Source organism: Drosophila montana, unplaced genomic scaffold (assembly GCF_035044405.1).
Source record: "Drosophila montana isolate Dmon_TW-CO22-7 unplaced genomic scaffold, ASM3504440v1 contig_2582_1, whole genome shotgun sequence".
Taxonomy (NCBI): domain Eukaryota; kingdom Metazoa; phylum Arthropoda; class Insecta; order Diptera; family Drosophilidae; genus Drosophila; species Drosophila montana.
The window spans coordinates 95,205-156,152 of NW_026997445.1; the positions used below are offsets into that span (position 1 = coordinate 95,205).

At 40.2% G+C, this 60,948-nt stretch overlaps 2 protein-coding genes across 3 annotated transcripts; one reads left to right on the forward strand and one right to left on the reverse strand.

The window, feature by feature from the left end:
* Nucleotides 1-740: 740 nt before the first annotated feature.
* Nucleotides 741-42,388, reverse strand: ssp3 (short spindle 3). The gene is given in 13 exon segments (XM_064683124.1): nt 741-910; nt 1,021-1,347; nt 6,166-6,257; nt 6,539-6,631; nt 6,736-6,881; nt 30,148-30,287; nt 32,290-32,328; nt 32,330-32,414; nt 32,482-32,739; nt 36,362-37,802; nt 38,388-39,983; nt 40,237-41,214; nt 41,701-42,388. Coding segments are annotated over 13 exon segments (5,481 nt in total). The 5' UTR covers nt 41,849-42,388; the 3' UTR covers nt 741-772.
* Nucleotides 42,389-42,851: 463 nt separating this feature from the next.
* BicD (protein bicaudal D) lies at nt 42,852-60,325 on the forward strand. Of its 2 annotated transcripts, XM_064683126.1 has the most exons (9): nt 42,852-43,258; nt 43,322-43,939; nt 55,211-55,576; nt 55,644-55,781; nt 55,854-56,704; nt 56,770-56,987; nt 57,053-57,307; nt 57,376-57,550; nt 57,946-60,325. In XM_064683126.1, exons 2-9 carry the CDS (start codon nt 43,718-43,720, stop codon nt 58,061-58,063), a joined length of 2,343 nt encoding a protein of 780 aa, XP_064539196.1. In that variant the 5' UTR covers nt 42,852-43,258; nt 43,322-43,717; the 3' UTR covers nt 58,064-60,325. The 2 variants fall into 2 exon arrangements, with proteins under 2 accessions (XP_064539196.1, XP_064539195.1); XM_064683125.1 differs by having other exon boundaries at nt 42,852-43,939.
* Nucleotides 60,326-60,948: the final 623 nt, after the last annotated feature.

Genomic DNA, 60,948 nt, shown 5'->3' on the forward strand with positions numbered 1-60,948 from the left:
TAAAACCATTTACTCACCTGTCTTGTACTTCGCTTGTCTAACAAATGTTAAAGGCATTTGGCTGACAATCGCAAACAGGAGCTCAGAGCCAAGGCAGTTGTTCTATAAAAAGCAATTTACGAGATGGATTCTCATTAACAATTTCCAAGCAATCCCATAAATTCACAATTTATGTGTAAAGGTTTTTCACAAAGTTCTTTATTATATTAATAATAAATTGTTGTTGGAAAAAAAGTGGGAAGTACATTAGCTTGCGTTTCATAAATTAATGGGAGATGGAAACGAAAAATAAAGTTAATAACAAATAATTGCAATAACTGAGAATTTGCAAAATGTGAGTGTGTGTGTGTGTGTGTGAAGAATTATTGTAAATTCAGATGAATGTTAATACTTTTGTCAAAAACTAACATAAATTACGTTGCGAATTGTAATAAAACTATGCGAGTTGTTGTTGTTGTTGTTGTTGATTGTGAATGTGTGAGTTATGAGTTGTTAAGTTATATATGTGTGTTACAACTAGCATACAATACATATATATATTTATATATATATATATATCAATTGATTATAAATTATTGTAAAAATAATTGCAAATTCATATGCTTTCTCATTTTCCAAAGCATTTTCCACTTGCGAATGTTTTAAGTTTTCTTCTTATTTTTTTTTTGTTTTTTTGATTTTCTTTGAAAATAATATCACTTTGCGGCAGACACACGCGCGAGATAGCTAGAGCGGGTGAGAGTGAGAGGGAGCGCGAGAGAGAGATAGACAATCAGGTCTTATTTTGCTGACTGTTGTTGTTATTGTTGTTGTTATTGTTGTTGTTGTTCTTATTGTTGCCCTTGTCGTGCATCATTTGTATTAAACGATTTCGCTTGGCCGCATCCGATCTGCTGTACTCATCGAGGAACTGCAACGATCGTTAAGAGGTTTATAAAGTTAACCAGGTTTCCAAATAGATACATTTACACATATATATACATATGTATATATATGTATGGCTGTGTCCTTTGCACTCACCCCTAGATCAAAGTCGCGTGATATGAGCTGCCTGGCTGGCGCATTGTTATAGCACATGGTCACCAAAAATGGATAAATGACCGGATTAAATTGTGTCGAGAGCATCGACAGATTCTTAAAGATCATCGCAAACGGTTCCGTGATGAGCATCTCCTGATGCCGACGATTGTTCACACTGAAGAATGCCAGCGATGCTATCAAATCTATCAGCATGGTGGAGCTCTCCGAGCTCGCTGTGGCATTTGTTTGCTTTATGCTATGGTTGAGTATTGTGGTCATCACATCCAGCAGCTTTACCGAAAGAGGACCTTCCACCGACAGCACCTCCTGAGAATTAGAAGAAGAACAACAAGAATAAAGAGCACCAGGAGAAGGGTTGTCATTTAATTGGCAACACACAACAAAAATATATAAAATAGAAGTCAATAAAAATTGTGTGGAATCACTGTGCAAATGTTTTAATTAAGTCAAAGCAAATATCAAAGAGTGGCACTTGTTTAGAGCAGGAAGTGAAGTGCTCAATTGTTTGTTGTGCGTGTGTGTGTGTGTGTGGTATACATTTATTTGCATAGCGGAACGAAGCAGGACGAACGGACAACGGGCAATGAGCTCTCGCTTCTAATTTGTTTGTTTTGGCAGCCGTGCGGCCAACTGCGAAGGCCGAGGCACACAACCAAAAAAAAAAAACAACATGAAACCAACCATTTGGGGTGTGAGTAGCTCTCAGATACCCTGCAATTAGTGTGGACAGCAAAAAGTCAACAATTTTGTACAGTCGCTGTCGCGCATAGCACAAAGTTGCATAGCTAACGGAATTGATTTTAATCGATAGTTTTCATTTTCTCTATTGAATAATTGTTGAATAATTATAATTAAAATAAATAAGTAGCTTTATCGGGTTTCTATTAAATATAACCTTTCTATCAATTTGATGTTAAAAGTGATTTCGATTATTTAACGAAAAAATGTTGTCGCATAATTAAAAATCCTCCCTTTTGGGATAACCCGATAAATAGTTGGTTAAAAATATCGATTCAAAAAGCACAGTAATTAATTATATGAGCGGAGCTTGGTCCAAATAGTCAAAAAGTATCGAACAGTTGAAAACTATTCATTTTCGATTAAATCGATAAATGGGTGGAAAATAAAGAGTTTTGAAATCACAGTACTTGACGATAGCGCGAAGCGTGGTCGAAATATGTTGGTAAAAATATAGACCGATCGATTAAATCGATAAAAAAGTTGGTTTAAAATATCGATAGTTTTGATATCAAGCAGATACAACAAATATCGAACAGTCTAAAACTATTTCTTTTCGATTAAATCGATAAAAAGTTGGTTTAAAATATCGTTGGTTTAAGAATTATAGTAAATAATGATAGAGAAGAGCATGGTCGATATATATGGAAAAAATTAAAAAGATTTGAGTTTGACCTGCAGCGATTCTTAAGAGCTCTGTTTATATCTTTTTTATATTTTCTGTATAGTTTACATCTTTGTGGGAGCATACCGAAACATGGCTTTGTTAGTAACCTCGATTTAAGCTGTTTTTAATTTTAAATTTATGCTAATCAGGCGTACTTGTAAAATGTGCATATAGTAATTAGGCAGCTCCCTTTGTGCTGTTGACAACTGAAACAACCCTCGCTGTGTGCTATAAAAACGCAAAGTCCAAAACACAACAAAAAACAAGAGTAATCTGCTCGGGTATGCCCGACTAAAGGGTACTCCGAAATCACTGGTAAACTTCCAGTTGAAGCAACTGTATGTCTTCCCTTTCAACCACGCAATGTATGGGAAATGTATTTTTGATTGACTAGATATAGAGTCCGTATATAGTCCGATCTAAAGTCTATATAAATCCACTTTAAGGGATTCAATAGGGGCCTCAACACAAGGATCTATCTTTAAAAACAAGTATAATATACAATAATCTATATATGTATATACTATTCCAATAGAACCATACCTTAAAATCGATATTTATCGATATTATGGAAATGAGAAAAGGTATCGAGCAAATTTATTTATAATAATTTAAATTTAATTTCCCTATTTTATATACGTTGAACAGTCATAAGTAGTTACCCTGTCAATTAAAATTTGTTAGATTGGAGATGCCTACTCCTGCGTGTGGCAAACACGTGCACACAGCTATCATACCCTTTTAGCCATTACTAATGGGTTGAGGGTATACAACAATAAAAAAACCAAAACTGAAACTGGCAACTTGTACGAGCATTGAGCAAATATTTAGCCAAACAATTGACGTGCCTGGCTGGTTGGTTGGTTTAGCTGGCTAGCAGGGGGCAAGGGTAGTAAGGGGGCGGGGCGGCAGGATGTAGTAGGCAGGATATGAGCGAGGATTTGTGCATGGCTCAGAGAGCAAACGATGCGCGCGATGCGTTGCGTTGCGAGGCGAGGCGAGGCGGCGCGGCGGCATCCTTCAAAAAACAATCAGGCAGGCAGTAGCTGGCTGTGTGTGTGTGTGCGGATTGTGTTGTGCGTGTGTGTGTGTGTGTGTGCCTGGTGCTTGGGTTAAACTTGAAAATTTCATTTTACAAAGTCAATATTTGCCAGGCAGAGCAGCAACAGCAGCAGCAGCAGCAGCAGCACTCGAAAATTGAGCTGCTCTGTGGTTGTGCGTGTGTGCGAGTGTGTGTGTGTGTGTGTGTGTGTGTTGCGTCTCTCGCTGATTAAAACCAAATCAAATTATTTGCCAGCCAAGAGTTATACATATTTTTTAGACAACGCAAACAAACAGTAGCAACAACAACAACAATTGCAGGGCGCAAAAGATGAGTGCCTGCCAAGGGTGGCATCAGGGGGCGGCGTCAGGGGGTGGGGCGTGGCAACTGGCCGGGAAAGTTTATCTATTTTTGTGGTAATTTAAAACAAATAAACGGCTGGCAAGTTTTTGCTTAACTTGGCCTAATCCAAGCCAAATGCCGCTTGCCTGCATTTTCATTTTGCGCTGTTTGCGCAACAAATTAGTTTGTCAAGTGCGTTGAGCAGGGGGGCGTGGCAAGGGGCAAAAATACTCAAAGCTGTGGCTACAAATATTGACACGAGACAGCAGGAAATGAAATGTAGACAAGGCAACGGGCAGACACTCAATCAGTCAGTCAGTCAGTCAGTCAGTCAAGCAGTCAAGCAGCCAGTCAATCAGGCGCTGCTTTCATATGCCGTTTCATCTGGCAATCCACTTGCAGCCTGCCGCCTGCACATAACTTGCAAAATGCCCCAAGGCAAAGTGTCGAAATATTTGCCCAGCATACGGCAGCCCGCACCACCCAGCGCTAAACCACAGCGCACCGCCGAAATGTCAGGCGGAGGCGGCGGCGGCGTCGCCTTTGCGGTTCAATTGCGCTGAGATGTTGTTTGTCATTTGGCGCAAATGTCATGCAACCCCTACACACACACGCACACACACACAGGTGGGCAGACAGCATACCTGTGCCACCGTTGACAACTGATGTCACCTGACAACAAGGCACAGTCACGACATTTTGCCAATATGCAAATTTTGCTGCCACTCGATGCCAGAAAACGGCGACAACTTTTTATTTGCTCTCTTTATTGTCTCTAAACTGAATTCTAACTTTTAGCCACAATTTGTTGCTGCTGTTGTTACTGTCGGGCTTTTGCCCAATTTTCTCAGGCGATTTCACGTTCGACAAACTTCTCAAGTGCAAAGCAAAGAAAAGCAACAAAAATCTGAGAGCAACAAAAATTGGGAAAACAAAAAGTTTTCTTCGCATTGCGGCGCATTAAATACCCTTACAGATTTAAATACCCTTAAATGGCAGATGTCATATATATTTATCTATACTCAGTAAAGATCTTGATTAACAGCAGGAAGTTTCTTAAACAACAATTCAATTACAAATCGATTCAAGGAAAAGAGTTTTATAATTTGAAAGATACTGAAAAAGCACTCTTAGATTATATAATATAATCCCCAAAATATGATAATCTTTCAAAAATTCAAAATGGGAATTTAATTAGAATAGATCTAAAACTAAATAATGTTTTTCATTTAAAGTATCAAATTTCCAAACATTTTCCCCATAGAACCTACAAAATATTGTAAGGGCCTGTTCTAGACTTTAATTTTAAGTAAACTTTTCGAAATCTAAATGGAGTTTTGCGTTCCTTACTTCGATTCCAATCAAAGCAAGAAGTTTTCCAAAGTTCAGCCGTTGAGTTGTCGGAATGACAAGTAATTGGCAAAATAAACCAAGATATATATATTTCTTGGCATCAAAATTATTTTATTTCATTATTCAATATATTGGAAAGGTTTTGCGTTTTTCACTGATGGTAAATTTTGTGTATTTAATTGAATAATTTTACTCCACAGAATTCTCGTTGAGCAGGCAAAACGAAACATCTCGAAATGAAACCAAGTTGTTCTCAATTGAGGCTGCAAAAACGATTCGAAATCGATTGGGACTGATTCGGAGTCAAGACCAAAAAAGCGAATACTTGAAGAGCCTGAGTAATGAAACATTCCAAATTACAGAGATGGCTATTTTCAGCTGATTTTTTAAGTAGACGAAATACGATATTGAGTATAGTTGTTAGAAACACAAAAACATTTATAAAGATTCATTACTCTGTTATCTTTTAAACCCCATAAAATGTATTATACAAAAAACAATACAGCAATTAAAGATAGATTAAAGATAGTTCCAGATATTAGAATATCGAATGTGTGCTAAAACACACACTTCAGCTAATTCCACCTATGGCAGTTGTATTATAAAGTATTATGCTGTAATTTAATGTTAAGTATTCTGCCTTATGCCGAACTTCATTAAGCTAGCTAGATATGCGATATATATGATCATATATATATTTATGTCAAGTCAATCCACATGCTGAAAAATATGTGCCTCCATTTTCAAAGCATTCTTTCACAAGTCGCAACAAAATTGTAATACCCACTGTTAGGGTATAGAAAGTTAAAACTTAACATAATGAAATTTTCAACGGCTGACTTTGTGATTTGTTTAAGCGGCATTTGTGCACTTCAAGATGCAGAGAGGGGGAGAGAGGGAGAGCCAGCTAGAGAGATATAGATTAAAAGGGGGAGTGGCTGGGCGGAGGGGCTAGGGCTTAGGTTTAGGGCTGACAACTCACCTGAAAACTGCTCACATCCAGCGAAGCCAGCGACACGTAAAGATTAAAAGTCGATGCCGCCAAAGCGGTCGTGCGCGGCGGAATGCATTCACCTGCAATACAAAAAGCAAAAGAAGAAAAATAAGTGGAAGAAGCAGCAGCAGAAGTAGATAGTAAGCGGATATTGATAGATATTTATATATGTATATACCATAAAAACTTTAGCATCTCACAAGAAAAATCAAAATTAATTTCCGCCAGCGACCGAAACTCACGTAAAATGCACACAAAATCAATTAGCACCCCGATTTCGAACCCGACGACCACGCCCCCTTGGCACAGATGTCCAGCTACTGTTTAATGTTGTAGATTTAAGATGCGTTATAAAACTTACCTTTGGGCACCACACAGCCGGAGAGCATTGCGACGGTGCCGAACAGCTCCGTGGATTTGGCAGCGCCCAGCAAACGTGTGGGATCGCCAGGACCTGCAAGGCGAAGCGTAGGAGGAAGCAGCAGCGGGTTAATTAGTATGTCCTGTTTACCCTGGCCAAGGTGTGACTTTGGCGCAACAACAACAACAATTACTCACCGGGCGGACAAACATCAATGAAACGCGTCAGGAAGCCCAGCGTGGTCAGCAGGCTCAACATGACGCTTTGGTTCTGCTCAATGGACTCACGCACCTTCATGCAACGACGCGAGAGCATGCCAATTAGTCCAGTGATCACCGCATAGCTGGAAGAGCAAGAGAGCGAGAGGGGGGGAGAAAGATAAAATAGAGCAGTGAAAATATGACATAAGAAATAAACATTTGAGTTGCAAGTCAAAATCAGAAATAAAGAAAGGGGAAAGAGACAGAGAAAAAGGGACAAGGAGAGAGAGAGCGAGAGAAAAGGGGACAAGGAGAGAGAGAGAGAGAAAAAAGGGGACAAGGGGGAGAGAGAGAAAAAGGGACAAGGAAAGAGAAAAAGGGACAAAGGAGAGAAAAAGGGACAAGGAGAGAGAGAGAGAGAGAAAAGGGGACAAGAGAGGGGAGAGAAAAATGGACAAGGGAGAGAAAACGGGACAAGCAGAGAGAGAGAGAGAGAGAACAAAATTTTTTTTAGATTATTCATTGCTGTCATATTCCACGTATATTTAACCGATTTCGCTAAGTGAAAATTGTGGATTTACGCTGGAGTAGGTGAAACAGAATTTCAACCCATTGGCCACAACTGCTTTCTCACAGCCTCGCGTAACAATGCGAAAATTATTTATTGTTTAAACCACCCACACTAGTGGAAATTAGGTGGAACGTTAGTGAAGTTAGGACATTTTCAAAATAAAACACTGATCGCTCGGAAATTACAAATTTTTAGTGAAAACCTTCCAGAAAAAGGCGATTCATATTTTAAAAACTTTTCCATGCTACTATTAAAATATTGTAAGCACTCGGAAATTGATTTATATTTATTCAATGCTAGATTGAATAGTTAAACATTCTATTAACAGTTATTTTTTTCGAGGAAATCACAAGCTGGAAAATTCTGGAAACAAGTATGTTATTCATCCTGTTTTGTCTTAAAAGTATCTTGATAATTTTCACATCCCACTTGTCAATATTATTTGCCCCACACACCCACATAGTCGGTCGCTTTTTATATTCTTTTCGTGAGTGTCCTTTGTGAGTTTGTTTCAACTGCAGAGTAGCTAATATCCTTCATATGGTAATCAGGGACACGCGTTTGGCATTAAGCATGCTTCAAAATGCAAAAACGATTAGCAGGAGGCATTCACATAAAATGTTGTTGCTAAATGTTTGTAAGCAAATAAGGACTAAGCCACGGGCCAGGACAGCTACACAGCCGAATGTGTGACATGGCATGCATTGAGTAGCTCAGCTAAAAGCTGTGGTCGAAGGGGGGGTCGAAGCAAACGAAGAGAAGTGCAAATTCCCAGATTTATTTTTGCTGCTGCTGTTGCTGCTGCTGTTGCTGATGATGTTGTGCAAATAATTCGCACGCATGTTGTGCATTCAATTAGAGAGCGTTGATTACAAACACTAAAAATATCAACCAATCCCGCCGACACCCTTTTAATTCGTGATTTATCATAATAAATTGGGCTGGAGAATAAACAGAAATCATCATCAATTACAAGGGACTACCCCTAACGAGACGATTGTGTAAAGAGCAATCGTTGATTTGCCACTCGACATGCCACTCGTCGCTGTCTCCTCCACTCGTCACTCTTCACTCGTCACTTTGTGTACAATCTAAATGAATGGCATACAAATTTTTACTATTTAAGTGCAGAATTCATCAAGCAATCGACTTAACCCAAACAAATAGCAACCGATGCTGCCTATACTCCAGATATATATACACACACATATATAATTATATATATATACTCTATATAGTCCATATACTCGGTATAATATGAGTGATTGATACGCCATGACAATGTGCGGATAAAACGAAATAATATTGAAGCCAAATGCTGGCCAAAACAAACAACAGCAACTACAATCAATTGCAACGCCGAAGATAAAATACCCTTCTAGACAAAAGGCTTAAAAATATTAAAATACAAAAGCTTTATTTCCTACCGTTTGTTGCTGCTTTTCAGAAATGTGAATAGAAAAGTTAAGCTCGTAAGTTTTGGCATAAAATCTTTGAGAACAACAAAATGTTTGGGACGGAAATTTATTATAGCACTATATGATATAGTTAGGATATAGTAAAGATATAGTAATGATATAGTAATTATATAGCAATATAGTAATCGTAAGGACTTGTAAGAGCCGAGTTGGATTCAGATATTTTGAAACTCAAAGAGTTCAATTTCGACCCGATTCGACCGATTCCGGCATACCTACTGCCCGCAACATAGAGACGAACTTATGAGAGACAAGTTTGCATACAATAACAGACAGAATATTGATACTGATCTAGAATATACTATATATATCAAAGACGTCTCCTGCGCGACATTGCACATTCCGTGATGAAAATACCCTAAAAAATGGTATTAAAAAAGGGGATACACCATTTGACCCCTTTTGACACACAGAGCCTTGACTGCAAATGGGGGGGGTTAGCTGACGAGTGTGTGTGCGTGTGCGTGTGTGTGTGTGTGTGGCGCTCAAATAAAGGCGTCCATTACTCAAACTCGCACACGACCCCCTCCCCCCAGCAATCGCCCACTCGGCTGGCAAACAAAAGCGCCCGCTACGTGTCCTGGATGCGACTCGACTAGTGAAAGGAACTGCGACTGCGATTGCGAGATTGGGTTTGGGTTTGGGGCATTATGGAGCGAGAGCTCTCCTCTGGCGTTGTCAACTGTAAACATACTTGAGCTTCCTGTTTTGCTATTTGTGCTCGCTGCACACTTAACCAACACACACACGCACACCCACAGGGAGATCGTCACCCACACACACATACGCACACACAAGCTGTTTGCTTGGGTTTGGTTGGTTGGTCAATGTCCTGGCCGAAAAAGTACTCGGCAAACTCATCAGCACCACAAAAATATCCTTAATAATTTTCTTAAACCAACAAGCACAAAGCTGCATGAAGGATGCTTTTACCCAGTCAACAGCAGAGGTCGCCATACCCCTGCCACCCTTGTCTTCCTCTCTAGCCTGTCATCGTTTGTCATGTGTCCTGTGTGTGTGTAAGTGTGTGTGTGCTTGGCGAGGACATCGCTTGTGCAAAGTATTTAGTTCGCCTCGCCGGGGCGCATCAATCCAAACACAAAATGGTCAACGCCGTCGAGTATCGGATGTGGCTGAGGTTTCCTTTCACCCCCCCTGAGCGCATTCCCGTTGTGGGAGCCACATAATCGTCACTGCCCGTAAAATAAACAGCAGCAGGACCAGCGAGGATATCAACGATGGCGTCAAAATAAAAATAAAATACGAGCGTGCAAAATTATTATCTTTAGAACGAATTAAATAATACACTTATCGAGGAGCTCGGAATCGCATTTGCTTAATAGCAACAATTTGAAAATTTTAAAATCAATTTAGAAAATTCTATTAATTAGTGGGGGTATTCCTGTTACTCAATGATAGTCCTGCTAATTAATTAAATTATTAATTTAACTTAATAATTACCTAAATATCTCCCTTTCATAAACTAACGATATAGAATCTACGAAATAATATTAAAAAAAAAAATTAAGTAAAATATTAAACTAACAAAAATTATTACAATTCTAAGCCATCTTGTAAACATAACATAACATAGATAGCGTTCCTTCTATTAATTAAGAAACAAATTTTTTCTAACCATTTTTCAAGCAGCTTTAAACATAAATAAATAGTAAGAAAATAAACTGAAAAACCAATATTATATGAAATGATACATTCAAGAAATTGTAAATATAAACTAAAATTAAAAAAAGATTTATTTTATAATTTTAAAATATCTGTGTTGTCCTTATTTTAAACTGAATAGTACCCCAGTATAGAGAAAGTGTATATAATAAAATACGAGACCCTCGGCGCTGGACATGAGCATTATTTTCTGCTTTTTTTTGGCTGGGTGTGAAAAGGCATTTGGTGCAAAGCTCGAAATAAAATGAAAATAAAAATAGTGCCGCAAAAGGAGGACGTGCAACAGCAACAGCAACAAAATTAACATCCTTGTTAGTTGTGAAAACACGTTCGCTAAATACGCGACAGGCGACGGGCGACGGGCGTTGAGCAACCCCGCCAGGACGAGGACATCACGAGTGTAAGAAGCAGCTCAAGTGTGTGTGCGAGTGTGTCTGCGAGTGTGCCTGCGAGTGTGTGTTTCAGACAGGCGCAAATATTTTAACAAGTGTCAAATGCACACGCTACTTAACTAAGTTCCTTCTCTCTATTTTATTTTTTCTCTAACTGTTTTTTTTTATTTTTATTTTCATAGGATTTGCTCACGTGCAACATTTCACACAGAGAGCCAAAAAAAAAAAAAAAAAAACAATTGATTAATAAACAAAACAGCAACACTTGCAAACCCCACCAACCCCCCGCTGCTGATGCTGCTGCTGCTGCTGACCATGTAATTTGGCCATTTGTGTGCATTGATTTCGGCACTTAAGGCGCATAATCAGCATCAACGGAAGCTGCAACAGCAGCAACAGCAGCAGCAGCAGCAGTTGTGGCAGCAACCAGGACATCAGCGGATTTGTGTTCAACAACAAGCAGCTCGGCTCGCTGCACAACAATAGCAGAGGCAAACAGGCTTGCAAGCAGTCGGGCAGACGGGCAGAGTATGTGCCGCAGGTCCAATGGCATCCGAGCAGAGCATTGTGCGAGTCGGCTTCACAGCGCATAAGCAGGATTAAAATCAAAACAGATTTGCGTTGACAATGACAACACGGGGCTGAGCAGAACAGGCAGAAGGCAGCAGGCAGCAGGACATTGCCGACACGGACATGTTAAATGTGCCCAGTTTTTGAGCAGCGGCTGTTCGTTGATATGTGAAACGAAACACCTTGCCAAGCTGACATGTACAAGGACTTGCGAGGACGCGGCCAACTTGAAATGTCATTTCAAGTTGATTACTTGCCGCGACAGGGGCGGAGACAAGCAACAAGCTTAAATCGTTTTCAAATGAGCTGCACACGAGGAGTTAAGCCCTCAAGGCCCGCTTAACAAGTGCGCAGCATACGATGAATCCTTTGCAACATATGCCACACGGCAACTAAACAAAATGGCTGACCGCCTAATGACGGCAAAGTGTATGGAGGGAGGGCGCGAGGGGGCCGGAGACAGTTAAAGGGTTGCACTTAATGCACATTTCGCAATTGAGCTTAAAGATTTGTCGTACGAAATATTAACAAGCAAGCAGTTGAGAGTCGGGAGTAACAGACTAGCAGATACCCTGAACTCAACGCCAGTTGTACTTCTTCTTCCCCACGCTCAGAACTATGTTAGATTAATGCATTCTTGATAAACTTCGGTGTTTACAGTCCGATCTTTATGAAATATATAGAGCTTAAAAATGGCACACAAGAGTGTATACCAAAGGGATATCCTCTAGCTTAAATATGGATGTGTTAGCTTTGTTAAAATACTTCTAAGTCTCTGATTTAAAGAGCTCACATACTACGATTGATGTATCTAGCTCTTATTGTTATCAAGTTTACTTTATAGCCCTACTTCAAAGACCATGTCACAAAAAAGTTTTCTGTCAACATTTTGGACGGAGGTAGGTATCAAAAAAGTGACATTTTTTATCTGTATATATTCCAGAGTCCACATACCAAATTTGCTGGCTCTAGCTCTTATAATCTTCGAGTTAAGCTCAAGAAATTAAACTAAAAAATCGATATTTATCGATATGAAAATAGAAGCATAGATCGACCAATCATGTTTAGCTCGTTTTGGAATGCGAGAATATAGAATATATATCTCAAATTTCAGATCTCTGGTAAGGTAAAGCGAAGCGTTCACACTGACAGACAGAGGGACATGGCTAGATCGACCATAGATGAAATAGTCTGATTATAGTTATATATATATATATACATATATAATTTGAAATAAGCAACGTGCAAGCCATTATATGATGAATTTTAATCATTGCTTTATTTAAAAAACCCTTAACAAAAAAGTGAAAAATCATTAAAAATCAGTCACTCAGCAAAGTCAACAATGGCTTGGGATACAAGAGGGGCAGCTGTATGTGGCACGGGCAGAGAACGCAGCGAAACCAGATCCGAAAACCCGAAACAGTAACACAAATAGAAATGGAAATCGAAACAGTAATAGAAATGGAAATAGAAATAGATTTAGATACAGTTGCAGATACATTTCCAGGACACGAGTAGCTGAGCCTGCGGTGCGCCTAAAACAACAAGCGACCAAATTGTAACAAAAGCAAAAAAAAAAAGGTGTTAAATGAAAACTAAGCCCAACAGTGGAGTAGAGGGCTGGGCAGGGGCAGGGGCAGGGGTAGGGGCCCAGGATAAGGGTTACTGCACGAAGTTTATTAAAATGCAATTGTGAAAATTGTTGTGCGCTGGTTGTCAGCACTTGATTAAGAGCAGCCGCCGTGCTGCAATTGACATGGTGACAAGGAGCGCAGCGAGGGGTTGCTGCAGAGCAGTTGCGCCGGCGCGCGCGCCTCTACACACACCGGCTCCCCGCCTACCGCCTCTGTCAACCGAGAGAGAGGGAAAATCTGTAGCTGACGCGTTCCGCTTGGGTGTCATGTCAAAACAATGCAACTGGAGTCGCATTTTAGGGTTGACCGTGTTGGTGCCATCAGCTATTCGGGCAAATGCGATTTGAATAAGCGCCATGGAAAAGGTCAAAGTGCGCTAGTCAGGAGTGCACAACTAGGAGATACCCTGCTAGCAGCACCAGTTACAAATAAATAAATAAATTAATTCGTAGCTTAAAGCCCGATAGTTATGAAATGTTCAAGACGTTAATAAAACATACAAAAGTGTAAATATACTAAAGGGCAATCCTCAAGCTTACTCATGAAGTTTTTAGGAGAAATGGAGGTAAGTGTCCAAGCAGTGAAATATTCTAGATCTCTCCATACTATATGATAACTTATTTACCTATTTCCTGCACAGTACGATTTTGTATCGATAACTTGTCATATGTTCAAGCCATCGATATAAATCGATAACAAAATTCTATTTATTGAGCAAATGTCTTAGGTTTTAGCTAGAGTTATCAAATTTGACAGGTAGGTTCTATAATAGTATACAAATATCAAGAATATTTCATCTTATAGCTATCATGGAAATATACACCAATTTAAGCCACACTTTTAATAAATGTTCTATGGCATTAATAATCGATTTATGTTTAAAAACCCAAGTCTCCATATCGATATTCAAAGATTTATATATATATATATATATATGTATAATAACAAGTTTGTTTCTTGAATCGCAGATGCTTACTTCTGCCTATTACAATCATATATACCCTTCTTGCAATGGGTTCAGGGTATGCAAATGTCTAATTGAAAGTGAAAACCAGCCAGCTGATGATCATTGCAATGCTGATGATTTGTTAATAATGATGATGCTGTTGCCTGGTGTACACCTGGTCACCTGGCAAATGATAACTGCGCCAGCTGACTCCAACCGAGCTGTTAAACAAAACTTTTTGGCCATGTTTATGCATTAGACGTGTCAAATACTTTTTTGTTACTGCAGTCGCGTGGCGTTCTCTGGCTGCCCTTTATGGCCATTAAGTTACCATTGGCCCAATGGCGCAGGCATCAGCCAGCGAGCAGCGAGCAGCGAGCTGTGGGCGTGCGAGTGGGCAGGGCAAAGGGAGCTATATGCCGCACAGACGTACATATAAAAGGTTTATATATTTCTAGCACAGCAGATGCTACCCTATATAGCCACAGTTGCCCCAGTTAATAGACATTTGATGCTCTACAGGATATGCTGCATATCATGCTTAGCTACGGTGCATAAACATAGCTATAACAATAAACAGCTGCTATGAATATTATATAGTAATAGACATATAGCTGAATACTGTTAAAATATAGCACAAAGTTATAAAGAGCAAATCATGAAATCGAGCTGTGCATAAAAATTGATAATGCATTGAAACGAATTACATAAAACAACGCACAGCCGCTGCCCACTTAACATGCTAAGTTAACAGCTTTTGATATAACATATAATACGCATGTTAAAAATAAATTCTAAAAAATCTTTTAGAATTGTGTGATAGAGCAACTTCCTCACAATAAAAAGAAAATTGAAAAATTAAAATAAAATAATAAACATTTTCCTTTTATTAAGTTAATTTGTTAAAAATGGTTTAAAAATGGTGAATTTTTGCTGTATCAATTTTTCACACATTAATCAGAGTGCTATGCACAGACCTGAGTAAGAACTCCTCAAAAACAGGGTATTAGTTAGACACAAGGCCAACACAGTTGCTGCACAGCTCCTGCCCCACTTTCGACCCACTTTTAATGTGGCATTTGGCTGACGCAGAAACACCAAAAATGTTAGCATGTGCAGTTAAGTAACGGTAACAATGCGTATAAACATTATCAGAGCGGGCAGAACAACAACCGAAACAGCCAAAACAATGAGGCGTCGTTATCATTACGAGGCGCGAGAACAACGCCAACAACAACATCATCATCATCATCATCATTTTATCATCATAATTATTGGGCTTAGGAGGCAGAGAGAGGGAGCAGAGACTTTTATAGAGACTAGAGAGCATATTGCAGCAGAGTCACGTATTTGGCAAATCCGTTAAAAAGAAAGTTGAAGCTGTCACATAAGCAGTCACATCCCAGCACATTCACATAAATCCCATATACATATATGTTATATATATATTTATATTTATATATAAGTAGATCCCAGACAAAGTCACAATGCGGCTTAGACAATTCGTCATGTCATAAGGCTCAGCGCCCCAGAGACAGAGCGAGAGAGAGAAAGAGAATTGAGATCTCAATTCTGGCTAATGGAGTTGCGTTCGCAGAACAACAACTACAACTACAAGAACAACAACTATAACTGCCTTCTTATGAATTTCAATTGGCCCACAAATGTCCTCAGCTCAAAAAGGGCCAACTGCGTGAAACTGTGAATGTACTAATACCCTGTTAACAAGAACATGAATTGGGTATATATAAAAGTGAGTCACAGGTGGATGAAATTATATTAAAAAAAATACCTTCACATTCTCCACCAAAAAAAATTAATGAAAATAATATTGATAATAATAATAATAAATATAAAACTAATAATACTTTTAATAGTAGTAGTAGTAGTATTAATAATAATAATACTAGTTGGATTTCTTCAGAAGAGTTCTAGGGCTATTAGAGGAATTCAAAATAAGTAGTAGTTCAATATCCTCCATTCTAGACGATTCGTTATGAAATTTTATATCAAGAAATATTAAACAAAAATTAAAAACCTTTTTTTCCGCTTACAACTTAAAAATTTGAAAATCACAAGTTTTATTCAACAAACGTATAGCTTACATTTCAGATTGTAAGCCACAAACCTCAGTGGCTGCCTTGACAGGGTATCTTTTAGTCTAATAGTTAATCCTTAACATGAGTATTTGGCTGGGTGTGTGTGTGTGTGTTTGCTTTACTAATATGAAACGCCCACCGAAGCAACAGCAAAAACAACAATTGCCGCATGCCACTCGTACAACAACAAAAGGAGCAACATGCAGCAGAAACGTGCGTCTCCCTAATTCACAGCAAGACGCTTGTGTCCTGCATTGAGCCGCAGGCGGTCGATCCTTGGGCATCCTGCGGCGCTAATAACCCACTTACTTATAGTTATCCCTTTGTCCTGCTGCTGTGGAAGCTCTGACAGGCCATCAATTACGAGTATTATGCGAGTATTACTTATATAAATGCGCAGCGGGGTTGGGCATGGCCCGGGGTGGGCGGCAACAATTGCAATCAAATTGACCACAACGGAAATTTTCGCAAATGCAATTTTGGCATTTTTTTATGGCAAATAAAAAACAAATAATTAAAGTCGTCAAGTATGGAACACGCCCCCTCCCCCCGTAAATCGCCCAGCGTTTAAAATTTATTTAATAGATTTTTCATTTAGAAAATTGGACACGGACTCGAACTACAGCGGCAGCTGTCAACGGCAGCGTTGCCAGATTGAGAGATTTTTCGAAACGTGTCCAATTGGAAATGTACATAGTTAAAAAAAAAAAAGAAGAGGTTGCACAAATCAAAGTGAGAAGCGTAACAAAAGAAATGAAAGAAAGCAAAAAGAGAGAGGTGTGGATAACCAGAAACGGAATACGAAAAACAAAAACAGCTGTGAGCAGAAGCACCTCGAGCCGCAACTGATAAGCGACAGAGTTGGGACACAAGAGGAGCTAAGGCAGGGCTGGAGAAGGCGTGGAAGGGAGACAGCGAAAAACAGAGATAAACCACAACAACACAGTAATTAATTTCGTGGATATTCCCTCTGTGTCGTCGATTGATGAATGCAAATGAAATTTTTACATGCGCGAAGCAAAACAAATTCCTTCCTTTTTTTTTTTAATATATGTATATAAGTTCTGTTAACGCGCTTCCTAATGATTCAGATGACGTAAATTAGGCAGACAGCAGAGCGGGCGATCGATGGGGTAGAGAGGGGGCCGAAGGGTAGGGAGCAAAAGAGACAGGCGCCACAGCAGCCGCAGCCGCAGCTGTTGACCGCAAACCGCAGGCAGCGGAGCAGAGACAGAAGCAGCAAACGTCACAGCGAAAGGATTGCGTATGTGTATGTGTGTGCGTGTGTGTGTGTGTGCGAGAGAGTGCGCGCTATATGCACACACATATATATGTATTTGCATTTGTGTGCCGCTCTTTTGGACGCATCATAAATAATGCGCCCAGGTGACATGAATCCCCAGCGCTTATCAAAAGAAGCGCCATGAATTTAAGCAAAAGGAATGCGAATAAATAAACGTGTATAAGGAGACAAATGGTTCAAAAAAAAAAAAGGGAGGGGGGACAAATACGGTTTATAAGGCGCGCAAAAAATGGACTTGAGCAATAAGTGATAAGGTCTGGCAACACTTAAAAGTGGAAACTATTAATTGAATATGGGCACATTTATTTTCGAGAGACAATTAGTGTTGAAGATGGGCGTTATTTTTGCTGTTTTTCTGTGTAACTGTATATTAGCTAAAATAAATCTTAACTTTATTATTTTAATAATAATAATAAATTTTGCGTGGTTTTCTCTCTGTAACTTCATATTTCCCAAAAAAATCTTAATTTTTTTATTTTAATAATTAGAAATTGCTATCAAAATTTCGCGGCTTTTCTTTGTTACTTTATATTGCTGAAAGTAAATCTCAACTTTCATAATTCAATATCTAGAACTTATTAATGAACTATCAAAATTTTGGGTTATTTTCTTCATTTCCCAAAGTGAATCCTAATTTAACTAACAATTAAATTTTGTTTCTGATTTGAATTTATAAAAGGTTTTTGATCATGTGTATTTTTTTTTATGATTTTAATTTACAATGAAGAAACTAGGAAATATTTGATATTTTTCATATTTTTGAAATAATTCAATTTTCTATCAAAAATATTTGTAGTGCCCTCTTCTTATCCTCTCCCAATTTCTAGCCCTTCATTCTCCTTGTTACTATCATGAACTGTTTTCCCAGCCAATTTGAATACTTTGTGAAACATTTTCTAACCAGTTTAAAACCTGTTTTAAAAACTGAAATATTGAATTTCATCAACAGCGTATTTATTATGCAGTTCAAAACGCAGAGAGAAAGGTTAATAGACCTTAATTCTATTGTGTTATTTTGTTATACTGATTCCTAAAATATTTTCCAGCTAGGATGTAAAATACTATATAAATAGAAATTAACTGTAGATTTCCCTAGACTATAGATATATTTGAAATATATAGAGTTCTGGTGAACAATTTAAAAAGGCAAAATAAAATTGCAATATCATTTATTATCGCTGAGTTTCTGGTTACCTACCAATTTATTAGCAAACCAGAGAGAACAACCCTTTCCCGCCCAACCCGCTTTCACATATGATTATAGATTACCGTTAAGCCCCTTTAATACACATATGTTGGAGTTGAAATTAATGAAGGGTTACTTATATGACAATTATTTGGTTATTGACTTATTGCCAAATGCCACGCCCCATTTTCTTGAGTGAAATGCAAATAAATTTCGCGACAGTTGTAAGCCTTACCCTCCTCCACCCCACCCGAACGCCCCTTTAATAGACCCGAAATGTGCGTGCGTTAAACTTTTTAAAGCGTTGCGCCTCATTAAACGCACAAAATGTGAAAATCTGGATGAATCGAAAAAAGAAACAAAAAAAAAAAGAAAAAGAGCTGTGTTGAACTCGTGCCGAGGACAAGGCCAGGGCCGTTGCGGCTGCCATTACCACGCCCATTAATGCAAATTAAACGCAATGCGGACATATGCCCAAAACTGACTGAATGCCCCCGAATGCCTACCGACTGCCTACTGACTGTCTACTCTTGGCTGGGATGTCACAGCGCATTATCATTCATAAATCAAAACATGGAAATTGCCGAAGCACATGAAGCTGTGCGCTCTCAAACTGAAGCCCAATCTGAATCTGAGCTCCGAGCGGGGGTTGTTGGCTTTGCCATTTGATAATCTTTTTCAATTTGCGCCTGGTAAATTCCTGCCTGCCCTCCATCCCCCGTTGCACACTCTAATAAACATATTCAACTCCAAAAAAAGTTATGAATAAATTAAGACATTTGTTGTGCTGGCTGCTCATTTTTTTTTTTTATGTTTGTGTTGCCGTCTATTAAATTGACATTAGAGTGGGCTTAGGGGGTTGAGGGTTGCGGCCAGGGGATAGGGGATTGCAGTGCCCTCGGGCCCTTGCCAAGTGGCCGTTGCAGTCGCATAAGCCTAAAATTAAGTTGTCAGTTTTGCCATTTCAGGCGAAATGTGCGCGAATTTCACAAAAAGTAAACAAATTGAAATCGGAGCTGTGCTTGCGAGTTGTGTAAATGTCAGCGATATATATATGCATGCGATATATGCGGTATACGATGATGCGGTAGGCCAAATACGAGAACCAAAAGAAAATCATTTAATAAACAAGAAAATACAACTCAAGCTATACGAAGAGTAAATACCCTTGCAAGCGTGTTGAAGATGTAGACCATTAACTTTTTAATAAATTAAAATGATTTTAAAACTTATCGTTTGATAGAATATTTGATTGTTATAGATTGATTCTGCATGAGCCATATGATATATATCGAAAGATAGGATACTTCGTTTACTAAAATATACAGAGCATTGAAGAGATTGAAATTCCAATATTCTGAATTCTAAAATTTCCAATTGCTGATCAGCTAGCTTTGTGTTTTGTGCAGTTATTTTACCGCCAAGCATTACTTTTTTCATGACCCCATCGCTTTCAAGTTATTTTATCTCCAAGCGTTACTTTTTATATGACCCCATCAATATAGCCCCATTTTCTGTTAGTGTATAAGTTAAAAAAATACGGATGTGGCAATCAGAAATCCTGTCGTGCGGTTTTCAATGAAAATTCATCAGCATGTCATCAATGTCTGGAAGACAGGCACAAATCTTTGCTGCTGCTGCTGTTGCTACCTCTTCTTCTTCTTGTTCTCAGCTATTCTATTCTGTTCTTAAGTCTGGGCCGTTGTTTTCTTAGTAACGCGAACGCCACCCAAAGCGTTTTCCATTTACCAAAGGGAAATATCAACGGGGTAAACGTTCGAGTCTTTATATATTTTGACAGACAGTTGGCAGCAGCATGTGGTAGGGGTTAGCGGAGCCGGAGCGGTGCGGCGGGGGTGTACGGGGTGTAGTGGGCACAGTGCGTCTTCAATTACGACGACACGAGCGTTGAAAATAAAATTTCAGCAGTCGCCGTAGACGTCGCACCGTTTGCCATATGGGAAATGTCACTTGTGTAAGGAAAATCAACGGACAGATGTGGGCGTTGAGGGGAGGGATGTAAAGGGCCTGAAGTGGAGGGGGAGGTAAATCAGAGCTGTGCCTACCGCAGCTGAAGGCGAAATGGCGCAAAACGGCGGCTATAGAAATCAACGTCACCGAATGGACAACACACGTGGGGCCAACAAAGATGTGGATCATGACGATGATAATAATGATGATGACGATGAGGTGGATAATGCTGATGGGCATAATGATGTTGTGGCTGTTGATGACGGCGGCATTGGGGCCGTTAAAAAGCCAGCGCCAAATAGCTGCGAAAAGTAAAGCCGCTCGTAAAACTCAAACGAGGCGAGGAAGGCAAAAACATGGCGCCAAATAACCGCAAACATAACGACAGCCCCAGGATCAGGATGTTGGCGACGTTCGCCGCCATTTTGTAAAAGAAAAGTGCATATAATAATATAAAACAGCAACAACAACAACAGCAAAAAACAGCAGCAACTGCTACACATAAGAAGTCTAGCAAAAAGGCATTAAAGCCAGAGAATGTAGGCAAAATTGACAGAAAACAAGACGAACATTTAATACTCTTTAAAAGACAATTGTCATAGGAAACAGGAACTGAGGTATCTTAATAAGCTATAAAAAATGAAGTGCGTCCATATTTAATTATACGGCCCAAGAAAAATAAGCTTAAAAAAGAAAAACATGGGAAGGATCCAAATATCATATCGAACAAATTTAAATTAATATATCCAAAAATGTATCTATTAAAATGATATATAAGATATATATATATGCGTATTATATCATTTAAATTCCTTTCCCATAATCAACTGATAGACAAAGTTGACTTCAATATCTAGATAATTCTCTGGAATAAAGATATGTTGAATGTCACATTAACCAAATTAAAAGCTATATGACCAATAATGTTAATACTGGTACCCTGTTACAAATATACATATATGTATCTTATAGATCTGAGCCATAAGATATGAATATAATTTTACACTGTCTATAATTAATTGATAAGTAAAGTTGGAACATTATATAGAAACATTTAAAAAGAAAAGAAAGTTTTTTGTTTATAAAAATTTTGTTGATCTGTCAGCTGTATGTTTGCACGGGTGGCAACACTGCAAGCCATAAGTCTATTAATTTGAGGTCGCCAGATGTGCCATGCATTGCAAGGTGGCAATAGCTTGCAGACCATAGAGGCTAAAAGCAACTAATAAAAAAAAATATAGTTTGACATGCATGTTAAAGTAGCTGTTAACTTAGCCAGGAAGTGAAACTGTCACAACTATTTGACATTATTTATACTTAATGAAACCAAGAAAATACAATTTACAATTCATACCCCTTGCTACACTTTATATAGGGGATGCCCAACAAGCTGCATCTCATAGTCAACGTACACTTACGCAGGCAAGGTCACTAAGAAGCACTTGGAGTAAGGCACGCAGAGTGGGGGGTGGGGGGAAACTAGAGCTACGGATTGGGCACTGAAAATGGGCGTCTGTGATTTGGCTTTTGTGAAAAGTGGAAAGTAGAAAGTGGAAAATGGCGAATATGTCGCCGAGCATCGTAAAAATTTATGCCCAAAACGTAAGGCCTCGGCCTCATCCTCAGCCTCAGCCAGCAAAATGGCATCCTAGGAAGAAGGGGTGGGGGAAAGCTCAAACAGTCATGCGAGCATATTAAATGGAATGGGAACTCTGCCCCCAAATGCTGGTCAAATTGCGTTCTTATGGCACTTTAGTGGCAAAATCAAATTAGAATTTATGTTAAGTTGGCCGCAATCATAAATGGCGCCCAATGTGGGGCCGCATTGAATGGCCATAACCAAAGAGTGGACCAGAGCTTGGCAATATCGAACATTACCAAGGTTATGGACCGGAACTGGCGAAGAGGGCAGTGATAACTGTGCAGATTTTTAGTTTTAGTTATAAGCATAAATTTTTACAGCCCCTTTTTATGTATGGCGCCCAACGTGGGCTAGGCGCATTGGATTAGTGGCTTGTAATGTGCGCCATCTGTCGGCCACTTGAGGGCATTACTCACGCCACATTTGGCGCATTCAAGTGCTTAGCGTGTTAATTTGCACCAGTTTCAGTGCTTCGAACTCTAGTTTTCACTTACAGGAGGGGTTGGACTTGGACTTGCTGCGTTCCACGAGAGGGGTTGCTTCTGCCCCTGGGCCAGAAATCGTGTCTGCCTAAGCCCTCACAATTGCCGTTTGATTGAGTGATGCGCTCTGCTCGCTCTCTAAAACTCTAGACAATGTTGTTGTTGTTATTGTGGAAGAGACAGTTGTTGAGGGTGCAACAGGAACAACATAATCATCATCATCAACAACATTATCAACATTATCAGCAGGAGCAGCCACTGCTGACGAGCATTAAATTAACTGTAACTGGCACCGGTAGCTGCACTTTACACATTTTACATATGTCGACCAAGATCTGACTGGCTTGGTGGGTGGTTGCTTTGCTGGCTGGCTGGCTTGGTTAATATTCCCTCGAGTGTAAAAAGAAGAAAAACAACAAGAACAGCAGAGCTTCTAGCCAAAATCAAAGCGCTTGCAATGAAAAGATCTGAAACTCGACGGACTCTACGTAATTCAATAGCCCAAAAGCCGACACTGCCCTTCATCCTTTTTAATGCCAATGCCCATTGCCTTTGACATGCGGCTCTGGACAGGCACTCATCAAACTTTTGACATGCAACTCAACATTCATTGGATGGTCGTGTGGGGTTGGGTTCCGTTGCGTTGGGTGTGGGGTTAAAGAGAGCATTCGAGGCCGCTGCCGCTGCGCCTTTTTGCATGCAAAATGTCAGCGCATATGTCAGACTTTTGCATATGACTACACCAAACCCTGCTAACAACTAACATGCCACACACCTCGCAATATAGAGGGGTGTTTGTTGCATCTCAACAAAATATTTAGTTTTATTTGAATATCATGGCATATTGTGGCTATAAAGAAAATATATTGTCGGTGAATGTGCGAGAACTTGGCCTTCAATTATGTTCTATATGCAGCTTCAGGCGTTTTACTAATAAATTAATTAAATAATCAAGGCAAATACGAAATTCTGATTCGATAAGACTGAGAGAAGAATACTGAAAAAAATATCTGCTGTTTACATAAAGAATATATTCCAAAAATTACATTTAAGGATAACTCAAAATGGATGAAATAGATGAAGATGAAATAGAATAAATCTTGATTTTCAAATATGTTTGGCAGCCCATGTTAAGAAAATTATAATAAATCTTTTTGGAAACTGATCCTGTTATAGCAAAAATATGATTCAATCTCCATATCAAGCTCTTTCGGAAATTTTCTACAGAAGATATACACTAAATCGTTAGAAAAACTTCTATAACTGAGTCTCGAGCTCGGACCTATGTGAGGTTTATAATTTCCAAAATGATAAGCTCTCGAAAATTTAGAAATATTTGGGAGCCTAACTGACATAAATAATTTAAAGATTTTGAAATAATATTTATTACAATCTCTTCTAGATGTATTATATCTCAATTGTTATTATTTTAAAAAATCTTCTTTAAGTTGGTCCCAAATTTTGGGGTCTTTTGAGGAACCACAAAGAAAATTATATTGATAGATAAATCATGATAAATCTTCTTGAAAATTGAAAGTCTGTTTGAAGTTCATTTAAGAGCCTTGCTACCAAAGGCTTATTTTCTGAAATTTTGAAAAAATAAATAGTTTGTTTTAAATCTTTTGTTGGATTTTGCATCACAGACATTTTCAAAAACTCTCCTCTAAGTTGGGTCTACATTTTTGTAAATTATGCACTTTATCAATTGAAAAACAACAAAGAATATATTAACGATAGGGTCTTAGCTATCAGACTTTTCGGTTGACCAACAACAAACTAGTTCAAATAACTCTCGCATTTCCAGTTAAGAGTTTGCCGTATTTTGTTTTTTTTTTTTCTAAGCCTATGTCCAAATGCATTTTGATGCAAAACTGAAGCGAAGTTTGGGCCGCACTTCTTTGAGCGCTGACCCGCTCTCCCGCCCTCCTGCTCTCTCTCCCACTGACTCTCTAACTCTATCGCTTTCTCCGGAACTATCGCATTCTCTGTGTTTGCCATGATGTGCCTGTAACTGTAATTGATGCTGACTTTTTGACAGTTTGAATGTCGAAAACGAACAGATGAGCGCGCGTACCCATGAGCAGGGGTTGAGGATGGCTTGTCGAGTGTAAGGGGGGTGTAGGGGTGGGTGGTCTAACTGCTCCAGACACGGCGCTCGGCTACTGTTACAAAAATGACAACTCTGATTAGTTTGTGACAGTTTCGTGATTTGAATTCAATTATGACATGCAGATTGGGACTCGCGAAACTCGCGGGGAATTGCAGTTAAACACAGAAACTTCATTATGAATAGACTCCGAGGAAAATACACGGGGTTGCAGCTGACAAAAGCTGACTGCTACGCGAGCTGCTAAGGGCTTGGCCTGCACATCAGCTGACTGCTACACGAGCTGCTCAGGGTTCAGCGTGGACAATGCCAATGGATCAATAAATACGCCGTTAAAGAGTCAATATTTTGATTTTGAGGAGCAGCAGCAGCGGCGACAGCAGGGAAAACAAAAGGACGTGAAAAAGGAGCGCAGCGCACTAAGCAAATAGAAAACTTTCACATTGCCGCCAGCAAGGACAATAGCGTACGAGTTGGGGGATGGGCAGAGAGGGGAGGAGGGGCTAAAGTCTGGAGAGGGAGCAGAACGAAGAAGTGTTCAATGCCTGCGCCCATTGTCAAAAAGAATCAACAAAAAACTGAAATCGGATATTAAATGCACAACAAACAACAACAACAAATAACAACAAGAACGAACAAAGGCGAACGCTTGAAATGAATACGCCAGGAGGAGACGCTGCAGCCATGACGCGCTACACAGAGCGAAAAAGGCAAGCAACGAATAATCACAAGAAATTAAAAAAGAAAACTTCATTTAAGATCTTAACAAGCTCTTAATGCTTACACATTGGCTGGCTAAAAGCAGGCGCAGTATGCAGCTCATAGTTTTCGCACTGCTAAAATGCATAACAGTGTGACCGTATCTAAGTTATTTTATTATAAAATTAAATTAAAATTTTGGAGATATTATACCTTAAGTTTGATAGTTGTATTAAACATTTTCTATGTTAATCAATCACATATTTTAAACCAAGTCTAACTAGTGATATTCAAACAACAGAGTGACCATATTCCTGGCATTTTTGAAAAATTATGTAGGAAATATGAAGATAACGGGTTGGATAGTTTTGAAAATCATTTCAATCTAAGCCGAATCTTAAGCTAATCAATCTTTCGTTTTGACATTAAAGCGTTAATATTAACTGGGTGACCATATTTTGGTTTAAAATACGGAAGAAACTTTTTGCTTTTCTGTATAAAAGCTATTATAGGACATTAGAAACCACTGGAATAGTAAGAACTTCCATTGATTATTGAATGAGAGCCTACAAAAAGGTGAGAAGTATTCGAGTCAACAACATGAACTAGTTCTTTTAGTTCTAGGCATGTTTTCGCCTTGAAAATCATTCAAATTCCTAGCAGTTTTTTTGCACAGTGTAATAGTGTTAACTGGAGCAGCGTTGGTGGCAGGGGCGGCAGCGAATGTGGTGGCAACTAAATAGTTGCACTAATATGTCCATGACGTTGGTAAAATGAAACCCACAGCACGTGTATATGTGTATGGGTGTGTGTATGTTTGGTTGAAAGGCAGCTGGGTTCAGTAATTGAGGCAAAAGTTAAGGGCCAGTGTCGCAGGACAACAGGAGGCCGTGCTGCAAAGTGCATGCCGGAGAGATTCGCACAGGACAAGAACCAGGACGAGGCATAACTCCAAATGGCCATTCGATATGGTTACTTTAAAGGGTAATTAAATTAATCGTGCAGCAGGAGCAACAGCAGCAGCAGCAGCCTTGTCCTTGTTGACATACAAACAAAAGGACACGCGGCGCACCCAGAGAATCCTGCCAGGCTGAATCAGAGCTCTCTCTCCCCCCTCTAAACCTTAACGCAAACGCGACTGGTTACCGCTTCTTCTTGTCGTATGCATATTTCATTATGACAGCGGGAGCTGGGCGTGGCGGAGCAGGGGTTCGATTGTGCAGCACGCGGGGGGGTTACTATGCGCGGCGATGCTGCGAATGCGGACTTGGATGTGGATGTGGATGAGGTGAGGATGCGGATGCCATGAAGGAAGCTTCTGTGTGCGCCTTATCGCGTGTCAAATCATCGTTATGATTGCCGTTACCTGCCTACCCCGCCCGTCTGACACCTACCCCTGCCCTGCCCATACCCCTAAACCAACCTACTTGTCATAACTTTTTTTTTTATCATTTGTTTAGCCAGACAACGCCTTGAAAATTGATGATCAAATGATGATTAAATATGTATTTGCTATCGTTTTTTTATAAGCGGGAGGGTTGAGTATCCTGTATATGATCTGTCTAATGATTGCGTTGATTAATTATGAATCAATTACATTGTAAAACGGGAAGCGCACACGCCACACACACACACACACACACACACACACACACACACACACACAATAATGCCTTTTGCATAGAATTAAAATTTGTTATGGTTCATGCAGAAGGTCGTATGAAGCTGTTTAGGGGTTGAGTGTTGGGAAACTTAGTAATTTTTGGGTTTGCTCAGGCGAACTTCAAATAATTGAAGCACATTTATAAGAGCGTTGATTCAATTATATTTAAGTTTTAAAGTACAGGTTTCGGTTTCAGCAGAACAAGAAGTCCTTTTTCGGCAAAATTATATATAAGCAATAAAATGTTTTACACAGGCCAAAATCAAAGTAGTTATAAAGGCATTTTATGTAAAAGGTATTTAAATTCCGAACGGTTGTTTTACGGAAAAATTATGGATTTAATCTGTGGACAGTTCCGTTTTGTCAAAGTACTAATTTTTATAAATTCTTATATTCATTCGACTGGTATCTATTTAATTACAAGTCGCCGTGTCTTACTGATTTATCCTAATCGCTGGGTTTTATATTTTACATTTAATTTACTATTTAGAATTTTTTCAAATATTTGTTATCGAAGTGATATGCTTAAATAGCAGCAATATTGTGCCTATTGTTTTCGCAACAGTCTGGCAGCACTAAAAGAATTTAGTATGCTTGTTAAGTTGGCCGCGGCACACTTTAACGAGAAATGCAGCATTCATAATAATCAGAGTAATGAAATATGTTCAGGAAAATGTTATGCGAATATTGTTTTAAAATTAATAAAGATTAAGCTCAATAAATTTATATCATTTTATGATTTATCATATATACATATATTGAGGCCACTTACAAAACCCTTCATGAAATTTCCAAAGAATACCGAGATAAAGTAATTGCACATAACTTTACTTCACTTCATCTGATTTAAAAGCTGAATTTCAAGTATGTTTGAAAACCCTGGGAAACACGAAACTCTTGAAGAGAAAATCAAAACTTCGCTCAAGCGGAAACTTTGTTAACCAACCGAGTTCTATGCGGCTACAGCAAACCACGACTTTGTGGATAATCATAATAATAATGATGATAGCGATGGCAACTATGATGATAATAATGATGACAAAGCTAACCAAAAAAGGCGACTGGGTCAGTGGACGTGCTCTATATGCAGACACACCAATGTAAACACACATATACACATATGCCTAGCATTAGAGGAACTTTGGCTTATGACATGCTAAATTCTAAATATAACCCAAAAGGAAAAACATGAATTTACTGCATAATTCATTGAAATGTTGGAACTCAAAGCAACTGAGAGAAGAAAGCAAAAAAAAAAACAAATGAAAGTTTCTTAATTAAAATCAAATTTGTGTTACAAATCGGAATGAAAAAGTGTTGCCCCCTTCGCTGTAGTACCCCCCCTCTTCGGCTCTCCACTTTTATGTGCCGCTCGACCAATTAAAAGTAAACAAAAATTAAATTATGCAGCTACAAAAAGCTGCACGTAGAGCACAGCCAAAAGATTGACTACAGCAGTTGGCCGCCCCGAAAGCTACAATTGAATTAGAAAGCAGCAGAACGAGAGGAAGAACTTGAGCTGAAGTAGTGAGAGGAGGGGGAGGGGGGTAGAGGAAGCAACAGCAAAATGCTGGCTGCTTCGACAGGAGGTGGCATCCCATTCAAGTGCGGCGAATTGAATTTCTGTTTCTTTATATCTATTTTTTTTTTATCCCACTCTTCGCTTTGGCGTTTTATTCAAGTTTTGGCAAAATGGCGCAGCGTATTGTGTAGCGGGGAATGGTGCATGCGTCGGGGCGGGGGAAATTATAGTCAAAGAAAATGTGATTTTGCAGCAAAACGTTAGACGCAGCTATAGAAAACAAGACGGCAACGCTTTGTAATTGAATTGAGCGCCGAAAAGAGCGCTGCTAAAAAAAAATTGGGAAAATAAAAAGAAAAGCAAACAACCACAAAAGGCTGCGAAAAAAAAGTGTGGGAGAGAGAGAGAGAGAGCGAGAGAGGTGGAGAACAATGGCGGCGGGCTACTAATAAAATAAACGAAAAGCTTTTGTAAGCAAATTGAAAACATAAACAAACGAAAATTGATCAACAAAAATAAAAAACTAGAGAAAAATCAATGGGCATGCCAGGGGGAAAATGCACACAAAGGATAAACAAAATGTTTTTACTGGCGAAACAAAAGCCAAGCGAACAAAATGACTAAAATATACAAACAACAAAAGTCACAAAAATGCATAACAAAAGTTTTTTACAATCAAAAAAGTGAACACAGCGCAAAATAAACAACAAAAACAAAACACAATAAGCAAATGTATATGAAATTCAATTTCTGCAAAAATAAACAAAATGGCGTCTGTGTGTTTGTGTGTGTGTGTGTGTGGGTAACAACAGCAGAAATTCGATTAAAACTTTTGCACTGCCCAAAAATACACACACACTCACAGACACACACACGCAAAAATAAGCGCAAATTAAAGAAAAACAAGCAGCGACGCCTACTGCGCGCGGGCTACATTAAAGTTTTGCCAAAAAAAAAAAAACGAATTCAACAATGCACCAGCAGCAACTGTAAAAGCGAAGCAATCATAAAAACGTGCAGGCAGAAAGTTAGCGGCGAGTGTTGAAAGCGCCCGCAACAGCAACAATAACAGAAACAACAATGGCTGCACTTGCTCATAAAGCGCAGTTGGACAAGCACTGCCAAATGGTAAACACAGCCTGCACAGTTTGCGAGCCACTGCATATGCAGGCCATATACATACATACATATACTGGCAGCACACTAGCTGTCTCGCTCGCACAGCATTGACACGCCCCTGCACACACACAAGCGCTCCCGCTCGCACACACACGCACTGCCTGGCCGCCACTCACGCATTTTCGAACATTGTATTCTTTCGAACTTGCGCCATTTCCCCTACTTGCGAGCGCGCGCATATGTGTGTGTATGTGTGTGTGTGTCTGTGTACGTTGTACTGTTAACTTTGTGCAGTTGTTTCTTTTGTTTTTCTTTGTCGTTTTTTTCTTTTGTACTCACTTTATCATGTCCGGTAGGCGTTCCGGTACTTTAGGGTGGGTGTTTTTCTTCACATAGCTGGATGATAGCGCCTCGGTGCATGCCAGCATTAGCTCCGTGGATAACTCGACCGGATGTTGTGGTGATTTTTCTTCGGGTAACTGCAAATGGCGAAAGAATCAGACGAAAAGGAAAAAAAATCAAAATACAAATCAAACAGAAAGTCAAAAAGTGTCAATGGACTTGTTGGCGTAGTTGTTGCTGTGGCTGTTGGCGTAGTTGTTGTTGTTGTTGCCGCACAATTGTTGCATGCTTTGCGGCGTTAAGCGACATTTTTCGTGTGTGTTCAAATTAATTATAAAAGTTAACAGCTACAACAACAACAACAACCGTAGTGACCACTCACATCAATCAAAATGTTAATTGATGTTTTTTAACGCGACGCTCTTTATCTCTTTCTCTGTTTCTGCTTCTTCTTGATTACATGACAAGCGGCGTGCGCGCTGATCCATCAGCAATAACCAGAGAGGGCGGGGAGTAGGGCGGGAGGGACAAGCACAACAATAAACACGAGCCAAAGCATCAACAACAACAACAACAGCAACGCAGTAAAAATATTTTTTATGAAATACAAAAAATAAAAGCACAGCTAACGAACAACAACAATGGATAAATAAAAATGGCTTTTTACGCGCTTTAACGATTGATTTAACAGCAGCCCGCAAATATACATATATATATATAAATATATAAACATTTATGCTTATATAAAAACAATAACAAAAACGACGCACGCAAAACTTGACAGCCAAATACTGACAAATTGTCGGCCCAGGCTGATCAGGGTAAGGGCTTGGGGGTGCGAGCTGTGTGGGTTTTGCGGCTAGTGCGTTACGAATTTATAGGCCACAATCGCGTCGCCGCGGCCAGTAAATAAAATACAAATAAAAATGCCACACAGAGCAACAACAACAAAAACAACAGCAAAAACAAAAAGCAAAAGCAGCGCGCCAAATAAAAGCGTCAAAAGAAATGGCAAATAAACAAGCGAGCAAAATAAGAAAACAATAAACTTTAAACTTGGCAAAGTTCTCGTGCGTGCGTGTGTGTGTGTGTATGTGTTATGTCAAAGCAAGTCGACTTGCGAATGCGCTACATAAACAATAATATATGAACTAAATAAATAAATTCGAATAGTTATTTGACGGCTCGAAATTAATAAATTGCCTGAGTTATAACTATAAAAAAATAAAATTATATGTTCCAAATTTTTAGTTCTTACTTTAAGTTAATTTTGTAAATACAATATACTTCTACTTAAAAAAAAAACGATCAAGTTTTCAAAATGTCAGACTGAGCGCAAACGTTAAAAATGTTCAAATTCATTTTAATTTAATTTGGGCTGAGTTTTTGATTTTAATTTGTTTTTACATATATATATATTTAGATGAAGTAAATAATTTTTTTCATGAATATTTTAAAAATAATTGTCTGTTTGGCTGGCTCGAGGTCCGGGTTTCTTTTATCCAAGACAAAATGAAAACGCAATTTGTTTGAATTTAACCAATATATTTCGTCTGCACTTCGGCAACCGTCTTCAGGGCAATTGTTTTACACGTCTGCGCTCTTTGACGTGGAGGTTGAAACCCCGGACCTCGAGCCAGCCAAACAGACAATTATAAAATGGAAAGGTCGCCCCAAATACAACATTAAATATTTTAAAAATATTAACTTTAAAATATCTCAAGGCTCATATTCATTCATAAGAAAACAAAAATTTAACTAATTCCCCAAATTTTCTATAATTTTAAGATTTCAAAAAGTAAGGTATTCAAAAGTTCTTAAAAGGTGTCACAAAGCTCAACGGAGAACGCAAATGCCCTACAGCACAAATATATTTTATGGATCAAGCGTATAAAAGAGACCAAATCAGCGCGGCCAAGTGTTAAGTGGCTATATGCCAGGCAACGCCGGGGGGGGGGGGGGGGGGTTGGTTAGAGGGACAAGGAGAGATGGCAAGGGCGCGGTGACCGAGTGGGCAAGGATAAGAACGCGAGCCAAGTTTAAAGCGTGCGACGCACTTGGGGGAATTACGATTCTAGATGCATTTCATGGCGACAACGCGGCGACACTTTTATTGGGCCACCAGAGGCTTTAGCTCACCTGGAAACTCTTGCTGATGGCATCGAAGAGCGTCGCAATGGGAGTTGCCCAGAAGCGCATGGCGCGCAATCTGTGGACAAACGGAGCACGCATTCCGGTACAGCTGCACGGCTAATGTGACGGATCTGATGGCAAGGAGATCGATTAAGTATTGGAATAAATAATATTTCATTAACTTCTCGTTCAGCTTACTTCTTTGAGATCTCGGCATTGTCCTCCAAGCCCTTGCTGATCACATGATTGGCCAGCACACCGAGCCCATCCATGCTGAGGAACGCCTGAAAGTCGTAGGTCTGCGCCTTTGGTATCACACGCAACAGGTTGCCCAGCGTACGGTCCAGACCCTGAGAACCGCCGCCCTTCATCACCAGATGCAACAGCTTCGGCACGCTGCTATCCCGTTTCACATGGGCGGGCAATGCCTCCAATGTGGACAAGTAATCCACGGCACTGGGTGGTGAGAGTTGAAGAAAAATATAAAGTAAAATTTAGGTATTGAAATGGATCTTGTCCTGACTGATTGACAGACTGACAGACTGACTGACCTGGACTGAATGACTGACTGACTGATTGGTGATCAACGCAGAGCCCATACCGTAAGAGCTAGGAAGCTGAAATTTTCACTGTAGTTACCTTATGTGATGAAGGTGCACGTTAAGACGGGGTATCTCGAAAAACTTTTGTATGAAATTTTTTTGTTTACCATCCGATCGGTTCAAAACTCATTTTCTAAGATCTTTGAGGGGAATTTATTTTAACCGTGCCATGGACAAGGCCGTGGTACACCCGCTATTAACCTATATAGACATAGGTCGAAAATTCCCACTCCATAAATCGGTCAAATCTCAACCGTTTTTCACGAGGTTTGGCTTTTTGTTCATGGTTTGGCCTCTAGATTAATCTGGCATTCAAATCTGAATACACAAATTTTAGTCGAAATTCATGTCAAAATCTTACCCCTAAGATTCGTATATATACATAGGTCTAAATTTCCCACCCCCCTAACTCAGTCAAAACTCAACCGATTTTCATGAGTCTTGGCTTTTTGGACATAGTTTTTCCTCTAGATTAATCTGGCATTCAAATCTAAATACAAAAATTTTAGTCGAAATGCATGTCAAAATCTTACCCCTAAGATTCGTATATATGCATAGGTTTAAATTTTCCACGCCCATAACTCGGTCAAAATTCAACCGATTTTCATGAGTTTTAGCTTTTTGTACATAGTTTTCCCTCTAGATAAATCTGGCATTCAAATCTGAATACACAAATTTTAGTCGAAATTCAAGTCAATATCTTACCCCTAAGATTCGCATATAGGCATCGGTTTAAATTTCCCACGCCCATAACTCGGTAAAAACTCAACCGATTTTCATGAGTCTTGGCTTTTTGTACATAGTTTTCCCTCTAGATTAATCTGGCATTCAAGTCTGAATACAAAATTTTTTGTCGAAATTCATGTCGAAATCTTACCCCTAGGATTCGTATATAGGCATAGGTTTAAATTTCCCACGCCCATAACTCGGTAAAAACTCAACCGATTTTCACGAGTCTTGGCTTTTTGTTCATAGTTTTTCCTCTTAAATAATCAAGCACTCAAATCTGAATACAAAATTTTTAGTCGAAATTCCTGTCAAAATCTTACCCCTAATATTTATATATAGACATAGGTCGAAATTTCGTATATAGGCATAGGTTTAAATTTCCCACGCCCATAACTCGGTAAAAACTCAACCGATTTTCACGAGTCTTGGCTTTTTGTTCATAGTTTTTCCTCTTAAATAATCAAGCACTCAAATCTGAATACAAAATTTTTAGTCGAAATTCCTGTCAAAATCTTACCCCTAATATTTATATATAGACATAGGTCGAAATTTCCCACCTCCATATCTCGGTCAACACTCAACCGATTTTCACGAGTCTTAGCTTTTTGGACATAGTTTTCCCTCTAGATTAATCTGGCATTCAAGTCTGAATACAAAAATTTTTGTCGAAATTCATGTCGAAATCTTACCCCTAGGATTCGTATATAAGCATGGGTTTAAATTTCCCACGCCCATAACTCGGTCAAAACTCAACCGATTTTCATGAGTTTTAGCTTTTTGTACATAGTTTTCCCTCTAGATTAATCTGGCATTCAAGTCTGAATACAAAAATTTTTGTCGAAATTCATGTCGAAATCTTACCCCTAGGATTCGTATATATACATAGCTCTAAATTTCCCACCCCCATAACTCGCTCAAAACTCAACCGATTTTCATGAGTCTTGGCTTTTTGTACATAGTTTTCCCTCTGGCATTAATCTGGCATTCAAATTTGAATACACAAATTTTAGTCGAAATTCATGTCAAAATCTTACTCCTAAGATTCGTATATAGACATAGGTTTAAATTTCCCACGCCCATAACTCGGTAAAAACTCATCCGATTTTCAAGAGTCTTGGCTTGTTGTACACAGTTTTTCTTCTAAAATAATCAGGCACTCAAATCTGAATACAAAATTTTTAGTCGGAATTCCTGTCAAAATGTTACCCCTAATATTTATATATAGACATAGGTCGAAATTTCCCACCTCCATATCTCGGTCAACACTCAACCGATTTTCACGAGTCTTAGCTTTTGGGACATAGTTTTCCCTCTAGATTAATCTGGCGTGCAAATCTGAATACAAAAATTTTAGTCGAAATTCATGTCAAAATCGTACCCCTAAGATTCGTATATAGGCATAGCTTTAAATTTCCCACACCCATAACTTGGTCAAAACTCAACCGATTTTCATGAGTCTTAGCTTTTTGGAAAAAGTTTTCCCTCTAGATTAATCTGGCATTCAAATTTGAATACAAAAATTTTAGTCGAAATTCATGTCAAAACCTTACTCCTAAGATTCGTATATAGATATAGGTCTAAATTTCCCACGCCCATAACCCGGTCAAAACTCAACCGATTTTCACGGGTCTTGGCTTTTTGTACATAGTTTTTCCTCTTAAAGAATCAGGCACTCAAATCTGAATACAAAATTTGTACTCGAAATTCATGTCAAAATCTTACCCCTAAGATTTATATAAAGACATAGGTCGAAATTTCCCACCTCCATATCTCGGTCAAAACTCAACCGATTTTCATGAGTCTTAGCTTTTTGGATATAGTTTTCCCTCTAGATTAATCTGGCATTCAAATCTGAATACAAATATTTTAGTCGAAATTCATGTCAAAATCGTACTCCTAAGATTCGTATATATGTAGGCATAGGTTTAAATTTCCCACGCCCATAACTCGGTAAAAACTCAACCGATTTTCATGAGTCTTGGCTTTTTGTACATAGTTTTCCCTCTAGATTAATCTGGCATTCAATTCTGAATACAACATTTTTTGTCGAAATTCATGTCGAAATCTTACCCCTAGGATTCGTATATATACATAGGTCTAAATCTTACCCCTAAGATTCGTATATAGACATAGGTCTAAATTTCCCACCCCCCTAACTCAGTCAAAACTCAACCGATTTTCATGAGTCTTGGCATTTTGTACATAGTTTTTCCTCTTAAAGAATCAGGCACTCAAATCTGAATACAAAATTTTTAGTCAAAATTCATGTCAAAATCTTACCCCTAAGATTTATATATAGACATTGGTCGAAATATCCCAACCCCATAACTCGCTCAAAACTCAACGAGTCTTGGCTTTTTTTATTAAGTTTATATGGACGAAAAATAGAGGAACATGTCTTGAGGTACTCACTAATTCTGAACGGAAATATTTATATATAATAGGAACGGACCCACCAAAAAGACACCTATTATTAATAGTTAATAAAGAACTAGTATCAAATAATTATACGCCCGACTAAACAGAAATTCAAAATAAACTTAAGCTGCGGCTTTCGTAAGCCCCTATATAAATCCCAAATCTTAGTAATCGATTCTTATCGATATTGAGTGGTCGTTTATATGAATTTTGACAAAGAAACGAACTACATAGAGTATACAGATATACTCCAACTGCAGGTTTGGCAGATTCCTCAAATGCCCAACAATAACTACACTTCAAATATTTAAGGCTACAAGCTCACTTACCACTGGCTCATACGTTGCTTCAGTTTTTTCATCTTCTTCTTGTAGCTGCGCGAATGCTCACGACTGCCCGTCAGGCCGCCCATGTCGGATAATGTTGAGGACAAATCGCAATCCTCGTTGGTGGTGCTGGTGGCATTCCCATTAAGCAAGTCCGCGTCCTCGTCCCCGCGCACATCGTCCTGCTGCCTGGTGCTGGGCATGGTCAGCTCCAGTGCACGCTGGCGTATGTGTTCGATGTTCTCCTCATGGCGACGCGCCGACTCCAGCTGCTTGTGCAGAATCTTGCGCTGCAGCTCCTCGGTGGTTTGCTGCTGTTGCACCTGGAGGGCGAGCAGACGCTCCTCGCGATCGCGTGCCTTTTCGCGGGCGAGCGCCTGACGTTGTCGCTCCTTTTGCTCCTGCATTTTGCCAATGCGCTGCTCCTTCTCCAGCCGCGTTTCGTTCATTTTTTCCAGCTTGAGCAGACGCTCCTTTTCGAGTGCCTGACGTCGCCGCTCTACAGCCGCCTCCTTGGCGGCCTTCTCCTCCACGCGCTTCTGGCGCTCCTGCTCGAGATCCTGCAGCCGACCCTCGGTCTCCTTGAAGGCTTCGAGCAAATCCAGTCGCTTATTCTGCGCTTCGATGTTCTTAATGAAGTTAATCTCCTTCAGCTTCTTGTCCTCGTCGTGCGCCTTCTCAATGATCTGGCGCAAATAAAGCTCGCGGTTTTCGGCAGCACGCTGCAGACGGCCCTCCATCTTCTGGCGCTTGTCCTCGATGAGCTGCTTCTTGGCCGCCTTGACGTCCTCAACACGCACAAACAGCTGTTGCAGCTTTGCGGCCTTCTCCTGCTGCAACAGCGCCCGCTTCTGCTGGGCCCTTGCCTGCTTCGCCTGGTACTTCTTGAGGGTCTCCTGCAACGAGCGACGGCGTGAGGGCGAGGATAGCTTCTGGTGCAGCTCCTGTGCGCGGCCAGGATGACGCGCCACATAGGCCTGCAGCGTGGCCAATGCCTCGGCGCGCTCGTTCCACGACATGTCCGACAGCAGCGCCTGGTAGCGCAGCTCCAGGCTGGCGTTTTCATCATCGCTCATCGTAACAAAGACGACGGCATCGTCGAGCGCCTGATCCGTATTGTCGTCTTGCTCCTCCAGCTGCACCTCACCATCCGTTTCATCCGTTTCGGTATCCACATCAATCTCTGTGCTCTCCAGCTCGCGTATTTGACGCTCCAGCGACTCCTGCACCTCGACCAGAATGCGCTCATTGCGGTCCTCTTCCACATCCTCGGCGGTCTGCTCCTCGATCTCATCGCAGGCGCTCAGCATGTTGCCGCTGGACTTAGCACAGCCATTGGGCAGCTTGCTCCGGGCAATGCTCTCGTACAGCTCACCAATGGTCTTGGAGAACTCACAGTTCGTCTGGATTTTGATGTCGATCTTGTTGTGGTCATCGTTGTTGGCTGAGCGGGAGTTAAGAGAAAAGATAATTAGACTTTTACATTATTTATCATTTATTTAAGTTAATACTAAAATTTGACAAATTTTGATGGACCGCCAGGTTGATATCTGACCAGATTGATGGACCACTGACCACCGGAGTGATTGACTGACTGATTGATGATCTATGATATATTTTTTTAGTATATATAAAAAGTCTATATAAAAAATAATTTTTCATATATGTTAATATATGAAACCGTTTCATCTTCCTGATTGACAAGCCATATTGATTGATTGACTGGCCTATGTAGATCATCAATATTTGTAATACACGAAATAAATAATATAAATAAATATATGAATTTATCTATATTTTTTAAAAATATCCTGACTGATTGGCAGACTGAACACCAGATTGATTGACTGACGATTGATGATCTATGCAGTTTTTATAATATACACATGTTAATTTATCTAAATATGCATCTGAATATGCATCGACACATATATAGAACATTTGGCCCTGACTGCTCGACTGACTGTCTGCTTGACAAGCACCAGCTAATTGATTAATTTCTCTGTAAACTCAAGGCGTATTTACTTACACTCATTGTCAGTCGCTGTGGAGTTGCTGCTGTTGCTCTGATCCTTTTGCTCCTTTTGCTGTTTGCGCAGCGCATTCTTCTCGCTGCGCATGTACTCCTTGTGCAGGGAGGTCATCTTGAGGCCCGTGAGATCCGATTTCTGTCGCATGATTATGGAGGTGCGTGCATTTGGCGAGGGTGCGACAATATTATGATTGCAATTGCTGCTGCTCCGCGCTAAGCCAATCGAGGGCTTCGGCTTATCCTTTTCTTTGTCTTTACTCTTTTCCAGCTCCTTGTCCTTTTCTTTGCCCTGCTCCTTCTCTTTGTCTTGCTTTTTCACATTGGCTGCTGTGCGTTGTGTTGGAAACGAGTTCACCTTGGCCTTGGCATTCTTGATTTCTGGCCTGGGCGCCGACGGCGTCATCATTTTGGCCGCTTTATTGCCAGGCTTGGATTTGATATCAGTTGCGGGCATTTTTCCGGCTAAAGTGGGTTTGCCGCTGGCCTGGCTCCTGTTGGCAGCTGCAGCTGCTGCTGCCGCCCGCTCACGCTGCTGCTTGTCCTTTTCCTCCTTCTGCTCGTTGAGCAGCGCCAGGGTAGGCAGGCTGGCATAGCCCGTGGGCTGATTGAAACGATTCGCCCAGTGCATGCTGGTGCGGCGACGATTCTTGACCGTCAGCCAACCATCGTTGGCATCCGGCAGTAGCTGCTTGGGCTCCGAATGTCGCTCGTCCAGCTTGAGGGTGCTGCGCGAGCTGCTCAGCTGCTCGTTGCTGGCCTTCAGCGTGGACGTGGAGCTGGCTATGTCTTCGCGTGAGCTCAGGCGCATGCTGGGCACGCTGGCACGCTTACCGACAGCCGGCGTGGCGCTTGGGTTCAGCAGCGTGCTGCCAGTGCGTCTGACCAGCGGCTTGGGCAACACAGCTGCCACGGCGCCGGCGGCCACCGCATTGCCATTCATGTCCAGCATGGTCCGTGATCTGGCGGACAGCCGTGTGGCCACATTGTTAGGCGGGCCATAGCACTCCGTTTTGCTGCTCGGACGCGGCGGCGGTGGAACACGTGCGCTGCGTGCCGCAAAAGGCTTCAAGTTGTTGCTGTTGTTGTTGCTGCTGCTGTTGTTGTTAAACCGCCGCAAACCGTTTGGTGGAGCTGCTGTTTTGGCCAAGGCTGGCTTGCTGTTGACCAATTTGCTATTGCTGACAGCTGCTCCGCCCGTTTGTCCATTTGCCTTTTGACTGCCGCCACGCGTCGCCGCCGGTCGATTGAGCACACTCGAGTACTTCAGCGGACTATTCTGCATGGCCCCACCCAGTGGTTGCGATTGGTTCTTCTTCTCTGCCGGCAACATGGCCACTGGTTTAAGCAGCGTGCTGGGCGGCGTGGGCGTCTTAATGGCCTGTGCTGTTAACAACGCATTCTCCATGGCATCCAAGCGGGAGACAGTCAACTCCAGAGCTGTGGGCTCTATGACAGCAACAGCTGTTTGATTCGGCGGCTGCTGCTCCACGGGCTGTGGCTCTGGCTGAGATTCAGCTTGTGTTTCCTTTGGCTCAATTGTGCTGGGCAGCTGCACTGGCTCCATTACCTCCTTTGGCTGAGCAGCGCCTGAATCTAAAAATTAAAATTCATGAGCTCTTTCTGTATGAAATATATATGTAAATAATAGTTATAATGGAAAGGGCGTCTGTGGGGGTAGGATTTCGTTGTTGCGTCTTGCTCCAATCAGAGGCTAAAGGTGGAGATGATATTGGACTGTGTCAGGTGTAAGCAACAGACACCTTAGTTTCGCGTAGTCCCTTCTGGATATGGCCCACGGACTCTCACTTAAGATGACCATGGAATTGTACAGTAATAGGATACTTACCAGGTGCCTTCCTTACAGCCTCCTCCATTTCAGTCGACTCTTTTGCGGCTTCCTCCTTTACAGCCGTCTCCCTTTCAGCCGCCTCCCTTTCAGCCGCCTCCCTTTCAGCCGCCTCCCTTTCAGCCGCCTCCCTTTCAGCTGCTTCTCTTTCAGCGGCCTCCCTTTCGGCTGCCTCGCGTTGCATCTTTTCACGCACATCGGCGAGCGTCAGATGCGGATCTTCAAGATCTGTCTGTGAATATTGATTGTTTAACTGCACATATGGCTTGTCCGCAGGCAGCTCCAATGGCGCTGCGGGCGTCGGCTCCAGTGCATCGGAATTGGGTGAGCCATGCGCATTGCGCTTATTGGCAGCGAATAGTTCACGGACATTGACACGCATGGCGCCCCGTGGCAGCTGGTCGTAAGCGCGCAGGAGCTTCTTGGGCGTCACATGTCCATCGCAGCAGGGCGATGTCTTGCCGGAATTGCAGGGAAATAGCGCTGGACTGGATTTACCGGATGTTGTGGGGCTGCACAGACTTTTGGTGCGTACACGGGGCGTCGGATTGCTTTTGCGCACCTCCCAGGCGAGACTCTGCGGACGCTGCTGCAGCGGCCGTGAGTCATAGTCCCAGCTGACTTTAAACCATTCGCTTAGCGCCTTGAAGTCACGCACATAATTCTCCAGCACGAGTATGGCCTCCTGGCAGCTCGATATGTTCTCATAGCACTCGACTGTCTGATAAATCTCGTTGACCGCACGCTGCAAATTGCCAAAGAGCAGCGCCCAGTAGCGTGCCTGCAGCTCCGACTTCTTGTCCCGTCCCGTTGAGGCGCTGCGCACACGAGGTCCAGTGGAGCCGGCGCCCACGTTGCCATTGCCCGGCTTTGCTTGGCGCATCGTCGTGGGCGATTGGCAGTGTTTGGGCGTTTGCATCCCGTTCGGCGATTTTGGCGGCGCCACTGGCGGCTTACGGCATGTGGGCGTTGAATAGCCTAAAATAAATAAATTCAAGTTACAAAAGCCACAAGAACGGTCTAGTCGCGAGCGAACGACTAGGAGTTACCCTGTACACATATTTATAATCTGTGCATTTTACACGAGAACCAATCTTTATAATCTTTGAGATATGTTCAAAAGATGCGGCTGAAAATCGATATTTATCGATTAATCCGTGAAACAAAGGGCTATGTTGTGAGGTTCACATGATTATCGGCGGGTATACACGACTTTGTATTAAAAATTATATATATTATGTTATATTATTTCTGAAATACATGCCTTCATAAAGGCAACAGGACAGACGGACGGACGCAGACAGGACGCGGTCTTATCGGTAACGTCGACATTGATGAAAATCTAGAATATATTTATACTTAATGGGTTGGCTGGCTCACATCAGCTTCTGTCTGTTACGCACTATTATGCACTTTTTCAATTGGGCAAAGAGTATCAAAAAAACCACAAAACTTTCAACTTACAGTCGCCATTGACTACAACGCCGCCGTCTCTGGCCGCGCCGCTGTCAGCGCCAGCGGCGCCGTTTGCGGTTGTCTCATCGCAAAACTGGTAGACAAGCAAATTCTTTGCCTCGCGCCCCTCACGACTCAGCACCTCTCGCATTTCCATCGCCTTTTTATTTTGTGGTGTTTGTTTTTGTATGTTTGCTGTTGCTGCCTCTGCCGCTGCCTACGCCAACGCCTACGCCAGTCCCAGACGCAGCTGTTCGCGCACCTTTACGTTTGCAAGTCTTTCAACAGTTAAATTTGATTAAGATTCACAGCTGCTGTTGCTCCATGCACAAAACTATGACTATTTGTTTTAAATTTTAATTGATAACTATGCAATTCGTTGCACTGTTGTGTCGTTTTTTTTACTGTCTTTTAACGGCTGCTGGTTGGATTGTTGTTGTTGTTTCTGTTGTTGTTGTTGCTGCCGTTGTGTCTGCTGCTGTTGCTGAGAATTTCGCAATGACAGCCTGTAACATTTTTGCGCAATACACACGCTTGTACGTTTGTTTAGACACGCGCAGGCTACTTTGCTTGAGTTGTTTTCAAATGTTTTTAGCTACAGCTGTTTTTATTACTCTTACGCAGGTGTCTTTATTATAAACTAAAAATAATTTTAAAACGCAGCCCGAACGTAGCAATGCATGCCAGACCACATCAGCTGTTTGCCTTCTGCTTATCGAACAGTGAGTACACACTGCATGACAACAGAATATTGATTGAATTTCGACAAGCGATGTATCGCGTGTTGAAAGTATTGAAATAGAAGCTTTATTAGCTTACCTACTCTTCAAACTGCGTTAAGTGTGTGTATTGTTATATATACTAGTAGATGGTCAGACGCTAACAATGATTAGACATAGCTAAATTAAAATTATCGCAAGCTGTTAATATCGTTAAGAAATATAAACGATGTATCGATAAATAAACATTTAGTTTTGAATGAATTTTCGTGTGCTACTAAATTTAACGTTTTTACCCCAAATTATACGTACTGCAAGTTAAAATATTGTCTCCTTCCTTTTTCATTGTTTTTTTTTTTGTTATATATATTTTTGTAACTATCGCAACGGTTGCCAATGCTCATTGCTACGATATTTGCTTGACATCACTAATTCGCATTCCGTCACAAACAGTGTGTGTGCAAAGAAGAAGACAGGCACGCACGGACCGTGATAGCGGAGTTTTTGTTTTTGCATTCTTACCATAAAAAAATTGTCGATTTTAACTTATTTAATTAGCAATTTAACCAATTGCTATAAACAAATTCCGTCTAAAGTGCAACGAAAATACGTAGTAAATATTCAAAAAAAAAAGGTTGGCTGCTACGGCTGTCTGGGCTGCGCAACTGGACAGCAACAATTAATGAAATGAAAGTGGAAATCGTGTGATGTCATGTCGACGACGACGGCAGCGACGTCGACCGTTCTGTGAATTGAAACTTCCTGTTCTCGCTCTCTCCCTCTCCCTCTGTCTTGTGCCGCCGTATGAGAGATCCTTTTGAAGGCAGCCAAAAGTGCGACAAGTGACGGTGAATTAAATTTGGCAATAAAAAAATATACGAAAAAATTCCAATTTTCATTCCACCGCTCAGCTGCAAATGTGCCAGTGAATAGCAGCACAAAAGAGAAAAGGTGAAACGAACCAAACACACACGCACGCACACACACACACACACAACCGATTGCGTGTAGGTGTGAGTTGGTTTTCTGGAGCGGGCAACGGGCAGCCACAACGGACAAAGCACTCAAAAACAACAACAAAACTCGCTAAGAAAAAAAGAAAATAAAACAAGTTTTTTATTGATTTCCCTCCAAAAAAAAAAATAAGTAAAAACAAAAATAATTGACGACAATTCCGCCCAAGCAACAGGAGCAGCTGCATTTGCCACGCCTACACACAGACTGTGGTACCGTCCTAAAGCTACACACGCACACACACACACACATTCCCTCCCTTTCCCCCATTCCTCCTGCAACACCCAAACACCATGTCCAGCCCCAGCGCCAGCGATGGCGCTCAAACAGTTCTGGATCTGCGCATGGAAGTGGAGCGTCTGACACGCGAACTCGATCAGGTGTCCAGCGCCAGCGCCCAATCCGCTCAATATGGCCTCTCGCTGCTGGAGGAGAAGTCAGCGCTGGAGCAGAAGTGCGAGGAGCTGGAAACCCTCTACGACAACACACGGCACGAGCTGGACATTACGCAGGAGGTGAGTACGAAAAAAATGAAAGAAACAGTTCAACAGTTGTGTGTGTGTGTTTTAGCCGTTTCCAAGCCAATTGCCGCTTATCTAAAAACACACACATATGGCATATGTATGCCTACGCGCACACACACACACACAGCCGCTATTAGACCAAAAGTTTTGCAATTGGTTTTCAATTTGTCTTGTTGGCAGAAAACAGTAAGCACCCGTTAAAGCGAACGATAAGATTAGCAAGCAACTATCAGAATATGTTTTCTGCTATCTTAACTAAGCCCTAATTTAAGCAAGATTAATTTCTAAAACAGCTTTTGTGAAATATCTCTGCATTTATTTTTCAATATGCAGGCAAGAGTTATGCACAACCTTTCCAATCACCATATGGAATGTTCGCCATGTATTTGCCAAAAGCACGTTCTCTCTAACCCTCTCACTCTGTTGTTCTCTTTGGTTCCGGCGAGTGTGACTGTCCGGCTCTAATAATCACGAATGATTTAATCGTTAGTCTGGTCACATGTAGATTCTTTCGTTCTATAAACTGGGCTTGCGGTACTTGGCGTCGCCTGAGTGCACGCCCCCGCTCAGCAATTATGCTAGCTTTTGCGCTCCTCTCTCTCACTCTGGATTTTGAACTTCTCTCTCTCTCTCTCTCTCTCTTCCTCGCTCTGCCTGTCTGTCTGATCACGGTCAATTTGGCTTACGCTTTATCATCGCCATTCTGTTCAGCTGCCTTTTTTTGTTGTTTTTGTTTTTATTACAACTTGGCCAATATGTTTTTTTTTTTGCCATTCCATTTTGCACCTATGTTCGCCAACTGTCCGACTGGCAATTAGGCACGCCAATTGTTTTGGCATTTCCGCTGGAATTTCAACGTGCATTGCGGAAAAGCCCAACAACAAAGTTTGTCCTTCGCCCAATGCCTACAAAGGGGCGGTTAATATAAATAACTTTTGCCTGTCGGCTCATTATCATTTCGCTGTTGTTCACCCTTTATTTATGTATTTTTTATAGTTGTTGCCCATGGCGTTAATTACTCGACTCGTTGCCAAAACAAAGAATCGATTCCAACAGAAATAGGGAAACAAGAGAAAAAGCTGTTCGTTTCGTTTCTAAGTGGAACTAGTTTGGAATGGGAACTGGTTTATTTAAACAGAAACATTCTCAAATACATTTTAGAATGGTTTTAAGGGAATCTGGAAATTTTATATAGAGTGTTAAAAGAGAACTATGGACTGCAAAATATTGTACTTTGATTGATTCACTTTTAGAAGTATTTTTTTAATAGAGAGTCGATCATTTTAATAAATAATGTTGTTTGTCATAGGTAATTGGTTTGATTAACTTATATACAATATGTATAAGTTTATAACTTATATTATAAACTCGTATATATATTATAGTATAAACTTATTTTACAAAATTGCAAATCTATAAAACTCTTTTCTATTTTCATTAGTAGAAGTCTTATTTTCCCAAACACTTCCCCCACTTGACCAAAAATCTTGCCCAAATATTTTCAGATTATAGTTTTCATCTACCGAGTTATTTATAATATTCTTAGTTATTTTAACCTGTAAATAGTTTTATTCTATTTCACTTGAAGATGTTCTTTGACAGATTTAAAAATAATTAGTTATCCTATAAACCAAATAAACTCATAGTATTTGAAATTTTCCCCAGATAAATTATATCTGTATTATTCCACATTGTTTGTTTTTTCTATTTCACGCTTCTACCGTTTTCGAACTCAATTCCATTCTAGAATCAGCTTATAAGGCCCCAGAACAGTTGATTAATTGGCCGACAGGTGGCGCCCACCTGCCCATTAGGTCGCTCGCTTGATAGTTTTCCAGCTTGTTAGCTTTGAACTCAACTGAACTTTTACAAGAGCCGCCGCGAGCAACACACCCTCCACACACACACACACCCTCCACACACACACACACCCTCCACACACACACACACCCTCCACACACACACACACACACGCACACACACACACTCATTTACCCTCGCATTAGTGCATGCTTAAAATTAAAAAAAAATGAGAGAAAAATTATTTGCGACGACGACAAACACTGCGGGCATTTTGTCACCGCCGCCCACCCGTCCGCCGGCCCCTTGCAACTTTTGCGGGTTGAAGCGCCGGCTGCTGGGCGACATATTTCCACTTGTAATCAAGATATCAGCCCGTGGGCAAGACATAAATCAGAGCGTGGGGTAGGAGGAGACAAACGTCAAGAGTTTTTCGTTGCAGCAGGTGGCGAAGGGGTCACGAAATTAGCCCGGCCGAAATTAATAGAATATTTTTGCATATAGAGCCCGGCGGCACAAATTTTCACGCCGAATAGACTTTAATGCCCGGGAATTTCGATTACACGGCTAACTGTGTCCTCCGGCGCGTCAGGATAACCGGAAAATTGGCAGAATGCAAACTGCAGTCGATGCAAACAAATATTTGGACAGAGTTCAGCACGCGGGGCGGCCGGTGTCAACTGCATTTGGCCATTTATTTAGATGGCTTTGTTGCTTGTGTTTCAGGGGCGTAACGAGGCGTGGTGCAGTACACATGTTGTTTGGACGTTTGCAACTGCGGCAATTAAGAGGCCCCCAAAACAACAGTCATAAAACCGAAGCCAGTTCAGAAAGTGTGTGTGTGTGTGTGTCTGTGAGATGTCTATGTTTGTGTGTGTGTGTTGACCATATTTTATGACTCGCCTGACGGCAGCCAAGGACATTTCGCCTGGGGAGCTCGCAGAGTCGGGAGTCCTGTTGCCTGCACATAGTTCTGCGGCTTGTGAGTTGTTAACTTGGCTCAGGCTAAAGCCAAAAGTTTTTAATAAAGACTTAAATAATTAATGCCATTATTTACACGAACTCAGAAGGGGGCAAGGGCTTTAGAATAACTATGCAAATTGAAGAATTTGTAAGTGAAGAAAATAAATTAGCTGAAAAGCACATAACAAAATTTGTTGAGGTAAAAAACCGGGCTTATAGCGAGATTATCCATTTGTCCTGGCTGTAGAATGGCTTTAAATCGAACCGGTTCGGGCCCGGAATTCCAATTTATTTCTTACCATGAATCAAACCTTTAACCAAACTGTTAACTGAACTGAATCATATCTTAGTCAGACTTGGTTAGCTTAAAAATAAAACATTTCAGACTAGTTTTAAATATTATCACAATTAGAAGCATATTCACGCGAAAAGCACTCAGCCAATTTGTGTTAAGCTGTGAAAAAATGAACTCAACCCGTTTGAAGCGCAAATACGCAGTTGGCAAACGCCGCAGCCAAAAGCCGTTTAAAACAAATCCTTGCCAGACACTTGCAATTGCAATAACAGCGCGAGCAACATCAAAGCGACAACTAAGCGGACAAAGGACAATTGCAATGGGAGGGCAGCAGGATGGCAAAAAAAAAAAAATAAAATCCCGACGAAGAAATTATAATGATTTGACGCTGATGCTCTGTTCTGTTGGCGCAAATTGCAATTCCACGGCAATCAAATCCAGCAGCAGCAGCAGCAACAAGGACGACAGACAATTGGGGAGCTAAAGGGGTTAAGGGCGGGCTGGCAAGGGTTAACTGCGGCGCTTGAGCACTGACAAAACATGTTTCCGACTCGGTTGCAGTCGCAGTTGTCATTTGTTGCTGTGTTGCCTGCAAGGGAAATGAGCAGGAAAAATGTTGCCAGTGCCGCAGCCAAAGCCAAACCCAACACCCAATGACAACCCCCCCTAACCCCCCTCAGCCCAGTTCTGGGCCTGCTATGAAAATGTAAAGGCAGCTGGTGGAGCGGTTGGGCACAATGATGAGCAAATCTCAACCCAGCTCGCAGCTGGAGAAGTCACAACACACAAAATACCCTGTACCCATTAATAATTGGTCAATAAAAGGAATATTGGACTTGCAGAAATATATGCTTATAGATGGAGACATAACCGACGAGCTGAATATCAGCCTTACGTATATCATAAATATCGATAGCTCCTGCCGTTTCACTTCAAAATCGATAACTATCGACTTATAATAATATCTCGATGATTATAAGAGCTAGGGACTTCAAGTTGGGAATATAAATTCTCCTATATTATGTTATTAAATCTTCACACTTTCCGTTTACCCGAAAATCGATAAATATCGATACACAGACTCGATTTTTAGAATATTATTGAAGCTTTTAGAGCTGGCATCTGCAAATTTCGTATTTTAGTAAGTGCAAATAGAAGCTGCTTAGAGGGTATGTCGAAGTCGTGCTCTCTCAACTAATGCACTTTTGGTTGACTTTATATTTGGATGCCAGCCTTGGCCGCATAATGGCTATGGAATTTATTTGCACCCAACTTATTTGAAAACTGATTGGCTTCCGTCTAGGCTCATAGACACTTTTTATGACCCCAACCCGCGCCATCTCCATCTGCTCACCCAACTCTCGAGCATCTTTGGAGTGCTGCCAATTTGGGTGCCACAAACATTGCCCCCGTTATGCAAATGTGTGTGTGTGTTTGGGTGTGTGCATCCAGAGAGTTGGACACATGATTGCGACTTTGCTGATTGGCTGTTAAGTGCAAATGATTTTTACTGCTTCTCTTGATGATGATGATGATGCAGCAGATGCAACAGCAGTTGGTCTCTGTGTGTGCGGCGTGGCATGCAACGACAGTTTGCAGCACAGTTGTTATCCTTGCTGCGCGTCAACATACACAACATTTATTGTCCCGCAGCTGAAAAGGATTTGCATGCATTCCGTTGCATTCCCACAATTCGCATATCCATTTACTTAAGAGCACAATTTAAGCATATTCGCACATCCTCATACCAAAGGGCATTACAGCTATGGCAAATCTATAACTGTGGGTTTCTATATAGGGCCTCTCCAGTCTCTCAAGTATTAAGGTTGAAATTCAAACTCTTATTTAATTTAATTATGCGACCTAATTATCTTTCATAAGTCAAGAATTTGGTTCTGAGAAAGCTAACTTTACTGAAAAACTGCGTACAAAAATGTATTCGAACAAGTTCGTGAAATTACTTTAATCGATATTTATCGACATTTGCAATTTCAAGTCTAATCCAACTTCAAGTCTAATCATGCAATGGACTCGCCTTCAGAGTCTTTCGTTTTGATTTCTTTGTTCGGAATATCCTTTCAACTGAGAACTTTGAGTATAATAGAGGATGTTGCTTATATAATTATTATGCCTGTTCCTAGTAATTGATTACAATCAGCTATAAAATATGTACCAGATATCGAGAACTATCTAATTCCATAAACGTAGGGACTATAATTAATCAAAAGGAATATATAAAATAAGAACGAATATAATCAGTAAGAGGAATATAAAAAATAAGATTAAATTAAATAATCGATAAGTTTGGATATTATATAAAATATTGGTTTTCATATTCGGCAATCGATATTTATCGATTTTAGAGATGATTAGAAAATGGCCAATTAATGTGTATTAACTTTCATAGATTCTAGGTTCTTATACGATATCTAGTTGTTCCATTTAGTTGAGAGCGCAATTTGCGTTCCCATTGTGTTTGCACTGTTTCCATATGCTAAAATTATACAGTTCTCTTCCACAGTCGCATCGCGTCGCGGCGCTTTGCTTATTTTCATTTTGGCGACATTTCAAATTCAGAGAGTGTCAAACGCGTGCATTGACATGGAGGCCACAAGTGCGTCCGCATCCCAGTCTTATGGTGTGTGTGTAGTGTGTGTGCGTGTGTGTGAACTGTGTGTGTATGGGTTAAGAAATTACACGACAGCCTACAACAAAACATCCACAGCAGCAGAAGCAGCAGTTGTTCCTGTTTATTTGCATTTTCACTGTTGCCTACTACTGATTGTTATTTCCATGGTAGGGAGATGAGCTGTTATACCCTGTAACCATAAAATGTTCAGAAACGGGTATAACAATGTGCAGGAAATATAGAATGTGGCATCACGTCTTTACACTAATGATATATTCCCGTAAATAAATACTTTAGAAAAAACTGTTTTTCAAAAAACTCTTTGACGTTATAAAAACTTCAATTTATCGTCTTTTTATCTTCCCAAGCGAGAGTTTGGCAATAGCCTAGCATACGTTCAACAGGAATAAAGTCGGGCTCATGTTTCCCTCAACAAGAGGCTTAGATTTCTTATAAAAAAAAGTTTACTTTGCTATTTACCAAAGGTGTCGTCAAAATGGATCATTGATTCTCTTGGAAGACAAGAAAGCGATGAAAAAGCGACAATGATGAAGGAACGCGATAACCAAGAAGAAAAAAACATGCCTGCCTATACCCTATTAAAGAAGTTAGTCTCCGATTGAAGATAAGAAAGCGATAAAAAATATATACAATTGTATATTTTATAGAAGATGAGAAAGCCACAATAAGGCGATATCCATCTTAATCTAGAATCCAGAAACTCATTCCTAATATAGGGATATATATGCACTGCCTAATACGAGATAGACTGTTTACAGGGTATCCTCAAATTCTCAGCTGTTGGTGTGGCTGATGCGGTCGTCATTGTCGCTTTCCCCAAACAAACTGCTCAGTCATTCATGGCATACTTTATCAACGGCGGCGGGTGTGGGGCGTGCGGTTTATGTGGGGCCACGTGGGTGGTGGAGGAAATTGTTATGAGTTGGCCATTGCCCGCTTTGGCTACCTCTGTGCGCACGTAGTGCCTCCATAAGGCCGCTACCCGTTGTCGTAATGTGGGCAATCTGCTCTATTTTTAGTAGCCGGGGCAACCGGGAGCACTGCAATGCCAGCTGTTGCCACGTCAATGCGGGCCGTGGTCCGTGCCGGGGCAGCTTTATTTGGGCCATTTAGTTGCCGGCTGCCTAACAAATTCAACCGCAAACACAACGCTTGTGCGTTGCAATGTCCAACTGGGGCTGGATGTGGCGTCACATTGTGTCAGACAGTTGGTTTAACGATGGAACACACCTAAAATGCTTTGGTCGAGTCCTGTGCCCAGCCACACCTCGTCTCGCCTCGGCACGACTGTGTTAATATTTGCTGGACTTAATTAAAAATCTTTTCTAATTTGCATAAAGTTCATGTTCTGGTGTCATCTATTGTGGCTTTTGCGGCTAACTGTTGCCCGCTCTGACGCATAGATGGCGCCAGTACATAAACTGTTCGGAATTTGCAGAGAATGCAGACAACAAAAGCTTCTAAGTTTTTGCTTCGAGTTTAAATATGATAAAACACTATTATTCGTTTTGTGAATTTGAATTTGATTGGAATTTGTAAGTTTGGCGCTTAGAGTTCTGTCAGACTTATCCACAATTTGGCGCTTGTGTTTATGAGCTTAAACTTAAGTTTAACTTTGCGTCTGATCATCGCCCTTTACCCTTTCATTATTGTTTCCAAAAGTTCAGTTCTAGCTTGGACTGAAACTAAATCTAACCTGAACAGCGCTTAATGAAGTAGGCTACCTACTATACTATATATACCTATATGCCTACCTACTATAAGAGTGAATAAATTAAAAAATCGATAATTATCGATATCATATAAAATATTGGTTTTCATTATCGGCAATCGATGTTTATCGATTTTAAAGATTATTAATGTGTATTAACTTTCATAGACTCCGACTTCTAATTCAATCTTTAGATATTTATTTTCCCCTTACCTTAACGTAGACTACCTCAGAATTTGGATGACGCCATTTAGTTTTATGTTTACCAATAAAGAAACGTTTAAAATAAAGAGTTAAAATAGTTTTTAGCAGCGGCTCAAATTTCATTATAAGGCCTGTCCAAAGAACGTAATCCTTTGTTTCATTTTTGATCCGCAGCCACATTCGGGTTGACACTTTTATAAAGGGAATATATATATTCTATATATATATATATAAATATATATATATTTAGCCTAGGTGGCGCCACTGAGACTTGCTTGGCTGAATGCGAGCGCATTAGAGGTCTCAAATTTCCAGCTTAGTTGCGACTGGCTTGGCCTTTTGTTTGCTTCGCATTGCCTTTCATCCACACTAATTAACGAAATGCACTTGCCTCTGGAGCCGGGGCTCCGTGTTGGTTTCTCAAATTGAAATGACGAAGTGAAAACAAAATAAAAATTGCTCTAGTCGGGTGTGCCCGCCTGGTAGATGCCCTGAACACAGTACCGAGCTGGTGCTATAAACATTCTTGCTTTCTTTTACACATGATTGTGCTACTTCTTCCATTTGCCCCACTCTATGTATGGGAAAACCTTCTTCATTAACTTTCGGTGTTTATAGTACGATCCTAATGAAATTCATAGGGCTTCAAAATGACATACAAAATTGTGTGCATACCAAAACGCAAAAGTCTACCTTAAGGAATGCGCTTGTTTTTTCTAATTTCGGATAAATTGGGGAGGTATCCAAAATGTGAAATATCCTTAATTGTGCGAATATTCTTAGAGAAGCCTCATACTAAGGTTAATGTATAAAAATATAATTCAGATGGAGTTTTATTGCCAAAATTCGGACAGATTTTAAGGATATAACCAAAAGGTAAAAACATTCTTGAACTAATAAAATTTTTCGAGAAGCCACATACCAAGTTTGAGGTATCTAGCTCTTATAATTCTCGAGTTTGTCTCAAAATCGATTACTATGGTAATGGCAGGAAGTATCGAATATTTAGGATAAAGAAGAATAAACAATCTTTAAAATTTGATCAAGAACCTGTATACTCTACAGGGTTGAATATGATTTCTTCTGCCTGTTAAATTTATGGATACAAAAGCAATATACCCTTTTAAAACATTTCAAATGGGTTTCGGGTATAATAAAACTAAAAGAATAAGAATAAGAGCGTTGACGTCGCCCACAGCCATTGACAATAATTATACGGCCACAAAGCGAACGGAAGAAGGGGGTAGGGGATAGAGAAGGGGGATAGTGAAGTGGCCAAAAGGGGGCTGCAGGACTTTTCAGGCTATTTCCGTTTCAATTTTGGGGCGTGTTAAGTGGGTTGAGCAGCTTGTTGTTTGTTTGTTTTTTTTTTTGTAGCCAAGAAAAGATTGTTAATTACAGCTGCATTTAAAAGTATTCCAATAGTTGGAGCACTGCACACAGTAATCCACAAAATCTGGCCCAGCACTTTCCCTCTGGGCTTCTTCAGCTCGCTTTGTGGTCATTTGCTGTGGCGACTTTTTCAAGTGGGCCGTCGGCAGCTCTCATGTTTTCTGTGCCTGTGAAGCACGTACACTTCAAATGGCGGCCGGACAAAACCTAACGACTACCCCGGCGAGATTTCAATTAAAGCCCACAAAACACGATTACAGCTCAGCCACACCCCAGTTGCAATCTCTTTGCTCCTGCTCCTGGCCATATGGACACGTCGTTTGCTTTCAATCAGCGGCATTTATGCCAGCACGGGCAAAGGCACAGGCGCAGGCTTGGCTGGTATAGCATGTACACTGCTAGAAAAAGATGTATTAGACTGAAACATTTTTTAGATTTGCAGGATTGCAGACAATTTAAACTGAAGTTGTGCTTTAGATCAACTCCGCATCAAAGCTTAAGGAATTTTTAATATAAACATTTTCTTTCCCAATCGATTGGGTGTATCAAAATTAATAGAAACCTCTATTAAAATCAAAATTCACACAAATTTTCACATATTTTATTTTCTTGTACTTGAACATTTCCTTTTTTATATTTATCCTACCTAACAATTAAAGTAAATATTAAATTTTCAAAGTTTCGACTACTTCTTTTCTCTGAGTGCACACATGTATATAATAAATACATATTTACCTCTTGCCGCGTCCTAGGCGTGTCCTGCGCCCATTAAGCTTAACATGCACGCGCGTCTATGACGCATTTCGCAACACTGGCCGGTGCAATTAAGCAACAACAACAACAACAAGAAAATCCAATAAATGCCAACAAGTAAATCCAACTTTCAGATGCATTTGCTCCTCCGCTGGGAGATCTGTAATAAAGGAAAAATGCCAAAAAGAAAAAATATCTGCGCCATTTAATGAAAAATGTAACAAAGTGAAATGAAGGGGCGTCGCGTCGGCAGCACAAGCAAAGCTCCCCAGTGACTGACGCCCCCCATTGGCACTGCCCCGGCATTCCTGCCCCTGCCCCTCTCCCCGCTCGTGCCGCCAACACAACTTACACATGCAAATGACTGCAATAAAAATGGCAGGCTGGCAACTTTTATGATTGCAATACCCCTGAAACGTGGGCAGATACATGGCGAAGGAGTGAGAGGTAGGGTAAGGGTATATTAAGTTTGTATAGTTTATAGAAAAAGTTGAAGGAGCGAAAGATGTAGGTGTAGTCTGATAAATACATTTTTATTAAACTTATTTTAGAATTATAGAAAATGTTGAAAAAGAGAAAAAGATGTAGGTGCATATTAGCAGGGAGAGTCTGGTAAACATATTACTTTTGCAGCTAGTTAACTTTATAAAATCAAAAAATAAATAATAATATTAAGATAAAGCTGTGAATTTTACCCTACTTGGATTATTATATTTTTATTTATTTTAAACAATTAGTTGATAGACTTCTTGTACCCCTTCCTAGCACATTTTTTTGAGATATATGTGTTTAAAAGTACGGAAATTATTCTTTTAATTTCCAGAAAATCTTAACTTGAAAAGAAACTTATTAAATGATCATTATCATAATCATAAAATCTATTATATTTTAAATTTTTGGGATTTCAGAATTGTTATAATTTTCAAAAATTTTTCAATTTAAAAAAAATCTATCGCTGAACAAAAACCAAAAATTGTATTATTATTTATTTATTATTATTATTATATAATATATATATTATATTATTTTATTATTTTTTTTAAAAATTGCTTTTTTTATACCAATTTCAAGAGGTCTTCGAAAAATATGTACTAAAAAGTGTTCAGAAAAAAAGGGTAAAAAATATGATTTAAAAATTCAAAGCGTCCAAAGCATTAAAAATTCAAATTAAAAATTTAAGACCATTTTATTTTCTGAAAATAAAGATCATAATTAGAAGGTGGGCTGCTCTAAATTAAGAAAACCACCTATTATGATTTTACGTTAGGAATCAGAAAATATTCAGTCTTCCAAGATCAAAGGACAGCGCCTGCAGCTTGTAGGAGATCCATATAAAACATGTTCTGCCCTCTAAAGATAGCTTTTATATAAGATATCTTTATTTTTATAAAGATATCTTTTATAGCCGCATTACATAGTATCTCCGCCGTCATGCAAACTTAATTATATTTTCTTTTTCATATTTGCTAACCCATTTTTTTGCTCACTTTACAGGCGCTGACCAAATTCCAAACCTCACAGAAGGTCACCAACAAGACCGGCATCGAGCAGGAGGAGACGCTGCTGAATGAGTCGGCCGCTCGCGAAACATCGCTCAATTTGCAAATACTTGATCTGGAGAATGAGATCAAGCAGCTTCGTCATGAGCTGGAACGTGTGCGCAACGAACGGGATCGAATGCTGCAGGAGAACTCGGATATTGGACGCGATAAGAGCGACAATGAGGCGGAACGGTTGCGTCTCAAATCCGAGCTAAAGGATTTGAAATTTCGCGAGACGCGCATGCTCAGCGAGTACTCTGAGCTGGAGGAGGAGAACATATCGTTGCAGAAGCAGGTCTCCAGCCTGAGAAGTTCGCAGGCAAGTGCTCAAGAATGCTAGATGTCCATTCAGCTGTGCCTAACTATTAATGCTTTGCCTCACACAGGTGGAGTTCGAGGGTGCCAAACACGAGATACGCCGACTCACCGAGGAGTTGGAGCTGCTGAATCAACAGGTCGATGAGCTGGCGAATCTCAAGAAGATTGCCGAGAAGCAAATGGAGGAGGCGCTGGAGGCACTGCAGGTGTGTGGGGAATCATTTTATAATATCTAAGTTCCTATTTGTTAACTGTTGCTCTTTCCGTTCCATACTCAGGGCGAGCGTGAGGCCAAATATGCGCTGAAAAAGGAGCTGGATGGTCACCTGAATCGCGAGTCCATGTATCACATTAGCAATTTGGCCTATAGCATACGTAGCAACATGGAGGACAATGCCAGCAATAATTCGGACGGCGAAGAGGAGAATCTTGCGCTGAAACGCCTCGAGGCGGACCTAAGCACAGAGCTCAAATCGCCAGATGGCACAAAATGCGATCTCTTCTCCGAGATCCATCTGAACGAGCTGAAGAAGCTGGAGAAACAGCTGGAAAGCATGGAGAACGAGAAAGCCCATCTAACGACCAATTTGCGTGAGGCGCAGAGCAGCCTGGACAAGTCACAGAATGAGCTGCAAAACTTTATGTCACGCCTGGCGCTGCTCGCCGCCCATGTGGATGCGCTGGTGCAGCTAAAGAAACAAATTGACGTCAAGGATCAGACGGCCAGTGGGCAGGCAAAGGACGAACAACTGCAACAACAGCTGCGCCAGTTAATCTCACAGTATGCCAATTGGTTTACGCTCTCCGCCAAGGAGATAGACGGCCTCAAGACTGACATTGCTGAGCTGCAGAAGGGTCTGAACTATACGGACGCAACCACCACCCTGCGGAACGAGGTCACCAATCTGAAGAACAAACTGCTCTCCACCGAACAAAAATCTTTGGATCTGCAGTGCGATGTACAGACCCTGACGCACATCTCACAGAATGCGGGCCAGAGCCTGGGCTCGGCGCGCAGCACTCTGGTGGCGCTCAGCGATGATCTGGCGCAGTTGTATCATCTGGTCTGCACGGTGAACGGTGAGACGCCTTCACGTGTCCTGCTGGATCACAAGAGCGATGACATGAGGTTGTGTACAAATCAATATCTCTGTCTAAATTCTATGTTAATTCTTAATTGTTTACCCTTGCCAGCTTTGAGAACGATTCGCTGACTGCTATCCAGTCGCAGTTCAAGTCGGATGTTCTCACAGCACGCCCGCAAATTGTTGAGGATCTGCAGGGTCTGGCCGATTCGGTAGAGATTAAGAAGTATGTGGACACCGTCAGCGATCAGATCAAGCATCTGAAAACCGCCGTCGAGCACACTATCGATCTGAACAAGCACAAAGTGCGCGTCGAGGGTGGTGAATGTAAGTGATCACAGTTTCAATTAGGAGAGGACATCCCTATCTGACAGCCATCTTTCTCTTTGCAGCTGTGGAGAAGGGCAACACCGAGGAGGTGGAGGAGCTGCAGGAGCAAATTGTCAAGCTCAAGAGTTTGTTGTCCGTGAAGCGCGAGCAAATTATAACGCTACGCAATGTGCTCAAGTCAAACAAACAAACCGCCGAGGTGGCACTCACCAATCTAAAGTCCAAGTATGAGAACGAAAAAATCATTGTCAGCGATACCATGTCCAAGCTGCGCAATGAGCTCCGACTGCTCAAGGAGGATGCTGCCACCTTCTCAAGTAAGTTAACTAGAGTAATTTCCGATGCCTAACTTAACAACCTGACTTTCTCTTATTTTTGCGACCAGGCTTGCGCGCCATGTTCGCCGCACGCTGCGAGGAGTATGTGACCCAGGTGGATGATCTGAATCGCCAGCTGGAGGCTGCCGAGGAGGAGAAGAAAACGCTCAATCAGCTGCTGCGCTTGGCCGTGCAACAAAAGCTGGCGCTCACGCAGCGTTTGGAGGAAATGGAAATGGATCGGTGGGTGCATTTGGGTCGCTAAAGCAAGCAGCGCAACACAAACCCTATCAAAAGTCTATAGTTATACCCCTTGTAAAATATCCAAAACAAAAAAAAAACCCCCCGAACAATCAGCACTTGGTAAGCATTTTGCATGCGACAAATCGTGTTTGCATGTGCGCCCCGCTAACCTGCTGTCGCTGCTGCTGGAAAATGCCTAACCCAAGCTTGGAGTTGAAATTGAGAAATAGAAGCTCAGAAATAATATAAAATTAAATATAAAATTAGTGTAGTTTTGTACTAATAATAAAAGTAAAATGGTTGTAAAATGTTTGTAAACCCCTAAAAAGCTGCCAACTAACTTTTTATACTGCCTGAAGTTGAATAATAATCGATACCTTCTTTAATTGCCACAGCGAGATGCGTCATGTGCGTCGCCCGATGCCACCGCAGCGCGGCACCAGCGGCAAATCCTCATTCAGCACGCGCCCCTCCAACAGAAATCCGGCGAGCAGCAATGCGAATCCCTTCTAACATAAGATCAGCGTGCAGCGTAAGCTTTTGGCTTTGGTTTATACTTTGCTTAAGTTGTAAATTCGTTGGGAGTATCGTTGGACAACATGATAAACCACCACCCACTCCGCAAACAGACAGACAGACACACACACACATACGGAGAAAATACTGCAAATGTATTTGTGAACGATGCTATAGCTACGGTCTATCCTATATTAACGATAACTATCTATTTGTATCTGTTTCTATTTGTATTTATTGAGAGTTTAGTTAGACGAAAGATTTTTTGTGTTAGGCGAATCACGCAACAAACGGTTATTAAACGGTTAGTTACTTAAACGTCCAATTAATTTAATTAAAAATTTTGAAAATGCAAAGAAAAACAACAAAAAACAAATCGAAACTAACGTAAATAATTGTATTTTTCTATATATACAAAACACATACACATATATTTATTCAATAACGTTTTAGTTCGATTTATGTTGAATTTTGTTAACTTTTCGCGTTGATTGTTTGATTTTTGTTATCAACGCTGTGCGCAAGCAGAACTCAAAAGAATGAGGAAAAAGAAAAACAAAAAAACTAAAACGAAACAAAATTTTTTGATATGATGATGTTTGAAGATTTAGCAGATAATTGGCAAATGAAAAACCCATGTATTAATTGGCCTGATAACTATATAAGTATTTTTTTCAAAACTCTGTACGTAAAGAACAAACAGAAACCCTTGTCTAGGGGGAGGGCAGCTACAAAAAACCCAAGATAATGGGAGTTAAAATGTGGCCACAAAAAAAAAAAAGAAAATGTAAATTTTACATACATACTATATTTATATAAATATGGAAAGCAACTATTCTACGATGTGTAGCAATTGGGCTGCGTCTTAAAGACGGATTTTTCTTGTATTTACCTTCAATTGAAATTGTAGTAAATTTATTTTTGTTTGCAATCAAAATATATAAAAAAAACCAAGTTTTTGTTTACTTAGCTGCTGAAATAGTCTATAATTTGTGCATTATTATTTAATTTAATTAATAAAAAACAATTAAAAAAAAAACAAAATCTACCACTAAGAAACGTTTTTTAGCAAGAATTGATTTTAATTTGATTGAGCCCCATATCATATTATTATATTTTTATATCACTTATTGCTATAGCAAAAGCTCAAGCAATGAGTTAAGCTCGATTTGCATTTTATTTGAATAAACAGCAACAAGCTCTTTTTATTTTGCCTAGGAATGAAGCCTTTAAAAATAGAATACTCTATTTATGACTAACGAGCAGCTTAACCAACATAAAATAGCAAAACAAAAAAAAACAAAAACAAAGCGTTAAAGTTTAAACTAATATATTATTATTATTATCAGTAAAGTAGTTAATTAATTAAACACAAAAAGTAGTGACTATCCACAGCACATTTTAATCGCAACTTAAATGGCAAAAATCAATTTGTGTTTCAATATGTTTTGTTGTAATGAAGAATTGAGAAAGAAAAAAAATTAAAAAATATACAAGTGCGTATATTATGTAAATTTACCGAGCCATTAAATTGAATTTATATTTAAGACACACTCACACACATATACACACACACATCGTCCACTCACATACACAGAGATTAACTGAGATTTGTCAGTTGCCTATAGAAATTGTTTATGATGAAATTTGTAGAGCTGAAGAGATGCATGAATACATATTTCAAAATGATTTTATTGTAATTTTACCGTCCCTTTTTGCAACAAAAAAAAACGAAAGAAAATAAATGAAAGTTGAACAAAGTCTATTTATGAACCAACAACAACAAGACGAAACAAATACAACTTTAAGTTTCATGTCCAAGCATCCAAACATACATACAGCAATATATACATAATTACATACATACATATGATAGTTGCATCGATCAACCCAAAAAGCCAAAATATTGATAGCCAATAAAAACAAAAACAACAACAACAAAAAACATATTGAATAACTCAAGAACTATTTCAATTAACAAAGAAAATATAATAGTTTTCTATTTCACACAAAACAAAAACAAAAAAATAACAAACTTAAAAAGTAAAAGCAATTGAATTTAAGAATTGAAACATATTTAAAATAAGTTTTATGATTAAATACGATAAAGCCTGGCAAAGCTACAATTTGCCAGCGGGGTTCAAGTGGACATACATACATATGACAAATGCAACAGAGTGTGCAAAATACGATGGGAATAAAAACAAGAAATTAATATAAATTATACATATGTGAAGAATAAACAAATTAGCGAATAAATATGCATTCTTTTATTTAACGATTTGTCAAAGTAGGAAAGTTAGTGCCTGCTCCGCGCGTAAAGGCCATTTGTCGTGCTTCTCGTGTTCGTGCGTGAACACGAATGCACCAAGTCACGGACGATTGTTTCATTGTCACCTTTGAATTGTAGGGCAACATACTTTTTGTGTGCTCAATCAAAGCCTTAAGACGTGTGAGGCTTACTTGCACTCATGAGATTCGCATAGTAGGGCAATACTCAAGAACAATTTTCTTACAATTTTCAGCGCATTGGAAAGTAATCTTGATCTGCGATTAGTATCAGAGAATATACAACATGCATAAATACAAGGCCAAGTTTATTCCCCCCTTAGAAAAATGTACATCTCTATTTAGCAAGTATATCTAGCAGAGAAGATATTCGGAATTGGTAAATCACATCGTGATTTTCTGAATAAAAACGAGACAGCTTTTCTCTCTTGGACCCATGGTTATCATATACCCTCATAATACAATCTGCTCGTTGCGAGATCAGCGTATGGTAAATATATTGAAAGACATGTAAGTGCATATTAGTATTCTTCACAATAACTGTATACTTACAGCTAATTAAACAATTCAATGCCAGTATATGTAGATGACCT

Coding starts and splice junctions, on each gene's coding strand:
- BicD (XM_064683125.1), top strand. CDS start 43,718: ATGTCCAGCCCCAGCGCCAGCGATGGCGCTCAAACAGTTCTGGATCTG. Junction 55,577..55,643: donor CCAGCCTGAGAAGTTCGCAG/GCAAGTGCTCAA, acceptor TGCCTCACACAG/GTGGAGTTCGAGGGTGCCAA. Junction 55,782..55,853: donor AGGCGCTGGAGGCACTGCAG/GTGTGTGGGGAA, acceptor TTCCATACTCAG/GGCGAGCGTGAGGCCAAATA.